General features: G+C 56.5%; 2 protein-coding genes across 3 annotated transcripts in view; both read left to right on the top strand.

The window, feature by feature from the left end:
• Positions 1-25,034: 25,034 nt before the first annotated feature.
• SLC6A17 (solute carrier family 6 member 17) lies at positions 25,035-51,622 on the top strand. Its single transcript, XM_059867774.1, has 12 exons — positions 25,035-25,323; positions 32,923-33,319; positions 39,391-39,548; positions 40,729-40,855; positions 42,024-42,205; positions 43,305-43,415; positions 44,371-44,612; positions 44,891-45,083; positions 45,425-45,617; positions 45,991-46,150; positions 46,659-46,821; positions 47,223-51,622. The coding sequence occupies exons 2-12, from the start codon at positions 33,034-33,036 to the stop codon at positions 47,589-47,591; spliced, it is 2,184 nt and encodes a 727-aa protein (XP_059723757.1). The 5' UTR covers positions 25,035-25,323; positions 32,923-33,033; the 3' UTR covers positions 47,592-51,622.
• A 6,172-nt stretch (positions 51,623-57,794) lies between these two features.
• Positions 57,795-68,891, top strand: part of KCNC4 (potassium voltage-gated channel subfamily C member 4) — a 22,161-nt gene continuing 11,064 nt past the window's right edge. Inside the window, exons 1-3 of one of the 2 annotated variants that reach the window (XM_059867876.1) lie at positions 57,795-58,586; positions 62,998-63,934; positions 65,326-65,511. In XM_059867876.1, the coding sequence (XP_059723859.1) occupies positions 57,936-58,586; positions 62,998-63,934; positions 65,326-65,511 (1,774 nt within the window). In that variant the 5' untranslated portion in view covers positions 57,795-57,935. The remainder of the gene's footprint in view (positions 58,587-62,997; positions 63,935-65,325; positions 65,512-68,891) is intronic. The other variant, XM_059867877.1, reaches the window with a different exon arrangement.

Below are 68,891 nucleotides of genomic sequence, written 5' to 3'. Positions count from 1 at the left end.
GGGATTGATGGATTTATTCATCCCATTCCCTAATGAGCCACTTCCAGATCCCAGTAAATTATACGCACCGGGGCGGATGAAATCTTGCTCCATAAATCAGATCTGAGGCTGCCAAGCTCTGCCTGCATCATTATCCCGGCAAGGTTCGAGGATCCCAGGTATTGCTGCCTCCTTTGCAAATCCCAATAAATCTGGGAGTAATCACTCCTGACAGAGAGGCAGCAAAAGCACCGGAAAACATTTTCTTCCCTTAAAAAATGTAAGTGGAAAATTTATTGCACGGAAAGAAAAAGTTTTCTCCGGAAAATCTGTAGCAAAACAGCAATGTGAGGAGCTGCCTGTGGCCAAGCTGGTGGGATGGCTTCACCTTGGGATTCCTGGGATAAATTTGTAGCAACTCCTAAAAAGTAAGGAAGGTTTTTTCTTGGGGTGAAACAAGAGAAAAGAAATAAAGCTGAGTGTCTCCAAGTGTGTCCCGAAAGGACAGCGGAGCCAGCGCTCTGGAGTCTGCTGCCTTCTGGTTTGTGTTTAGCCTTTCAAAAAAAAAATCCCCCCCTGCACACCTCCTTTTTCCTAGAGGGAAGATTGATTTTATTAACCAGCCAACACCTGAAAGTAATCGGGATTTTTTTGGTGGCTGGTGGCGGGGGAAGGAGCCGAGCCGGGGCTGTGCAGGGGCAGGGCTGCGTTTTCCCACTGCTCCTGCTTCCAGGCAGACGTGGAATGGAGCTCACAGGGGTTCTCCAGCACTGCAGGCTGCAGGGTGGGGAGTGCTGGATGTGTCCTTCCCCTCACAGTCCCATCATGGAGCCAACACCAGGGGACAAAACGCCCCTCTCTCCAAAGGGAAACTGAGGCACGTGGCTGTGGCAGGGGCTTTAGGGGTTGCAAATGCCCCCCCAGTTCTCCCTTTGCTGGTTTATTGGTGGATTGGGAATGTTTGGATAGCTTTACACCTGGAGAAACCACAGAAGGGGAGGAGGACCCCTAGGAACCCCTTCAGGCATCCCAGGGAGTGTTTCCCACCTTCCCATGTGCTTCCCACTCCTCCCAGCTTTGCAGAGCCTTCTGCTTTCCCCACAGGCACATCAGCAGGAGCTCTTGTTTTCCCATAACAGGATTGTCCACATCAGGACTTGAAGGGATCAGGCCGGTGGTGATGGCTGTGCCTGTCAGGATGAATGAGAGGTGACAGCACCGAGAGCACCACGGGAGCCACACAAGGACCAGATGGGCTCCAGGGGCTCCTCCTGCCCTGCCTGGATCTGTCAGCCCCAGAGCCAGCCTGGAGGGGTCGGCTTGTCAGGGTGGGGGAGGACCAGGGAAGAGCAGGGAGGGAAAGGGGAGCTTGAAATGTCCAAGGACTCAGAGCGATGGAGGGATGGATGGATGGATGGATGGATGATGGATGGATGGAGGGATGGATGGAGGGATGGATGGATGGATGGATGGATGGATGGATGGATGGATGGATGGATGAATGGATGGATGGATGGATGATGGATGGATGGATGGATGGATGGATGGATGGATGGATGATGGATGGATGAATGGGTGGGGGATGGATGGAGGCATGGATGGATGGATGGATGGATGGATGGATGGATGGATGGATGATGGATGGATGGATGATGGATGGATGGATGAATGGGTGGGGGATGGATGGAGACATGGATGGATGGATGGATGGATGGATGGATGGATGGATGGATGGATGGACGGATGGATGGACAGACACACACCCTGGTTCTGTGTTTGGGGATGGATGGATGGATGGATGGATGGATGGATGGATGGATGGATGGATGGACAGACACACACCCTGGTTCTGTGTTTGGGGATGGATGGATGGATGGATGGATGGAAAGAGGAGAATGAAGGCTGTGAACAAGACAGCGTTGGGCAAGAGCTGAGCCCAGAAGCGTTTCAGCTTTGTTGGGTTGGAGGATGCTTCTGCTCTGAGTTATTTGGGTTTAAGGCCAAGGTGGTCCCATGGGGCACACACTGTGTGGAGACCTTGTCCCTCAGGACTGATCAGGCTCAGGAGGCCTTGGTCCTGCAAAGCCAGCACTGCTTCTGGCCCTCTTGGGGGGGAACTGTGCCCAGCCAACTCCGTGCTCCTGCAGAACCCTGGAGGAGCCCCCACATCCAGCGTGGATCCTCATCCATGTCCATGGGTGACCCAAACCAAACCCAGCAGTGCTGGGAGGGACATTGAACAGGTCTGGAGAGCTGAGGGGCACTCCTGGGGACAACTCTGTAACTGCAGTGGCCAAATCCACGTTGGGCCATGGAGTGGCTGCTGTGTGCCACCATCCCCACGGCTCTGTGGGGATGCCTCCCCCCCTGGCCTGGCGGTAGGGACAGAGTCAGGATTCCTGACTCCTGGGTTTCTCCACACCTTCTGCCATCAGTGCCTCATCTCCAGGTGCTGGTGCCCCTGAGCTCTGTCCCCTCAGTGACCTCTCTGACCCGACCCCGAGGTCTCCTTCGCTTCCTCCTGCTCGGCCAAGGCTGATAAGGGGAACCAGAAACAGCTTTGACCTTTCAACCACAAATCCCCCTGCCAGGAGCCCGAGCTGTTCCGCATCTCAAAGGCTCCTTGATAGGAAACAAAACCTCTGTGCTGATGAACTTTTAAGGAATTTCACCCCCAAAAAACTCCAAAGCACCCAAAAAAGGCCCCCCCTGAGGAGCATGGGTGGGTTTAACCCTGCTGAGGAGCAGGGCCAGCACATGTGATGTGTAGGAGGTGCTGTGGGCTGATCAGTCTGGGGGGTTGGTCTGGGGCTTCCTTCCCTTTTCTTTCCCATCTCTCCTTCCCTCTGGCTGCTGTGCTCCCCCTGGACACCCACTGATGGGGTACAAAGGTTTTTGGGACACCTGGCACCTCCTTTGCTGCTCCCTGAGAGCGAGAGACCTCGATGATGCTGAGGCCTGTACCTCTGCCAGACCCCTTGGTGTCCCTGTCCAAGGCATGGGGGTGGAACTGAAACACGGGGGGTCAGAAAATTAACTTAGGGTAGAAATTAATTGTTAGATTTAGATGAAGTGTGCAGTTTTGTTCAGTCTGTAACTTGCTACACTCGCAAAGGTCAGCAGAGATGGACAAAGGAATGCAAGGTGGTCTTTAATGTCCCTTCCAACCCAAACCACTCCGAGATTCTGTAATTTCAGTGGATACAGAAGTCAGAATTAGATCCAAATCAGAAGCCCTTTCAGTTTTCAGCTTTGTAGGAGTTGTAAATACAAATGCTTTGTAGCTGAGTTGGTGTTTTTCTTGAATCAATTTGTATGACCCTCTCTGGTTCTGATCTATATAAAATTCACATTAATGTGTGCTGGAGCACTCTGGGATAGTGAAAGTGTCCCTGCCATGGGACACCATGAATTTTAAAGTCCCTTCCTGCCTAAACCAGTGGCCTATGGAAACAAAGCTCCATCCTGACTTTCCCTCCCATCCCAGAGCAGCACAGTCCAGCTCCAGGGCATGCCCTGCTCCCTGCTCTCACCCTCTGGGCCACGCTGGGACAGGGAGGTGATGGCTGGAGGTGTTGGAGCTCCTTAATTGCTTTGAGCAATTAGTTGGTACAAACACAGCAGCAGGGGAGGCAGTGGCTGGGCACAGGGATTGGGCTGTGCTCCGAGGGGATCAGGCAGGGCTCCCGTGTCCCAGGGGCTGTGTGGATTAAGGCTCTGGGGACCACATGTCCCTCTCTTGGTGTGGGCACGGGCTGTGTGTGAGCCCCTGGAGGAGAGCTGTGTGCCCTGAGGCTTCCCCCAAACACATCCCACTTGGTTTCCATGACTTGATCTTTTCCAGGGAGTTTATCAAGAACAGCTCCACTTCCAGGTGGTGGAGAGCCCGGATCCCACAGGATCAGGCCCCACACACCAGCAGGTTCCCTATATTGCCTCAGTTGCTAACTCTGTGTTTTCCCTGCTGTTGCTCAACCCCATTAATGGGATCTGAGCTGGTTCAAAGCCTCTGGAGCAGCAGGGGGCAAAGCTCAGAGCAATAAGTGGAGGCGACCTCTGCCAAATTGGAGCAAGGCTCGCCTTCCTCCTGCTGCCCAAACAGCCCACAGCATTTTCCCATTAAACTCCGGTGCCCAGAGTGACTGGGGAGGGAGAAAGAGCCAGGAGCAGCCCTTCCTGCAAGGAACTGGGGTGAAAACCTCCTGGATCTGGGGGTGAGAACTCAGCAGCCAACCCTTCCCCTGGAGGATGCTCCTGGAGGGATCACTCAGAGATCCCAGATCCCAGGATGTGGAGCCTGTTGGAAAGTCATCAGCTCAGGCAATCTGGGGGAAAATGAGTGTTTTAGAGAGGTGGGTCTGGGAAAAAAAATTCCTCAGTGGTCTGGGCACCACTTTCCTCATGGGAAGTGGGCCATTCTGGGTGAAAAGTGTTGATTTGTGATTTTCTTTTTTGTTGCTGCTCCTTCTGAGCATCTTCAGCAGGGGTTCCCCACCCCAGCTCAGCTGTGCAGAACCCAAAAGCTGAGGGAGGAGCTGGGGATGGAACCCCTGGTGCTGGGCACTTGGGAGGGACACAGGACCCTCGGTTTGGGCTCTTGGGGGATCCTGTGGGGTGGGGGGGCTCTGTAAGAGGTGTTTTCATTGGGACAGAGGATCTCGGAGCACAGAGAGAAAACTTTAACCTTTAGGGAGCACAGAATTTGGTCTGACACTGCTAATTTGGGTAACAGATCCCAACACATCTTCTCCCAGGCTGATGGAATAACTCCATGAGCAGGATCTGACCTGCACCGACAACCCTCCTTCAGCACCTCTGCCTGGCCCCATCCTCCCCTGCCCCTGGGGTTTGCTCCTGGCCCTCTTTTCGGGAGGACACTGCTTGGGGAAGAGGAACCAGACTCGCCCCTGCTCCCGGGCCCACGTGTGGCTGCTGGGATGGGGTTAATGGGTCCCAGGCGCTGCCCCTTCCCTTCAGCTCGTGGGGGGAACTAAATCCGATAACCTTGCCCGGGGCATGAGCTCAGCGAGGCTTTGCCGGCGCTGCCGCCCTTCCGCAGGAGGAGTCACGGCTGTTAGGGCAGCAGAGCGTGCCTCTCTGTGCCCGCGCTCCCCGCGGGGCTGGGCAGGGTCATCCCATCCTCCCAGCCCCCTGCAGCCACCCTGGGCGCTGCCAGGAGGATGAAGTTGCCCCAGGAGGGTTAATTGGCTGCAGCGGTCAGGAGGATGCTGCAGCACCTTTGTTTTGCTCTCCATCCCTGCGGCACTGCCCAGCAGGAGAGGATGCTCAGGAGGGGATTTTGGGGAATCCCACACTCCTGTCCCTCAGAGCATCCCCTGGGAAAGCTTTCCTGAGGAGGAAGGTGCAGGGATGGCTCTGTGTCCCTCCAGCTCGCAGTAATTTCGTTAATCCTTTAATCCAGGGGAGGCTCCACACCAGCATTCACTGATCCGGTGGAGGCTGCCTGGCCTCCCAGGCTGAGATCCACCCCCCGATTCCTGCAGGGCAGCCTGGATCCATCAATTCCTTTTTCCCCAGGAAAAGGGAAGGGCAAGGGCACAGCAGCTCTCAGCTGCTCAGGCGCTTCCCAGGAAGGACTGAGGGCTCTGTCCAGCCCCAAAAGGGGGATTTGCCCTCCTTGGGTGGGAGGGAGAGCATTTGCTACAGGAAAAGAAATTCACCTGGAGTCAGGTGTGGTGAGATCCATCATCCTTCTCCCTGTGCTGCCTGCTGGGACACCCCACGAGCTGCAGCCCCCTGTTCCCATGGGGGGCCCATCCCAAAGCCTGGCTCTCTGCTCCTCACCCAACAGCTGCCTTTGGGGGCTGCTTTTTCCCAAGGCTGAAGGGAAAATGGTGCCACAGGAACGTGGGAGGGCACCTGGAGGCAGAGCCCCTGTTTGTGGTTTTGTTAAATGTGGAGCAGACAGACCTGGGGGGAGCAGCTCTCTCTGGAGGAGCTGGGTGGGCTGGGGAGACCCCCGGAGAGGGGCTCAGCCCATCCTGAGGCTCTGCCACTCCCTGGCTCCTGGGAAAGTGCTGATCCTCCTGCTGGGCTCTTAGCTCAGGGCAGAGGCTGAGGTAACAGGACACAGGGTTGTGACTTTGGGGGCTCTTGGATGCTCTTACAAACATCTTTCCTTCTGTGTCCTGTCACAGCAGCAGGAAGAGGATGAGGATGAGGGTGAGGATGAGGGTGAGGGTGAGGGTGAGGGTTTCTCCCTGCCATGGCTCCAGAGCCCAGCAGAGGCTCATGCTCTCCCCACTCCCCCATTCCATGTACCCATCCCAGGCCCTGTGTGCTGATGGCAGAAGGCAGGAGGTGAGTGCTGTGCCCTCCCCAAACAAGCAATCCTTGGGGTAACCCCAAAAATCCCCCTGGAGTGCACCCCAGGTAGGTGACCTCAGGGGGACCTGGGCTCTGTGACTGTCCTGGCAGCTGCTGATCCAACATCCCAGCCCCGTCCTGGCTTCCAGGGCCTCCCATCAGCCCCAATTTCCTGCAGCCCCGGTGATAAGAGGCTGATGCTCAGCCATGGAAACCCGATGCCCCGGTGTCAGGAGCGCAGCTCCGGGGGGATGTGGAAATCTGGCTGAGAATGAGCAGATCTCACTGCTCGCCCTCCTTCCCACTGCAAAAAAACCCTTTGGGGGATGGATGGGGTCTTAGTGCCTCTCCCTGGGGCTGTGCTGGGCTTCATCCCCCTGATCTGTGCTGGCAGTGCTGCGTTCTGGGGGTTAAAAGCTTCCAGATGCACCCACTGAAGCACCCCAAAAATATCTGGGTGCTCATTGGGAATTAATATAATCTCTTTTTTTTAGGCTTTGCTGTGGTTGCTGAGTCCCAGGGCCTCGTGGATCCCCCCTGCTGCCTGGGAAGGTGTCAGGGCTGTTCCCATCTCTCTGCTCCCTTCATCTGGGGTCTGTCCTGTGTCCAAAAGGAGGAAGTAAACCCCAAAATCTCTCTCCCAAGCTGGTCTGGGGGCACCTGCTGGGCAGGTGGGGGGGTCTGGCCTGATGTAGGGACTGTGGGATATTGGTTTTACTGGACTGGAGGGGATGTCCCTTACCACAGCTGCCCTGCAGCAATGCTCTCTGCTCAGCAAGGACAAGGGTAATTCCAGTTTATTTATTGCTCTCTTTTCTCACCCTGGGTGTGCTGTGTCATCCCTCTGCTCTGCTGGCCCTGGGGACCTTGTCCTCCCAGCTAGCCTTGAATTTGGGGCGGATTTCTCCCTTTTCAGGCATCCCTGTGCATTCTGAGCACGAGTTTCAGCCTGCAGCTGCACATCCCAGACCTGACCTCGCTGGGGTGAAACCACCTCCAGGTTTTGCTGTCTCTTTCCCGGGCAGGAATTGACTCAGCTCCAGGTCTGCTGGTCCTGGAGGGCAGAGGGAAGGTCCTGGAGTGGGAGAATCAGACCTCTCAGGAGAGTGCCCTGCTTGGAGGTCTGTAAATCCAGAGCTGATCCACGGCCAGAAATTACAGCAATTTAATGGAGCTGGTTTCTAGATTGGCTCATCTCCGTGCCAGCCACTGCAGCGATTGAACTAATCTGATTTTCCTGGGGAATTCCTTGTTTGGGAGTGCTGGGATCCCCTGCTCAGCTGCCAGCCCACGGGCACAGTTTAGCTGCCCCGGGTGGTTGTTCCCGTGTGATTTAGCCCGGGTTAGAGCTGGGATTTGTCCCACAGGAACTCCGGGGTTTGTCTTGCCTCTCCCCTTTACGGCTTGGAGAACATGGGGTCCCTGCACTTGGTGCTGTCCCCATTCCGAGGGGACAGCTGGGGTCTGACAGGGTTATTTGTAGGGACAGAGAGGAGGATTTGGGATCCACATCCCGCCCGCGCTGCCGCCCGACAGAGCCCAGACACGGGCAGGGACGTGAGCCCAGAACCGAGCCCGCTGCAGGGCAAACCCCGGCTCAGCAGCCAAAATCTTCGGTTTTCCACCCAAATACAGTCTCAGCCAGAAAGCGGGCAGTATCCAGGGCAAGCCCCCCACTCGGGCTCGGGTGTGCCGGGATCCCCCCGGGATCCCCCCGGGAGCAGCCCCGGGCTGGGATGGCCGCGGGCTCTGCCCGGCGGGGTGGGACGGGCTCGGAGGGTCTGCCAGGCTGCGGACGCCCCCCGAGCCCCACCGAGATGCTCCACTGCCATCTAGTGACAGCGGGACCCGCGGCAGGGCTGGCACCGGCCCCGCTGGCTCCTCCCGGCGATGGAGGGGAGAGCGGAACGGTCCTTCCCTGGGAAAAGGGGTTTCTCCCTTTCGCGTTGATTCCTTCCCTGCAAACACAACCCGAACATCTCCAAACTGGGCTGTTCAATCTTAAAAACTGTTTTTTCCCGAAGGAACTGAGGGGAACGAGGTGTCTGTGCAGCTCTGGCTGTAAGGATTCTATTTCCTCCAGCACGTCGGACATCCAGAGCATTCCTCCCCTTCTCCCTCCCTCATTAACACACTTAAATTATTTAGTGCCTTTAACATAATTAACACGTTGCAATCCTAAACTGCCAGCAGCTGCCCAGCCCTGCAGATTCTCCTTCCAGCTGCCCATTAATGCCTCCCTCCGGGCGATTACAAAGAAGGAAAAGGCCACAAATCCCAGCCCTGCGCTGGAGGAGGAGGAAAGAGCAGGGCAGAGGACTCGTGTGCATTAACATAACTCATCCACCGCAATCCCAGGCTGCTTGGAGGCTGCTGAATCCCTGATTTATCCAGCCCACAGCAGCCGGTATTGCAAAGGTGGGGGGGGCTGGAGCGCTGCCCTGCCCCCTGGTTTTTGCAGGTGGTTTATTTTTTGCTCCCTCGTTTTTGCAGGTGATTTCCGTTTTGCTCCCTGGTTTTTGCAGGTGGTTCAATTTTTGCTCCCTGGTTTTTGCAGATGATTTCTTTTTTTGTGCCGTCTGACTCCTCGGTTTCCCACAGAAATCAGCGCAGCAGCCGCGTGAGGATGATGCTGACACGCCTCCGATCTGTAATTCCCTTTGCATATGCTAATTGTGAGGTAATTACGCGGGGAAAGGAGCTGGGAAGCGGGGCTGGGTCGCTGTCCTGGGCTGGCTCGTCCCTCGGTGGCCCTGAGGCAGATGAAGCCGAGGTGCCCTCTGCTTTTCCCGTCACCCTTTCAGTGCTGAGGTGTCCAATCCCTGCCCTGGTGGCTCCCTGGGAGCACCAGTCCGTTCCAGCCCCACGTGTGCCAGAAGCTCCTCACGGGCAGGATCCCCTGCCTGCTCAGACACATCTCCCATGGGCTCGTGTGTTTGTGGAGGATGTCCCCAGCCTGTCCCCTCCCTGTGACCCACCTTGGATAAACCTTCCTGGGGGGCTGTGTAGCCGGCCCAGAGCCTGCAATGCCCCCATGGTGTTCAGCAGCCCAAGGCAGGAAATGCCTGGTGATGATAACTGGACCTTAGAAGCCCCTCTCCCACCTTTGGACCCTTTCTTATCTCTCTGTAAGACTATATATAGGTCACTTTCCCCTTGACCCCCTGCTATTGGAGAATTTCCCAAACCCCTGTATCCCATAAAACCCCTACTTTTGCCCAGTTTGGCAGAAGAGCTGTCCCTGAGACCTTCACAGAAGATTCAATAAAGCCATGACTGTGGAACCTCACACAGCCTTCTCCTCTCTCTCCCTGCGTCTGCCCAAAGCCCTTAGCAAGCTGAGAGCTGAAATCACAAATGAGCTGATAATCACTAGAGCTGGTATCACCTATGCTTGCTAAGGTGGCTGTGGCTGGGAGCTGCCTGGGAACTGGGACAGGCTGTACTGAGCAGGGCTGGGCTATCTGGATCCATTGCAGCCCCCGGGGACACCCTGAACCCCAGTAGAGGCTGCATTAGGCAGGATCCCCTGTCTGGATCAGACACATCTCCCACGAGCCCATGTGTTTGTGGAGGATGTCCCCAGCCTGTCCCCTCCCTGTGACCCACCTTGGATAAACCTTCCTGGGGTGCTGGAAAAAGGAATGCGAAGTTCCAAGGGGCAGAATGAGGCAGGGAGGGGAGGGCTGGGAGCAGGATTTGATCCAAGATTAAGGATCCAATTTTCACCTGCAGCTTTTTCCTGTTGGTTGTACTGAGCTGCAGGGTGAGTGACCTCTTTGGATGTATGTGGTGGTTCTAGTTTAAAGAATCACTTCTTTCAAGTTTAAAGATTTTACTTCTTTGAGTTCTTTTCATGTCAAACGATGACATTGTATTTTCCCAGCTGTGCCTCAGAATCCTTCAGGCAGGCTGTTATTTTGGTCCTCACAACACAGGGCACTTATTCACCTCCACATCCTCTTCACTGCCTTCAGACTCTCACCTCCACTGATGCCCACAGATCTGTCCCCATCTTTTGGCTTTCTGGGGATAATTTTCCCCATGGGGATTAAGAAGCAGCTCAGAGACTGAGCACTAACCAGGCCCAAGCAGCTCCTCACACCTGGCACCCTGCACTGGGTGAGTGCAGCTCTCAGCAGCTTTGGATTTCAGCACCAGACTTCCCTAAGGAGGGAATTTAAACCCCAGGCACGGCACATTTGCTCTGCTGGCAGCTCTGATCCTGTTTGTAAACCCTGCAGGGAGGGATGAGCAGTTCTGCTGCTTGTCTGAACCCCTGGGCTTCCCAGCCAGATCCCTGCTGCCCACTCCCACCTCTGCATGGGCAGAACAGCTGCCTTTGCCCCTCTGAGGCCCAACCCCAGAAGTTTTGCAGGATATAAAGTGTCCCCGGTGGTAGGGCAGCGCAGACAGCTCAATATTCCCAGTGTGGAGCGCTGGAATCCCCTGTGGGGCCACCCTGCAAACCCGCAGGGGTGCCAGGAGCTGGGCCCACAGCTCCTGCTGCCTTTTCCTGCTGTGTGGGGACACGTGGCTGCAGCATTGTCTCTGCATTTCCCTGCCAGGGCTGTCCCTGCTGTGAACAGCAATTAACAGGCTCTGGTTAATGGGATCCGTGATGGTTCTGGGCAGCTCCACCCAGCTCAGGAAGGGCTGGGGGGTCTTGGGGAGCCTGAGGACTCCCCAAAGGGCAGGTGGTGCCCAGCTGTGAACCAACACCAGCCCCTGGAGAGTGGATGCTGCACGGCGTGAGCCCATCTATGCTGCACATGTGGTGAGGAATAATTAACAGCAAGGAATAATTAACAGCTAGGCTTCCCCCCAGCCCCAGCAAAGGATAAAAGGGCAGTGGGGAGAAAGGTGGCTTGCTGTTATTGTTTGTTTTATGGCAGGGCTGACACAAACCCTCATGGGCTGCAGCCCTTGTGGTGGGGGGGACCCCCAAACCCACCCAGAGTGGTGCAGCCTGGCAGGGGGTCCCCCAGTGGGAGATCTCGCACTCAGGAGGGATGCCCACATTTTTATTTTATTTTTTATTTTTATTTTTTAATTTTTATTTTATATTTTATTTTATATTTTATATTTTTTTTTCCTGCTCCTGCCCATTGGCAAAGATGATTTTGGGGTGTGGGGAAAGCACTCCTGCAGGAATGGGGACCCTGGGTGAGGGTTTTGGGGGTCACAGGTGTGAGGGCAGCAATGGGGAGCACAAGGGGGTTTTTGGGATGCCCATGGATCCCAAGAAGCTGCTGGGGGGAGCAGAGGGGTATTTATAGCCTGGGGCAGAGCTCAGCAGCCCCAGGTGCACCGAGCGCTCCGATTGAGGCATCCTTACAAAGCTGCGAGGGCTGGGGCATCTGCCTGGCTGTGCCGAGCCTCTGCAGCTGCTCCCAGCAGCTTTTCCTTGCCCTGCTCCAGCGTGGCTCTGCCACTGCCGGAGGCTCCCCGGCCCCGGGGGGGTTTGGTGTCAGAGCCTTCCCTGGCAGGAGCCGCTCTCCAGCTCTGTTAGGGAAGGTGAGACAGGAAAGCCTTATAAATGTGATTGCCTGGCAAAAGATTTTGAGAATATGGAAACAATAGGTGAGATTGAAATGAAAGCAAGCTCTGAGATCCCTCAGTTACTGAACAACTGAAAACAATGGTGTGGCTGGCTGAAGATAATCCCCTTTGGATGGAACAGCACCCTCTGCTTGCAGGCAGCTCCAAGGGGCAGAGCAGACCCTGCTGGCCTGGCAGAAGGGCCTAAAGAGGAGTTTTTAGGGTTTAAAATGTAACACAGTGTGGTAATGGAATGATTCTGATAGGCTGTGTGTAAATGCTGTAGGATTTGTATCTTGGACTAGATTGGTCAGTGAGAATTAGAATATTCAGCACAGAAGAAGATTTATGGTATTGTAATGGGAACCTCATTCTCTTACTCTCTTACCCTCTCCTCCTCTCTCTCTCTCAGCCTCTTTACCCCTCTCTTCTCTGGGCCCTGCTCTGGGCTGTGGCTGGCAGCTCCCAGCAGGGCCCTGCCCCCAGGCCCTTTGCAATAACCCACAAGTTCCAAGCCCTGGCTGCAGAGATCTCTGATCTCCGTCCGTCCCCACCGTCCTACCCCGGTGCTCCTACACAGCTCAGCCCCGCCAAACGCGGCTGTGCCTCGGCCCGGGGCTGCTCGGGGGCTGGGGCTCACCCTGCCCCGTTCCCGAGTGTTCCCCGGTGCTGGGACCGGCTCCCCTCAGCCGCAGCCCCTGCAGAGGAGCCGAGGCAGCGGAGCTGCAGCGAGCCCGAGCCATGCAGAGCGCCCGCAGCAGATGGTCGGTGCCGCCTGGCTCCCCGCCGCCGCCTCCTCGCTCTCCCTCTCCTCCTTCTCTCTCCCGACTCCTCTTATTCTTCTATTTTGCTGATTTATCCCCCCGAGCACTTCCCAGCCAAGCGGGACCCCCACGTTCTCCTGCACCCCCAGCCCCTATCCCTGCACGCTGCAAATCCAAAGCTTCGGCTGCTGAGGAATTGAGATGAGGACACAGCTCCCTCCGAGGGGAAACTGAGGCACGGAGGAGGCTGGTTCCACCCGCCCTTCCTCTCCCAGCTCCAGAGAGGCTGCCACGTGTTTTGTGTCCTTGGCTCCAGCCCTGAGCATCTTTTTGAAGGAGCTGTAAATTGCAGGTACCAAAGAGAAGGGGAAGGTTAGAACACCCATAAAATCAGCCTGATTGGATGATTTATCTCCCCCTGCACCCCCAAACGCTTCCCTTCACTCCCCAGATCCCGGACTGTTCTCAGTCCCAGGGGTTAAATCCCCAGGTGGCACAGCCAAAACTGAGCCCCAAGCCTCTGAAAAGGCCACGGGCTCTGCAATCCCCTCTCCCAAACACGAACTTCCCCCGCGCCCCCTGTGCCCGGGACCCCCGCTGGCCGCATTCCTCCGCGGTCCCTTTCTCCCCGAGCCCTGCAGCGGGGACGATCCCGGCTCGGAAAGCTGCATTGTTTGTTGGGGGGGGGGGGGGGGGGGGGGGGTTGATTTCTCCTCTTGTTTGTCTCCTCGCCTCCTCCGGGCTCTCTTTGGCGGTGCCAGTTTTTGCTGGGTGCCCGGAGCTCCTCGCGGGTGGCAGCGGCTGATCCGGCGCGGACAATGGAGCGTGCTGCGGGCTTGGCAGCGAGGAGGGACGGGGGCCCACGGGCGGATGCTGCTTGGATGGTTTCCCTCTAATGCTGATCTAAAGGCGTGGGGGTTTCCACTGGAAGCTCTGTCCCTGATCCCCCGTGCCGGGAGATGCCCTTGGGAGGGGTGGGAGGGTGGTCCCAGCGGGGATCCTGAAGCTCTAAGCGCTCTTGGACAGGGAGCAAAGTCCTGTTTACTGAAGCCCTGAGTAAATCCTCCCCTGATCCCATCAAGTGTTGCTTGATCTCAGCGCTGGCTCCAGCTTCCCTTGGCTCCGGGGGGGGGCTGGAGCCGCGGGAGAAGGGATGGGGCAGGGCAGAGGGACCTCCACCTGGAGCCAGCTCAGAAGGCTCTGGGGGGAAGGAAGAGAGGCCAGAAACAGGGGAGGATGGAGCAGGTACAAACCAGACCCCCAGCCACAGCCAGTCCTGCTCTTCCCGGTGGGAAGCTCTGTCTGGGAGCACCTCCTGTCGCATCTCCCCTCAGCCGAGCACCTCCTGCTGTCCTGTTAATCCCCACCCTGCTCCCACTTGGTTTGGGGGACAAATCTGCCTTTGGGAGCTGTTTCACCCGCGGAGGAGGCACTCAGGTGGGTTATAGAGGCGGCTGCCTCCCCCCAGTGGCACAGGAGGGGGCTGGGGTGGATGAGGTGGGAAGAGCAGCTCCCTCCTGATGCTCCGAAATGCCTGGGGGAGATTCATTCATCCCTGCGCTCCTTGGAGGTGCCCATTCCTCCCTGGTTTCTGTCACCCTGGCCAGGTAAGGAGCCTTAAGGATGAACATCCCCCTCTCGGAGCGCCTTGCCAAGCTGAGGAAATGTTGCCCGGCCTGAAAAATCCCCCTGTCCTGGCATCCTGCAGAGCTGCCTCGATGCTCAAGGCACGACCCCGCACCCCTGGCGGGGATGGGACACGCAGAGCTCACCTCAGGAGGTGCTGCTCGGGCAGGATCGCTCCTCGAAGCTCTCCCGAGCCTGATTCCCTCCCCTGGCCCCGTTGCAGGCGGGCTGGGGCTGTGCTGGACGGGAGAGCTGAACCAGCCCCGGGGCTGACGAGGGGAGCTGCCTTGGCTGCTGCCAGCCGTGCTGGGGAGCCTGGCTGGCCCCGCTGGATGGCAGCAGGGATGGCATCCAGGCTCTTCTCTCCAGCAGCGTTCCACATTCCTCAGGGCTTCTTCTGTCCTTAAAGCTCGTTGAGGACCTTGGAGGGCTGAGGGGCACCAAGGAGGGAGGGGAGGGCCGGGCAGCTCATCCCAAGCTGGCTGTCTTCACGTGGATGATCGTTTCCAGCCGAATTGCTGAGATGGGAGGTTTTTTTTGGTTTTTTTTTTTAACCAGTTGCTTTAGTCCTCCCAGTGACCTCTCCCAGCCCTCAAGCCCTCCTGTGCCTGTACAGCTCGAGTGGGGGCTGGATCACAGGCTGAGACATTCTGGCACAGGACAGCTGTGGAAACACCTGGCTGGGCAATCCCAACAGAGACACCTGGGCTGTGCCCAGCCTTCAGGTAAGGAAAGAGTCCCCTGGCCAGGTGTTCTGGGTCTATTTCACCAGGGGTGCTCTCAGGGCACTGAAGGGGGGGCTTTGTGCCATGTGGGGGTCAGTGGGCATTCCTACAGCACCTCCTGGCTTTGGGGACATCCAGGGAAGAACAAAGAGCATTTCTGGGCCTGGTGCTGGCACTGGGATCCAGTGGGATGTGCTGAGACACAGCTGCAGGTGAGAATTCCCAGCAGGAGGGAAAGCAGGCTGGATCACTGCCCCCTCTGCTCTGCATCCACCATGGCCCAGCCCAAACTGGGTCAGAGGAGGTGGGAGGCTCGGGTGAGGGTCTCTGGGGGTGTTTCAGGGATGAGCTGTGTGAGCTCCAAGCTCAGTTCATGCTGTGCTGCAGCACTGCCGAGCCTGCCTGGCCACCAGAGCCAGCACAGAGGCTGTGCTGCTCTGTCCCTGCCCAGGTCCTCTGCCTCAGGTGGCTGGAGGGGCTCCAGCCTGGGACAGGAGGAATTTGGGGGCTTGATGCTGGCTTGGGGCAGGATGCATCACTTCATTTGATCCAGGAGTGCAGCTGGGATGGAGAGGATGGGACAGGGTCTGGTTTGTTGGCCTTTTTGAGGTGGTCTGCCAGGACACAGGAAGGATTTTTCATTTGTGCCAAGCTCCAAAAAGAAGGGAGCAGGATGAGCCCACCACCCTGCGTGGATCCATCCCTGATGCCTTGCTCCCTACACCCACCCTGAGGGGCTGATGGAGCCATCCTGCCCCAGGCTGATTGCTGGCTGAGCTGGGCATCTCACAGCCTGCTTTTCCCCCTCTTCCCTCTTCTCTCAAAGGCATCATTAACACCTCCCTGCTCCTCACTCTGCTCAGCTGCGAGGGTGACCTGGCGTGGGGAGCCAATGCTGCAGGGAATGAGGGAGATCCAGGCCAGGGTGGCTCCCTGCCTGCTGGGGGGAAGCTGAAAAGGAGATTTGGGAACGGTTTTGCCTGGAAACTTATAGAGAGCAGCATCCTGGGGAAGAAGGTGTGACGTCAAACACAGCGCTTAAAATATACCCAGGGCAAAATCACATGGCAGCTGGTGAAACAGGAGCTCTGAGCACGAGTCCCAGGGGAGCCTGGGGATCTGGGCTCCTGCTGCAGCTGCCTCCCAGCCCTTGCCATTGATGATATAGGGGTAAAATGTTTCTAAAATCGTGGGATATTCAGGGGAGTTGGAAAGAAAGGTTGGGCCTGGTAGGCCCCTGGGAAAATGTTCAGCTTTACTGGATCATGCAAAAGTGCACCTGGATGATCATGCAATGATTATGATAAAAGATATGATTGTTAAATGTGATGATTGTTTGGTAATTGGATATAATTATTTAATCATAACAAGAATCATGAGAAACAATGTTTGGGGGTTTGAGGGAAATTACAAAAATCCATGCTTGGATGAAATCAGTGTATACAATAGGACAATATAAGTTTAATAATTAATATGTAGTTCTATATAAGAACCCAGGACATTCCTCTGGCTGCCCTGGATGGCTCGAGACCCTGGCAAGGGGCTCAGGGATCTCGACACGGAGTCAAAAACACCTGTGCCTTTGATTTTAGCCCATGGGAACAATTACCAACTTTGTCTGAAGAGTCACATGCCACAAGATTTTGAGCAGAATGATAGTGAATTTGTGAAAAATTAACTAGGGTGAAAATATAGAATTTGGGGGTTTTAGAATGGGGGTTCAAGAGGCAAGATGGAGGAATCTGAGCGTGTCCTTTCTTCTCCTTCTTTTTGTCCTCCATCTTCTGCTGGGATGGTGACACTTTTGGATTGGTTTAGAGTAGAGACAGACTGTCTAACATAGGTGATGGGTAGTGGAAAATTATTGTAAATAAAATACACGTAGTTTGTAGTATAAAAAGTTGACACCACCCCACGGGCAGGGACTGTGCCACAACCCGACCTGCTGGACAGAGCTCAGCAGGGCAGAGAAAGAATGGAATAGATAAGGAAAAGCCCTGAAAAGCAGAACCAATGAATCTCAACTTCTTCTTCTGTTGTGGGGCTGGGAGAAAAAGAGACTTTCTAATACCTCAGGAGCCATTTCAACCACAGAAACCTGAGAGTTATATAGGGATAAGGGTATAAATATGTGTTCATCCCAAACCCATGGCAGAGTCAGATTTGGGTCTGTACCCCTGACACCCAGAGCTCTTCAATAAAAGCACCTGCATGGAATCATTCTGTGATTCTGTGTTTCTGAGCACTGACACCAGGACCAGGGAGCTGCTCTGCCAGGCTGGGGACAGCAGGGAGGGCTGGGTGTTGGGCAGGATGAAAGTTGGACAAGGAAGTCTCACAGATGTGTGTGTTTGGCAGAAAGATTTTTGAATGTAGAGTCTGATGAAGGAATAGAGATGGAAGCAAGTTTTAATGTAGAAGAATTGCTGAGCCAGTCTGACTGGATAACCAAGGAGCAAAGGGTGTGTTAGTTAGAAGGGGTTTGTATGACTTAGAGCAAAGGATAAACCCACCCCAAACAAGAAGATGTTTTTACCAAGCAGAAAGAGAGCACAGGCAAACAAGTCAGCAAATTTTGCAAGTAGAAGAAAGGTCTCAGAATTTCCCACTGCAAGAAAACTGAAAACATCTTCTGGCTTGAACTGTGATGTACTGACTGTGAGTGATTGGAGAGCAGTAACATGAATTTGGTAATTATAGTGGTTATGATAGGCTATAGATAACAGTTAAGGGATAGATTGGTTCTACTGTGTGAAGATTTCAAGCAAAGAAAAGTATGGAATGCACTGTAACCAAACCCAAAGGGTCTCCAGGCCTGCCTGCAGCTGGAGCTGACAGCTGTAGGCACAGCTCTGTCACCCATGGCCCTGGGCTGCTGTGACACCTTGGATGTGATAAACTGCATTTTGGAGAGCCCCTGGAGTCCTGCATCTCTCATTCAGGCTCTTACAGCTGGGGACAGCAGGGGAGGGCTGGGGACAGCAGGGAAGGGCTGGGGACAGCAGGGAAGGGCTGGGGACAGCAGGGAAGGGCTGGGGACAGCAGGGAGGGCTGGGGACAGCAGGTGGCCGCCTGGCTCCCATCTGCTCCCACAGCCGGGGCTGCGGCTGCATGGCCCTGAGGCAATTTTTGGGTGACTTCTGTTGGAAACAGCTACTGGTGGGGACTGGCTGGATGGTGTCTGGCTGCTTCTCATTAGCTGGGTAGAAAATGCTGCTGGGTGCCAAGTTGCTGAGGGTCACCTCCCCAGAGGGACAGGGAGGATGAGCAGCTTGGAAGGGCTGGCTCAGGAGCCAGGGACATGCTTTTTCCACACAGGAGATGCAGGCTGGGGTGCAAATCCTCTGGTTTTGTCACCTTGAGCCCTGCAGAGCCCACCAGGCAGGTTTGCACAGTCAGGGTGAGCACTGCAGGAACCAGCCAAGTGCTGCTTTGGGCAGCAGCAGACAAAACCATTGCACACTCCCTCCCTGCAGGGCTGTGCCCTCCCTTCGGGCCGTGGGGCTAATATCAAACTGGTTTTAATGTTTTTGCTCTGTTTCCTTGATACCTGAATGTTTAAAAAATGTAACATGAAAAAATGTAAATAAGAATGTTAAAAAATGTAAAAAAATGTTATCTTAACTTCCTCAAACACTTACTGCTGATGTATTGATTGTATAATGTGAATGTATTGATTTTTATGATAAGCATTATTTATAAAGTATTGTTATTATATTTTTAGCCAGCTCTCATCTGCTTTACCATCTCTTTGTGTGATCACCTACAAGACACGTGTCACTTTCAGGATCCTTCTTTTTGTTCTCTGCTGACATCTTATAACCAGCCCCACTCAGAGAAACTGGCCCCAAGTCAGGCTGAGATCTCTCTTTGCTGCTCCAGGAATGAGCAGCACAGTCAGCAGTGCCTGTGCAAGGAGATCTGAGGCTGAGCAGCCTTTGAGAGCGTTTTATTTTATTTTTATTTTTATTTTCATTTCCAAGGACAAAATGTCCAAGGACTGTGCAGCTCCCCAGAGTGGGTCCAGGCACTGAGACCATCCCAGATCCCAGCTCAGGCCTCTGTGCAGGGTAAGAGAGGGCTGGATCCAGCTGTGAGAGAGGGATCTGGGGTCTGTCCCACTGGAAAGCCTCCAGGGAGATGGAGCTGGCTCAGATGGGCCCTGCAGACAGCAAGGGGCAGCACCAGAGGTCTGCTGTGGGGATCAAAATCACCCAAGTTATGGGAAAAACCTTAAAAAAACTCTCTGAGATCACCCAAATCCCTTCCAAAAATGCATCCAGGCCACCAAAAGCAGCTGGAAATGCAGTGAGAGGCTGAGCTGGAGTGGTGCCACCCAGCCCTGGTGCTCCTGGGTTGCACAACATCGCCCCGGCCGCCTCTGCCCTGCCGGCAGCTTGGCATGTGGAGAAGATTAAGACCAGAACTCTGGAGCAGCAGCTCTTTAAAGCATGTCCCACTGCTTGGAGCCCTTCCCAGGGCCGTGGGACATGGTTCTCATTCCTCTGCCTGGGCTGGGGTTTATTATTTTTCCCTCTATTGTGCAGAGTCCCCTTTATTCCCTGCATGCCTGTCCCCTGGGGCTGAGGGAAGCAGTGTGGTTTTCTTGTGCTCAGACATGGCTTGCTGCCTCCTCCCAACCACCCCTTTGTCTTTCTGACATGATCTTTGGGCCAAAAATAGATGGCCCCTGCTCCTTCCAGGGCTGGAGACACACAGCCTACAGGTGAGTGCATGGAGGGGCACTGGGCTGGGTCAGTTAGAACCCCTGAAAAAGGGAGATGATGCTTTTAGAGGTAATTTTCTCTGTGATTCCTGATGTTTCCAGCTGGGGCTGTCTGCCATCAACCCCTTTTTCGGGGACATGCTGCCCTGTGGTGCTGTCATGCCACTCTTGAGTGACCCAAGAGGTTTGGGAGCCCTTGGAAGTGCCACCAGGTCTGTGTGTCCTCGACAGTCACAGGCTCAAGCTGTCCCTGAGGAAGGGACATCTGTGTGATGGGGAAGGCAAATCCAAGGGGAATGCCCTGCTTGGGATCCCAGCTGTGCTGCAGCCTCTCCCATTCTTGGAGACATCTCTTTGCCTCCTGGGATGAGAGAAATGTCCTGGCAGAGAGAGCTGGGACTGGGATTCTTGGGTGCAAAACGCTCCGGGACAGCCAGAAATTCCTCTGCTCTGAGTCAAGCCGGGCTCTCCTTCCCCGGGTCTGCTCCTTCCCCTCCTTGTTTGCAGTGCTGGCCCCGAATGAGCCACGACAGGCCCTGGCTTTGCAGGCAAATTCCTGTTTAGAAACCAGAGGGCTTTATCCCCTGCAATTATTATCACTTGAATGTAGGTCGGCTTGACAGCTTAGGTGGAAAATCATCTTCAGAGCGTTCTGGCACTCTGCACTCACTGTCCTGTTAATCCCCACCCTGCTCCCACTTGGTTTGGGGGAGAAAGCTGCCTTTGGGAGCTGTGTTACCCGCGGAGGAGGCACTAAGGTTATAGAGGTGGCCACCTCGTCCCAGAGGCACAGGAGGGGGCTGGGGTAGATGAGATGGGAAGAGCAGCTCCCTCCTGATGCTCTGAAATGCCTGGGGAGGGATTCATTCATCCCTGCGCTCCTTGGAGGTGCCCATTCATGCCTGGTTTCTGTCCATCCCGGTTTGCCCGTCTGTCTGTCCCTCCCTCCCCACAGCTCTGCCTGGCTGTAGCGTGTTTGGGAGCGCCGGCTCTGCCGCATCCCTCCCGGGAGGCACCGCTCCGTCTCCGCCCGCTCCATCCTCACCCGCTCCCTCGGAACCTCCCCCCTGTATTTTTCCTCCCGAAATCACAACTTCCATCCTTTAAAAAGCCTCCCCCACGCCGGACCCCCTCCCCCGGGCCAGCCCGATGAATGAATGGCTGGTGGCCGTGTGATGCCATTTCCATGGTGACAGATGGCAGCGGGAAATGCGGGGATCAGGGTCACATGAGAGCAGCGGTAAATTCAGGCGGTTATTTATAGGCTGCTGCTCCAGCGTTTATGGAAATGCGTCTGCCTTGGACCGCGGTATCAGCCCTCCGCCGGCTCTCCGGGGCACTGCTCTTCCAGGAGAGACATTACTCATGCTCTGCTTTAATCCAGACTGTTCCTGCTGCTCAGCCTGGTGTTGGAAAAGTACCGGGCAGAGGGTCTGGTTTATTTTTTCCTGAGCCTGAATGTCTCTGAATCAGCCTCAGTCAAATGCAGCCGTAACCTTCCTGCATCTGCCCCTGGCATCTCCTGTGCTGGTGGCTGCAGTGACAGCCTGGCCATAACCTGAATTTTTGGTCCTGGAAATGTTCATGGCAGAGCCCAAATCCAGCTTTGTCTCATCTGGTTTTAGCTCTGATATATCTGGGAATATTTCCATGCCTCAGTTTACCAACCAGCACTTTGGTGATGTGTGGTGAACCGAAGGGAGATTTTAAATCCACAGGGGAGGATTTGTGAGACCTTAAGGTGTCATTGAGCCAGCCCATCTGCAGTAGGGTTATCCCTGCTCCCAGATGAGATGTGCAGGAGCAGGGAGCTCAGTGGCTGCTTCAGCCCCTCCTTCAGAAGGATCCTTGATTTCTCTGTGCTTAAGACCCCCTAATCAGGCTGCCCAATCTTCTTTCTGTTAATCTGGGTGTGCAGAGTTTGCTGCTGCTGGCACTTGCAGCCCGTGGGATCTGCAGCTCCCCTTCCCCAGCCCTCCAAGCTCAGGCCCATCTGCCCACGGAGGCAACAAAAATCCCCATCTTCAGAAATCAGAGTCAGGGAATCATGGAGTAGTTTGGGCTGAAGGGACCTTAAAGCCCATCCAGTGCCAGCCCTGCCATGGCAGGGACACCTTCCACTGTCCCTGCTGCTGCTCCAAGGCTGCTCCAAGCCCCGTCCAACCTGGCCTTGGGCACTTCCAGGGCTGGGGCAGCCACAGCTGCTCTGGGCACCCTGTGCCAGGGTCTCACCTCCCTGTTCCCTGCTGGATTGTGCCCTTTTCTGACCTTGTTTCTAGTTCCATTTCGTGTTTCTAGTTCCATTTCGTGTTTCTAGTTCCATTTCGTGTTTCTAGCTCCATTTCCCTCTCAGCAATCTCTGTCCTATTCCATGGCATTTCTAAGCCAGCATTTCTTATCTCAAAGTTTACACTTCTTATCTCAAGGTTTACATACAGATGCACACCATGTGAGCCTTCTGTCAAGTTTTGAGAATTCTCTACAAATCTATTTTGCACATCCCCTGTGTGTCCCCATTGGGGTCCTGGCTGTCTGTCCTGTCCATGTCTGCCTGTCCCAGCCTGGGCATCTCCTCCTTGGCTTCCCTGTTTGCTTCCCCACCACCCAAGGGATGTTCTACAGGGAGGGCTGTACCACACACACAGGATGTGCCAAATCTTTGGAGAGGTCACAAGGACTGACCACAGCCCAGAGCAGAGGCACTGACCACATCCCACCTCTCCCAGGCTGTCTTGGTTTGGAAAGACAGGTGTCTGCTAAGGAAGGCAGGAGCCTCCCCTGAAATGGAAAATGTAAACCCCCTTCCCTCCAAATTGCTATACATTTTAAATTAAGGGGCTCTCAGGCAAAACTATGGCAGCAGGAATAACAGTTCTTTATTAGGGAAGAAAATAAAAAGATAAAATAAACAATGCAGTGAACCAAACCAACCCTGCCAGAGCCAGAACACACCTGACACCCTGTGGGTCAGGGTGCTGGCAGCAGTCCCATTGGAATTGTGGCTCAGCCCTCCTGCAGTGCCAGGGGTGGTTCTGCTGGAGCAGGGATCCTGGAGAAAGGTGCAGTCTGCCTCTGAGGATCCAGAGGCAGAGGCAGCTGCTGTTCTCCTCTGGGAATCCAGTGCAGAAGCCGTGCTGGTGTTCCAGAATCTCCAGATTATATCCAGGTAGGAATGCTTGGCTCCTCCCTCTGGGCTCACATCTCCCAGTGGGATGCTGTAGTTCTTATCAGCCATGCAGGGACATTCCATGGCCTGTTATCAGCAGGTGTCTCCCCCAGGGAGGAGTGGGTGTGGAAGATGTCGGATTTTATTGTGGGATACAAATGCTTACATACTATTTTAGGGCGACTAGTAATGTGTACTACGGTGATTAGGTTAAAATCACAAAGTTATGCACATAACAACATCCCTTGCTTGCAGAGTTTAATGGGATTTTCTTTTTCCAGCAAACCCATTTGATTGAATCTTCTTGCAATCCAGGTCTCATTTTCAAAGTTCCGTTTGCTTTTGCCAAGGCATCCTGTTATCAAATCTCTTCTGTTAACCAGGTCCAAAGTCCATCATCTGTCTTGTGTCCCCCAACATTCCAGCAGAAGAGATAAGGAAAGCTCCCACTGAACAGAAACCAACAGATGGCAAATGGAATCCAATTTGCCTGGCAATCCAGGACAGGGCTGGATCCACCATCCATCACTCCTGGATCGCGAGGAGATGTTGCCACCACGGATACTGCACAGGGAGGGAGTTTTGATTTTTAAACCATGAGTGTGATGGATCCACTCCCTTTGCAGCGCTGCCTTCCCCAGAGCCAGAGGGAGAGGCACAGTTAATGGAGTGTGGCTCGTTCCTTCCCAGGGCAGAGGCAGAGTTATGGCCATCGCTGCTGGCCCAGCTCCCAAGCACCTGGGAGAATTGATCCTTCTGTGCCTAATGGGCTGGAAAGGGAAAGGCTCCAAAGGCCAGGAATGTGTATAAACACTGTGATCCAGGAGCTGAGGCCGTGTGGTTTGGGGCTGGAGGTTTGAATCCTCTGGAGTTTGTCTCTTCCAAATGTGTTTTTCCTCCTATCAGGGTTTCTCTTGGTACCAGCATCATCAGCACCAGAAATATGGTTGGGAAATGCAGCCAGGCTCCACTGCTGAATGTGTGTTTTCAGGAGCAGAGACTTTTCCATGAGATGCTGAACCAGAAGTGAGCTCCTCTGGAAACTTTTCCCCTGTTTTTCCTGCAGTGAACCAACCTAGCAGCCCTGTGCTTTTCCTGGTGAATCTGGTTAGAGGTTTTCTGAGGGCAGCGCTGAATAGATGGGGGAGGCTGAGCCCTCCTGCTGTCCTGGGCTCTGCTTCCCACACCAAAGAGCCTGAGGAGCTGTGGGAAATTGGGCCTAAAAAGCTGGATTTAGGGTTTGCTCACCCTCAAGAGGTGTTTGTGTATGGCATTTCTGCCTTTTCCAGATGGAATGTGCTGCTGTATCCCATGTCCTGCTGGGAAGGAAAGGGAAGTGGTATCCTTTCACCTGAAGAATTTTATTGTCTGCATTAAAGGTGGGTTAAAGGTGGAGACCTCAGAGCAGCCTTCAAGGAGCTGGGGGGGGGCTACAAGGGAGCCAGAGGGGGATTATTCCTTAGAAATTGGAGTGACAGGACTAGGGGAATGGGTTTGCACTGAAAGATGGGGAATTTTGGTCAGATATTAGAAAAAAAATCCTTCCCTGTGAGGGTGGGCAGGCCCTGGCACAGGTGCCCAGAGCAGCTGGGGCTGCCCCTGGATCCCTGGAGGTGTCCAAGGCCAGGCTGGACAGGGCTGGGACCAGCCTGGAACAGTGAAGGTGTCCCTGCCATGGCAGGAGAGGGACGAGGTGCTCATCAAAGTCCCTTCCAATGCAAGCCACCCTACAAGTCTCTGACAATAAATCAGGGGAAAGGGGCTCCCAAACCCCCCCAAGCACTCCCTACCCCAGGGGAATCAGCAGCCAGGAGGGCCCTCCCGGGGCTGCTCTTTAGGGTCATTTTAAAGGGATTTTATTTTCCCCACAGCAAAACCAGACCCACCCCTTTGTGTCAGGACTCGATGCTACTTTTTTTTGAACGCGAGAGCCTCCCTCGGAGCAGGGGGGGTGGCCCGGCACCCCAGCTTTGACGCGCAGCCCTGGTGACTCAAGCCTGCGTCAGGGGCTGCGTGTCCCTTCGCGTTGATTTTTTTTTTTAAATTTATCTTTTTTTTTTTGAATTTGCTATCCCTTTTTTTTTTTGATTTCTCGGGAGCCGCTCGGAGTTACCTCCCTCCGGCGAAGGCGAGCGGGGCCGGGCGAGCCCAGCGCGCATCCACCGGGCGGCGGCGGGCGGGGGGGGAGCCGGAGCGGAGCGGAGCCGCCGGTACCTCGGAGCTTCCCCGCGGAGCCCTTCCCGAGCACTGCCCGCCTTTCCCGAGCGCCGCCGCTCCCGTTTGCCCGGCTCCCTGCAGCACCGGCAGCCTCGGAGCGGCCCCGCCGCCGCCCGCACTCGCCCCTGGTGATTTGTGCCGGGAACCTGGGTGATTCCTGCCGGGAATTTGCGCCGTTTCCTCCGGGACCGGGCCAGTTTCTCCTGGAATCGGGTCGGTTTCATCCTCCCAGGGAGCCGCCGCAGCGCCGAGGTGAGGATGCTCCCCCCATCCCCACCCTGCCGGCCCTGGGTGCCCCCTCCCCAGCGGGGTCTTTTGGGGGGGAAGATGCTCAGGGCCGGGGTGAGGTTAATGGAGGGGACAGCCCAGCCTGGAGGCATCAGGCGTGGCCCTCAGGGTGGTGGCATCCAGGGCTGAGGGGACATTTAGAGGCACTCGAGGGGCTGGGGGGTCATCGCCGGGGGTGGCTCTGGGGTCCTGCCCAGCTCCTGCTGCGGGGGGGCTCATCCCGTCTGAGGATGGGTGGGAATGCAGCCTCCAGGTTGACCTTGACAATAACATTGGGAGAGGAGAAAGCGTTGGGCTGCAATGAATATTTCAGTCCTGGTCCCTGGAGTGGTGGGGGGGGTTGCCCCTTCTTTTTTTTTTTTTTGTGCTGCTCTTTGAGTGTGGATGGTTGGGTTTGAGGTAGAAAATGGGGTTTGGGGTCCTGGTTTTGTGGAATTCCCAGGACTGGGTGTGGGGAGCCCTTGGCCCCCTCTGTGCACGCTGGTTAAACCCAAAGGTGTGGTTTTTGGGCTGGCCTCTTGGCCAGGTCCAAATTTCCATTACTCCGGGAATGTGGGGCTCAAAGCAGCTGAGCAATCTGCTCCCAGCTCTTCGTAGAGGACCCAGAAGGTGAAATCCTGCTCCCTGGATCACGCCTTGTGTCTGAAGCACCTGAGGTTCCAATCCATCAGGAGCTGATGTAACTATTTCTGGTCTTGGGAGGAAAAAAACCCGGAGCACCGCGGCAGCTGAGCTATTCTCGGCAGGGTGGAGAGTTCCTTGTGAATATTTCTCCAGAGGTGTCAGGACTAGGTCAAGGAACCTGGCTGGGGGTGTGACTGCTCCAAGGGAAATAAAATGTGGGTCTGAGCTGTCCACTGGGATGGAATGGAGATGGCTCTGCTGAAACCAGCAGGAATAAAAGGGTTCAGTTTAAATCTGGAGTGACTCCACGGCTACTTCAGGCTTGCAGAGAGCAGGAATCTGGAGTTAGAGCAGAGCTGGAGTCACGAGGATCAGATTTACCCCAAATCAGATGCCCACGTCCAGGTGAGATCATTGCCTTGGGAGGAGCAGCCCTGCTTTTACCCCATCCCGGGCTGGGTTTGGATTTGTTTGTTTACAAACGTAGCAGCAGCTTCATGAATTACAACGGGAAAAGCAGCACTCACGGCGGGCTTTGGATGCTGCCCGTTCGTGGCTTTTCAGGATAAATCTCGGCTGGTTTGGGGCTCGTTCAGTAACCTTTGGCTGGAGTGGGTGAGTTACGATGGATCCCTGAGGTGTAAGTGGGAAACGATCATCTGGTGAATCAAACCGAGCCCTGAAGGGATCATATGATGGTTGCCTTTGCTCTGGTGTCACGTTATTGCAGCTGTGTGTGTTTTCATGCTACCGAATGAGACATGAAAGGAGCCCTAAGCCCTGAATCCACGGGCTCACGGCTTCGTGACAAACCCGAGTGCCGGGGCTGCTCCTCCCGTGCCCGCCTTGTGACCGGTAAAACCCTTCCGGAGGTTTCTTGGCACCTCCTGGGGACGAGAGTGGCTGTAAGGTCACAGCCGTGTCCCTCTGAGGTGGGCAGAGCAGGCAGTGCTGCTTTCCTCGAGAGGAATTGGGGTTATTTATAACATCTGGGCGCTCTCAGCCACCGGGGTGGGTGTAAGACAGAAGCGGGGGCAGCTCTGATTCATCGGCTCTCCTGTGTCACGCTGCTAAAGCGGGACGGGAAGGACGAGGAGAGGCTCCGGCCCCTCCGGGGGAAATGCGAGAGGCCGGGCTGCCTTCAGCCCCAGCCAGCCCTGGGATGCTTCCCGCAGGTGTCCCGCGCTCTGTCACCTTCTGACGCTGACCCCACCTGCAGTTTGTGCCTCCCCAGGGCTGGGTGTGAGGAGGGGACAGCCCTGGTGGCACTGAGTCACCCCGTGGGAGCTGGGTACTAATTAGCAGGGCTCCTTTTAACGAGGGGACAATGGGAGCAGCCCTAATGAGCCCAGATGGTAAAACCCTTCCCCCGAGGAGCCACAGGCCGGGCGGGGAGGAGCAAACCCCAGCACGGAGCAGATTTAAGATGGAGGTGCCTTGGACCAGCCTTGGCTGGTGGAAGAGGGAGGTTTGTGAGGTGGAGGCTGTGGGAAGGTCCTCGGAGCAGGGCAGGGGTGGGCAGAGCTGCAAAAACTCTGCCTTGGGTAAAAATCTCTTCCTGGGGCTTTGAAGAGAAGTTTGGATGCTGCTGGGAGGGTCTTGCCCTTGGTTTCCTGCAGCTTGGAAGAGCGGGATGCTTCCCCCAGGACCAGCTCTGCCAGGGCCATCCCCATCCCAGCACAGAGGCTCTCCTGACCTCAGGGAGCAGCAGAAAGGGGCCTGGAGCTGGGAGCTGGTTTTCTCATGGCTTGGGCCAAAGTGGGATGTGCATCCAGGTCTCCTTCCCTTGGCTCTTGGCTCTGCAGCACAGAGGGAGGACAGGAGGGATCTGTGGTCCTTCCCTCCTCCTCTGCTCCTTGGTGACCTTGGATCTGTCCCTTCTCCGCCCTGCTCCAGGCTCCCCACCTCACCGAGCAGCCTTGCCCTGGGTGCAGTATTTCCCTGGCTCTGTGTGTGTCAGGGAGGATGAGGAGCTGCAAATTGATGCTCAGATCTCCCAGCCCCAAGGTGAGAGTAGATTTCCACCTCCTGAAATCCCTCAGCTCCTCTGTCCCCACTCCTCCCTCCTTTCCCTGCTCTGTGACCTTGATGGGGTGAGCTGGACCATCCCAGGCCTGCTGAGCTGGGTACTTCACCAGGAACATCTTTCCCCTCTCCTTTAGGAGCTGTGGGGGATTTCTGTGGAAGCTGAAGGGGGAGAAATGGTAATGGTGGGGCAGGGAGGGACCAGCAGAGTACCCAGGGATTGAAATGCTCATTTTTAACTCACCCAATCTCATCTTGTGGCTTTTCCTGCCTCAGTTTCTCCTTTCTGGACCCAAATGAGGGATAAATGTAGAATTTGGACACGGGAGAGGGGAAATTCCACTGCACCCCATCATTTGGACCCAGAGCACGTTTGCTGCCAGTGGCTGCTCTCCTTGGGTTCTGCTGTAAATCCCCATCTCCTCCTTGCCTTCCCCTGCTCTCCAAGGCCCAGCTGAAAGCTTTGCTGACACGTTTCCAGCCTGTTCATTGCTCCCCAGCTGCCTTCCCAAGAAAGCAAGGATGGGCAGAGCCAGGACACGTGGCTGGGAGCCTCCCTCCTCCCCTGGCCCTTGGTGATGCTGCTGCCAGGGCTGGGGGTCTGGGGGGTCTTCACTCACCCCCAAAGAAGCTTTTCCCATGGCTGCCTTTGAGATCAATGGGAGCCTCTGAGCAGGGGTTAAACCCCTGGATGTGACAAGGCAGGAGCTTCTCCATCCCTGCCCTGTCCCTGGTGGGTTAAATCCAGTTTGTCCCGTGGCAAACCAGTCCCACGTGCCTTGGATCTGCTGCAGTGGTGGTTCCCACACCAGTCCAAAGGCATGGGGTGCTTGGGGTCACCCTGTGCCACCTGGACATGGATGGGGACTGGCACTTTGTGCCAGCAGGAGCCCTGGACTCAGCCCAGGGCTCTGGCCTCACAGGGCTCAGGGGATGGCGTTTGCTGTCTGAGGAGCTCAGTGTGAAGGTTTCACTGGGACCAGGGAATCCTGCTCAAGGACACACCCAGGGACATGGGGCAGGATGAGGTGAGTTGTTCCCTCCCCTTGTAATGCCTGTTCAGAGACACCAGCAGGAACTGGTCCTTTCCAGGTCCTGCTGTGGCAAAAGCCACGTTCCCTCTCCAGCTGGGTGGCACCAGCACCGGCTGTGCTGGGCAAAGCTGTGGGTGCAAAGGCAGCCCTGCTCTGGCAGCACAAGGGAGGTTCTTTCAAGCCATGGGCTCTGAAAGACCCTAATCTGTCTTCTAAAGAGAGAGGAAAAATGCACATTTAAGAAAATTAAGGTCATGGGGACTAAGTAAACAAGCTGAATCTCCATCTGTCAGTGACAAGGGTTTTCTATCTCGCTCCAGCCCGGAAAGCTCCTGCTCGTCAGCTGATCTGCCTTGTCTTTCTCACAGGGTGGCTGTTATTTTTGGCAGATGATTTTTTTGATTAAATTCCCTTTTCTACCAAAGGAATGCGCAGAAATACCTTTCTCAGATGGATTTGGGCTGTGCTTTTTCATTTGAGGGTGCAGACCTTGGGGCTGGTGCAAAAAGCTGGGGAAATGAGAAGGAAGAGCCCTGCTGACCTGGCTTTCCCTGGCCCCTGTTCCTGTGCTGTGTGGGCTGGTGGCTTCGTGCAGGCTCTGGCTGGGCTCATCTCCCATTCCCAGCAGGGATGGGGATGGTGAAGGCTGGGTGTGCTCACGGAATCGGGAATGATCCTCTCTCCTTCAGCCTGGATCCCTGCCAGGCAGCACCACCATGCTCAGGCTGGGGCTGAGCCATGGGGAGACAGCAGGGGCTCCCCAAAGCAGCCATGGGGCACTGCCAGAGCCATGCCAGGTTCAAGATCTGGATCTCTGCCATGGTTTTCCCCTCTAGTTTAGCTTGGGCACGGGCAGGAGGACTTGTACCTGTCCTCCACCCTCCTGCCAATGTTTAGAGAGCCCATCCCCATGCCATCCAAGCAGCCCTGCCGATCCCCCAAATCCCTTGGGAATGTTGCTCTCTGGAGTGTCCTCCAAGGCTCTGAGAGCTCCTGGGGCTTTGTAGGTGCTGGAAGGACCCTGCTCCTCCAGGATCTGTGTCCTGGTGCCTCCCAGCCCTCAGAACAACTCGGGGGCACCTAAACCGAGGAGAGGAACAGGCTGAGATGCAGAGGGAGGGATGCTGTGGGGTCAGTGCTGACCCCACGGTGCTGGCCTGGCTCAGCACCACCGGCCCTGGAGCTGGGCACCTCCAGGGCTTGGGGTGTCCCAGGAGAGCGCTTTGGGTGCCCTCACTGTACTCTGGGGGCTTGGCCAGCACATCCTGGATCTTCATGGCTCTCTCCCTAATCCTAAAGAGAAACTTTAGAGGATCCTAAGAGCTACTTTAGCCCCAAGCCCGAGTCCTCCCGGTGCTCTGAAGGAGCTGCTGAGCAGACAGGGAGCAGCAAACAACCCGTGGGCGATTTAGCCAGCTCTGCACAAATCCACACCGAGCCCGAGCCAGCCCTGATGGGAATCCTGCCCTTTCCTGGCTGCCGGGGGGGCCCTGGCCGTGCTCTGTGCCCATCCCCGCCCCGGCTGAGATGCTCCAGCCCCGGGCAGCCACGTGCCGGTAATTGCCGCGATTGAGCAGCGAGCGGCTCGTGTGAATGAGCCCTCGTTAGGAAATTAAACATCGCTGGCCTAGGCTCGACAAAATAACTCAAGCGGCTTCTCCGGAGGAGCCGGATCCAGGAAAGATGTGGAGCCGAGATGGTTGCCTGGCAACAGATGCAGCCGACAGTTGAAAATAGATGGTTTTTTTTCATATAGGAACAGGGCCTGGCAAAGGGGGAACTTCCGACAAGGGTGAGAAAACACCAGGGTGAGGGTGGGTGAGGGGGAGGTTTCCTGCTCCCTGTGCTTTGCTCCTGGGCTGGGGTGGGGATGGGCTTTGCTTCCTGGGCTGAACCCACTGCCCCGAAAAGGGATGGGATTGTGGGCTGAGCTGGATCCAAAATGTCCAAGAGGAGAGAAGAGCTGGAAATGGCTCTGGAAAAGCCCCCGGGGTGGGAGGAGGTGGCACTGCTGCCCAGCTGGGGTGGGTCAGGTCTCTGAGCTCTGCCATGGCCCAGCCACCAGCTGGGTGTCCCCTGGGAGCAGAGATGGGGAGCACAGGAAAGAGGGAAGTGCAGCTCCTCAGGAGGGTCACTTTTCCAAGCTGAGGGATTTATTGTGGGAGTTCTGTGTTTTCTCCCCAGCTGATGTAGCACCATGGTCCAGTCTAGGGTGAGAGCTGCCCATCTGACCCCAGTGCTCCCAGTATGGAGAGGAAGGACATGGTGCTTTCCCAGTTTGGGGATCTCCAGCCCAGTGGAGCAGATTTCCACAATGTCCCCAAGATTTTTGAGGCGGGGGGAAATCTGCAGGCCTGGGCTGGGTCCTGAGCACCTGCTGAGGTGCTTCTGTGCAGGATCACTCCTCCTGACCCATGCTGAAGGCTGGAAAGTGAAGGGGCCTGGGTTGATGGCTTTGCCTTGGCTGCTGCTGTTTTTGCAGCTGTTATCTGTTGTAAAGCTGCCTGGGGAGATTTAGCATCAGCCTCCAAGGCTTTTAAGTCACTCCTGATAACTTCCTGGGAGGCAGAGATAGCCTGGGCATGTGTCACTGTCCCCTGAGTGCTTCCAAGCTGTCATGGAGCGAGGCTGGGGCTGTGCTGATGGTCAGGAGGGGAAGGAGCAGGACAGGCAGGGCAGAGGCTGGGTTTGGTGTCAGGCCTTGTGAGGTTCAGCTGCTGGGCTGGAGCTGTTAGAGGGGAGAAGAGGTGTCACAGTGATGTGACCTGTCATCACCCATCACTGTCCCCTGGAGCCCAGGGAAATTCCTCTCGCTGGGATACAGGAGACTTTTCTCCATGAACGAGAGCAGCTGTGGCTGCCCCTGGATCCCTGGAAGTGTCCAAAGCCAGGTTGGATGGGGCTTGGAGCAACCTGGCCTATGGAAGGTGTCCCTGGTCTGTAGGAGGTGTCCCTGGTCTATGGATGGTGTCCCTGCCCATGGCAGGAGTGGGGTTGGATGAACTTTAAGGTCCCTTCCCACCCAAACCATCCTGGAATTCTCTAATTCTCAACCAGAACATTGCTCCTGGTCCATCATTCCTGGAGCAGGAGACTCTCCAGGTTCAGGTGAAGGTCCCAAGACATGGGGGGGGTAGACAACCTTCTCTCCTGCTGCTGCAGGTCCCAGACACAGGCATGGACACTCTTCTCTGCACATCCCAAATCACTGGCATGGACACCCTTCTCTGCAGGTCCCAAATCACACAGGCATGGACACCCTTCTCTGCAGGTCCCAAATCACAGGCATGGACACCCTTCTCTGCAGGTCCCAAATCACAGGGGTGGACACCCTTCTCTGCAGGTCCCAAATCACAGGGGTGGACACCCTTCTCTGCAGGTCCCAAATCACACAGGCATGGACACCCTTCTCTGCAGGTCCCAGACACAGGCATGGACACCCTTCTCTGCAGGTCCCAGACACAGGGATGGACACCCTTCTCTGCAGGTCCCAGACACAGAGATGGACACCCTTCTCTGCAGGTCCCAAATCACAGGGGTGGACACCCTTCTCTGCAGGTCCCAAATCACAGGGGTGGACACCCTTCTCTGCAGGTCCCAGACACAGGGATGGACACCCTTCTCTGCAGGTCCCAAATCACAGGCATGTTCACCCTTCTCTGCAGGTCCCAGACACAGGGATGGACACCCTTCTCTGCAGGTCCCAAATCACAGGCATGTTCACCCTTCTCTGCAGGTCCCAGACACAGGGATGGACACCCTTCTCTGCAGGTCCCAGACACAGGGATGGACACCCTTCTCTCCTGGTGCTGCCGTTCCCACCAGGTCACTGGGGATGAGACAAACCCAAGTGACCCTGGCTGACCCCTTTCCCACGCAGGTCCTGCTGATGAAGAGGAGGTGAGGCCCGAGCTGTAGCTCCCACTCTGTGCTGTTCCCTGCGGGACCTTCATCCTCCTCCCTCCCCCGATCCCGCCCCGGGGCCGTCCCGATGCCGAAGAACAGCAAGGTGACGCAGCGGGAGCACAGCAGCGAGCATGTCACCGAGTCGGTGGCCGACCTGCTGGCCCACCAGGAGCCCGTGGACTACAAACGCAGCGTCCTCAACGTGACAGGGGACACGTGGGACAAGCAGAAGGAGGGGGATGAGGAGCTGGAGGCGGAGAACCGGCCGGCGTGGAACAGCAAGCTGCAGTACATCCTGGCGCAGATCGGCTACTCCGTGGGGCTGGGCAACGTCTGGCGCTTCCCCTACCTCTGCCAGAAGAATGGAGGAGGTGAGAGATGGGGCAGGGACGGTCTCGGGTTTTGTGTTGCTGAAATGGCTCCCGAGGTATTAAGGAGTCTTTTTCCTCAGCCCCGTGGCTGAAGAAGAACTCAGGATTCCTCGGCTCTGGTTTTCAGGGTTTATTTTCTCTTATCTATTCCATTCTTTCTCTGCCCTGCTGAGGTCTGTCCAGCAGGTCGGGTTGTGGCACAGTCCCTGCCCGTGGGGTGGTGTTGGCTTTTTATACTAAGATCTATGTATACTTTATTTATAATAATTTTCCAATACCTATCACCTGTGTTAGACAGTCTGTCTCTAAACCAATCCAAAAGTGTCACCATCCCAGCAGAAGATGGAGGACAAGAAGAAGAAGGAGAAAGACAGGACACACCCAGATTCCTCCATCTTGCCTCTTGAGCCCCCATTCTAAATCCTCAAAATTCTTTTTCACCTTGTGACAAATTCACTATCATTCTACTCAAACTCTAGTGGCTGGTAAATCTTTACACAAAGTTGGTAATTGTTTCCATGGGCTAAAATCAAAGGCACAGGTGTTTTTGACTCCGTGACAAGGTCTCTGAGCCCCTTGCCAGGGTCTTGAGTCTTCCGGGGCAGCCAGAGGAATGTCCTGGGTTCTGACAGGATGGGATCAGCCCTTGGAGAAGGGGGTGTGACCCAGTCCTGCCTCACTGTGTGTTGGGGTGTGGGTCCCAGGAGAGGACAGAGGTGATTTTTGGCTTTAAAATGGGTTATTTGGTATCGGTGCTCTGATGCCTGATGGGTGGGAAGAATGCTGTGCAGAACTCCATGATATCAGCAGCTAATTAATGACTTTATTGTACTATAACTATATTACAGATATTACACTAACAAGAACTGTCACTAACTAAATAACTAGAAAACCTGTGACTCTCTGCCCGAGAGTCCCAACACACACACGTGGATCCAATTGGCCAATGCACCCAAAACACCACCACCAAAATCCAACCAAGAATCACCTTGGGTAAACAATCTCCAGAACGTTCCACATGGGCACAAACACAGGAGCAGCAAATGAGATAAGAATTGTTGTGATCATTCTTTTCTCTGCTTCTCTTATAGCATTTCTCAAGAGAAATTCTGAGAAAGCTCAATCTCTGTCTGTTCAGAGGACATGTGAATACCACAGTTTGGGCTCTGAAGGGGAAAGGGCTGCCAGGAGTTGTGCTGAGATGTGGAGATCTCTGGGATGGCCTCTCCCTAAAGATTGTCCACCTGCTTGCCCCAAAGTCACTGTGGATCCCAGGCTGGGAGCCAGGATTTCTGGCTGCTCCCCCTGATTCCTGTTGGGAATATTTATTTGCAATGGCATCAGCCCCAGTATCCCTAGAGCTTTGTGGCTCTCTGATCCCTCAGCCTAACCCTAGTGGCAGCTTGGGGCTGTGGCTGAGGTCCCCTGTGTCACGACTGACCCAGGTCAGCAGTGATGGGCACAGAGCAATGTTGGCACAGCGCTGTGCTCCCTCTGCTGTGCTTTCCAGCCCCAGCACTCTAGAGCTGTAGGCTGTGTGGTTCTCTGACCCCTAACCCTAGTGCTAATTTGGAAATCAGGGCTAGAAAGGGAAGAGAGAGCCCCTCCTTTTCCCTGGGTCCTTGAAGCCACATTTTGTGGTCCCATCCCATTCCCAAACCCTCCTTGCAGCCAGCCCATTCTCTCATCCCACTCCATGCCTCCTCCCTGGGTTTCCAAGGGCAGCCCAGAGGGTCAGGTCTCTCCCAGCTGTGCTCAGCCCCACCACCCTTCCTGGCACTGATGAGAGGGTGGGTTCCTCATCATTAATCCAAACCCAGTCCCTTCCCAGCCAGGCTGCAGGGAGCCAGGACAGTGCCCCTGTCCCTGAGCTCTCCGTGTTCCCAGTGTTCCATCCTGTGCTGTGGCCCAGCCCTGCAGCTGCCCTCAATAATTCAAACATCTCCGGTGTCACATCAGGATGAGTCATTCTGCCCTGTGCAGTCAGCATTCCCCTCCCTCCCCGGGCTGCTCAGCCCCATTCCCTTCCCTCCCCATCCAGGATGGAGCTGGAAGTGTCCAACTCCTGCATCCCAGCACCTCCCAGCACCCTGCTTTGGCTCTGGCTTGGTTTGGTTTTGCCACAGCACAGCTCTTCATGGGTGTCTGCCCCAAATTCAGGGCTGGGAGAGGTTGGTACAGCCCTGCTGGCTTCACTACAGAGCTGCCCACAGCTGGCCTCTGATTGCCCACAAAGTTTTCCCCATTCAGTGAGATTTAGAACCAGATTTTCCCATTAAATGAGATTTTAAAACCAGATTTAGAGCCAGAGGTTGGAGAACCAGCATCCTCCTTCTCTACAAGGATTAACCCAGCTGTGCTTCAGTTTCCCCATGCCACAGAGACCCTTAATTAACCATAATTAGTGCACTCAATGAAAAATCCTCAGCTTAGGCTGACCTCTCTGCTGTCCTGAGTATTTGGGGGGCTTTGGCCTCATCTGAGCAGTGCTGGGTGGTGGCAGGTGCCACTGGTATTCCCAGGCTGGGATTCCTCCTGGTGTATTCCTCACATCTGGGGCTGAACTTGCTGTCTCCATGTGGGGAGCTTCAAAGAAGTGGTTTTGGACACCAGACCAGATGGGATGTGGGATGGGGATGGGGACTGGGGCAGCACAGCCCTGACACTGCTGCAGCAGAGGGGGTGAACAGAGGGTTTGACCCAGCCTGTGCTGGGATCCAGGAGCGCCGAGCCAGGCAGGGAGTGGGACAAGCAACTGCTTTAAGAGCTCCTTGCTGTGACAGAACATCTTTCTGCTGCAGGACTTCAAATAAAAGCTTTACAGGCTGCCCCAACCATTGCCACTACTCCATGGATGGGGAAACTGAGGCACGGAGCTGGGAACTGCCTCGAGCAGCAGATTGCTGGGCTTTGCTGGGTTTGTCTTTTGCCCAAGTGGCATCATCTGTCTGTCCCATGGGGCAGGCAGTGATTCTCTGCCTTTTCCTCCTGCCGTGTCTGACCCTCTTGGCTGGGGTTCCCACCAGGCTGTGAGGTGCTGCCAGCAGCGGGGCAGGGGTTTGGGAGGGATGGACAGACAGACAGACCTTTCCTGGCGCTCTGAGCAGCTCCAGGATGAGACGGCGGCGGCTGCTTTCCCTCCTGCTCCCCCAGCAGGTGTGTGCGGGGGAGAGCGGCTGCGTGCTGCTGGCAGGATGGGCTGCAGCCAAATTCCCAGGACTCGGCGTGCCGGGAGCCAGCAGGGGCTGGCAGCTCTGCCCTGGTGCTGCACAGGCGTGAGCTGCTGCTCACCTTTCCAGGCTTCCCAGCAAGATGGACAAATTTTCCAATATTGCACAAAATTTGTCCAGTATTCAGATGAAAATTTCATCTGAATCCGTCTCACGTCCACCTCTCTGTAGGGTGAGATAGCCAGGAGAGTGTTGCAGAGATGGGATGCTCGGGGTCCTTCCTGAACTTCCCTGAGCTCCAGCTCTGCTCTCTGCCTCTCCTTTTACCCCCCCCACTCACCCTGGGCTGCTGCACCTCAATATCACTGGTCAGGGGCTGTGTACAAGTCACAGATGGGATGGGACTGCTGGGACCCTGCCTTGAGCTGGTTTATTTTCCAGCATCAGTCTCATTCCATGGCTATGACAATGGGAAGATGCCAGCAGCTCCCATCCCAGGCAGCAGACAAGGAACTTAATGTTTAAACTTACTTTAAAGGTTTTTTGACCAATCACACAAAGCAAGAGCACATTGACAGTGGTTCCATCCAACCACTATAAGCACATGTACCTTTGGTTAAACAATGCTTGCTTATTTCAAATACAATGCCTGCTTGTAAGCCTTAAGATACAATGCTCAGAGCTCCTTTATTAAGCTTAGAACTTCCTAATATCTCACTAGATAAACTTTTCTGCAGCTTGGGCAGTTATTGTAGACAAGCATTAATACACAGACCATTGTTCTATTTCTTTTCTACTTTTAATATAATTTTTCTGCTGACCAATCTTATGGCTACTGCTTAGCTCTAATTGCAGTTCTGCTGTCTCTGAGGCCTGCCTTTTGCAGCTTTCCCAAAACCCTCTGATTTTATGGATTCCCACACTGGATTTCTCTCCCTGCCCCCATTTTTAACACACCATCCCCACCCATGCTGGGGCTGATCCTCTCTGCAGAGTCCCTGCTTGGGGCAGCACCCCCTGCCCAGGTCCTGCCTGGGCCCGGGGAGTGGCGGCTGTCACTGGAGGGTCAATCCAGGCAGGAATTTCACTTGTCTTTGGACCTTCTGCTACCCTGCAGGGGCCAGGCACATTCTCCTGAGCCCATTCCTGAGCTCCTGGCAGGAGCTGGAGCCGTTCCCCAGGCAGGAGCAGGAGCTGCAGCGTGAGTCATCGCATCCCTTACGGTCATCACTTCTGCTTCGGGAACCACCAGCTCCTCTCCAGCCCCAGCAGTCAGACAGACATTACCCGAGTTTTTAATCTGAGTTGTTTCCACTCCTCGGCCATGCAGGGTGGCACATGGCACGGGGCTGCTGCTGCTGGCAGTGTGGGGTGTCCAGGGGATGTGCTGGGACAGGGGGCTTGGCTGTGCTGGGGGGAACAGGACAGCTCCAGGAATGAGGCTGTGTCCCCAGGGGGCAGCTCATGGAGGCGGCTCCTTGCACGTGGTGTCTTGGTTTGGAAAGCCAGGTGTCTGCTAAGGAGGACAGGAGCCTCCCCTGAAATGGAAAATGTAAACTCCCTCCCTCTGAATTGTTATAAATTTGAAATTAAGGGGCTCTCAGGCAAAGATATGGGAGCAGGAATAACAGTTCTTTATTAGAGAAGAAAATAAAAAAATAAAATAAACAATGCAGTAAATCAAACCAATACTGCCATAGCCAGAGCAGGCCCTGCCCCACTGTGTGACAGGGTGGTGGCACAGTCCCATCCCAGGGGGGCTCAGGGTGGTGGCACAGTCCCATCCCAGGGGGGCTCAGGGTGGTGGCACAGTCCCGTCCCAGGGGGGCTCAGGGTGGTGGCACAGTCCCATCCCAGGGTGGCACAGTCCCATCCCAGGGGGGCTCAGGGTGGTGGCACAGTCCCATCCCAGGGGGGCTCAGGCTGGTGGCACAGTCCCATCCCAGGGGGGCTCAGCCCTCCTGCAGTGCCAGCTGTGGTTCTGCTGGAGCAGGGATCCTGCACAAGGGGGGAGTTTTCCTCTGCAGCTCCAGGGCTGCTGGAGATGGGCCTGCTCTCCCTCTGGGAATGCAGGGCAGCAGAAAGCTGCTCCTCTGGGAATGCAGTGGGCAAAGGCTGCTGTGCTGTTCCCAGGTCAGATTGGGTCCAGGTAGGAATGCTTGGCTCCTCCCCTGGGCGGAGCATCTCCCCATGGGATGGTGGAATTTGATCAGCCCTGCAGGGACACTCAGTGGCCATGGACAGCAGAGATCTCCTGGAGGGAGAATGGGTGTGGGAGAGATGAAGAAAACTGCCCCATGAGCAGCAGAGAACTGCCCCAGCTCTGACAGGTGGCAATAGAACACAAATTGCCTTGCAATCCAGGACACATGGAGATTTGTCTGCGTGGATTCAGGGAGTCCTTGGGGACCTTGGGGTCAATCCCACATGATCCACACTGTCAGGGAATGCCACAGCCTTTGCTTCCACATGTGTTTGCTCTTCTCCCAGCTTTTCCTCTGGCCAAGCTCTGATCTGCATTCCTGGACCACAAAACCATGGAAACATTTAGGTTGGAAAAGCTCCCTAAGATCATTGAGTCCAAACATTAACCCAGCACAAGGCCACCCCTGGCCCATGTCCCCACCTGGCACACCCGCACAGTTTTTAAACCCTTGCAGGGATGGGGATTCTCCTGCTGCTCTGCACAGCCTGTGCCAGTGCCTGACCATCCTTCCATGAAGAAATTTGTCCCAATATCCAATCTCAGCCTCCCCTGGTACAACTTGAGGTCGTTTGCAAATGAAGCGAAGGACCAGGCAGAGCCTGTCCCAGCTCTGCCCTGCTTGTCCACCCATGTCCATTCATCCTTGGCCTCACTGGAGAAGGGAGATCTGCAATGACCTTTCTCTCCCCTTCCAGGTGCCTACCTGGTCCCTTACCTGGTCCTGCTCGTCATCATCGGGCTGCCCCTGTTCTTCCTGGAGCTGGCCGTGGGGCAGCGGATCCGCCGGGGCAGCATCGGCGTCTGGAACTACATCTGCCCCCGCCTGGGAGGCATCGGCTACGCCAGCTGCCTGGTGAGCACACCCCGGGGACCCTGCAGGGCCACCCCGGGGACCCTCCAGCCCCGGGGACCCTCCAGCCCCACCCCAGGGATCCTCCAGCTCCATCCCAGGGACCTTCCAGGGCCACCCCGGGGACCCTCCAGCCCCACCCCAGGGACCCTCCAGCCCTGGGGACCCTCCAGCCCCACCCCGGGGACCCTCCAGCCCCACCCCGGGGACCCTCCAGCTCCACCCCGGGGACCTTCCAGAGCCACCCTAGGGACCCTCCAGCCCGGCCCCGGGGACCCTCCAGCTCCATCCCGGGGACCTTCCAGAGCCACCCTAGGGACCCTCCAGCCCGGCCCCGGGGACCCCCCAGCCCCACCCCAGGGACCCTCCAGCTCCATCCCGAGGACCTTCCAGGGCCACCCTGGGGACTCTCTAGCCCTGGGGACCCTCCAGCCCCACCCCGGGGACCCTCCAGCCCGGCCCCGGGGACCCCCCAGCCCCACCCCGGGGACCCTCCAGCTCCATCCCGGGGACCTTCCAGGGCCACCCTGGAGACCCTCCAGTCCCACTCCGGGGTCTGCGGGATGAGGCAAACCTCGAGGAGCCCCAGGGTGTAGGAATGTGCCCTCTGTTGATGGAGTGACAAAACTATCCTTTGTCCCCTTAAAAAGCAAAAAAGCCCAGAAGTTTCTCTCCTCAATGAGGTAAAAAGACACCTCATAGGACCTGGAGGACTTCACCTCAAACTTAAGGACAGTCAACTGGACAGGAGCCACAAAGTCCCTCCTGAGCAATTTACTGGAAAAAAAAGAGAACAAAAAAACACATCGCTTCTGTGAAGTGTTTTACCTCTTGCACCTAGCTCAGTTTTTCTCTGTTTGTTAAACTGTTTCTCTGCCTTTTAATAAACCTTTTTGCTTCCAACACTGCAACAGAAGCCATCCTGCTGGTTTTTATGCCTCCAAAGGTAGCTGAGCTCTCCTGAGTGGTTATAGACCTCCAAGAGCTTGTGAGACCTGGCTCAAAGAAGCTCCCATAACACCAGGGGGAGGTTAGGGAGGTCAAGAGGTGTTCCTGCTCCCCCATGGCTAGAGGGCTGGTTTGGGAATGTGCCCGCCCCTGATCCCAGCAGCCCCGGAGGTGCCCTGGCACATCTCCTTGTCCCTGTGGTTTGATGCCCTGTCCTCCTCCTTCCTCCCCCCAGGTCTGCTTTTTTGTTGGTCTCTATTACAACGTCATCATCGGCTGGAGCATCTTTTACTTCTTCAAGTCCTTCCAGTACCCCCTGCCCTGGAGCGAGTGCCCCATCGTGAAGAACGGCTCGGTGGCCGGTGAGGCACGGGGGGCTGGGCTGGGAGGGAGCAGGAGCCAGGGAAGGGGGCTCTGGGACACTGTGGGACACATCATCACCTCCAGCAGAAGGTGGGGCCACAGGAGGCAGAGGTTCCTCTCTGCCACAGCTGCCCTGACCATGTGAAGAGCTTCCCTTTGGGTTGGATGTGTCTCTGGTGCTCTGTCTCCCCACTGACAGGATTTGATCCCAGTCTGGGAATCCAGAGTCCCCACTGATGGGATTTGGTGCCACTTTGGCAATCCAGAGTCCCCACTGATGGGATTTGGTGCCACTTTGGCAATCCAGAGTCCCCACTGATGGGATTTGATCCCAGTCTGGGAATCCAGAGTCCCCACTGATGGGATTTGATGCCACTTTGGCAATCCAGAGTCCCCTCTGATGGGATTTGATCCCAGTCTGGGAATCCAGAGTCCCCACTGATGGGATTCGGTGCCACTTTGCAATCCAGAGTCCCCACTGATGGGATTTGGTGCCACTTTGCAATCCAGAGTCCCCACTGATGGGATTTGATCCCAGTCTGGGAATCCAGAGTCCCCACTGATGGGATTTGGTGCCACTTTGCAATCCAGAGTCCCCACTGATGGGATTTGATCCCAGTCTGGGAATCCAGAGTCCCCTCTGATGGGATTTGGTGCCACTTTGGCAATCCAGAGTCCCCACTGATGGGATTTGGTGCCACTTTGGCAATCCAGAGTCCCCACTGATGGGATTTGATGCCACTTTGGCAATCCAGAGTCCCCACTGATGGGATTTCCAGGCTGCCTCAGTGCTTGAGGCCAGGACCTGGCCCAGGACTGTGGAGGGAGGCAGCGAGAGTCAGGCAGGGGCTGCTCCACTGCCTGCCTGAGACACGGATGGAGCTAATGGTGTTTTATAACATCTGAGCATCAGCCTGGGACTCTCTGAGAGGTTTTATAGCAAATGAAAATGTCTCTCCCCGTATTTAACATCTCATTTTCACCCGGCACTAGTTTTATGTCCTGTCTCTCCTTTTCCTTGCTAAGAATGAGCCCCATTAATTTCTGTCCCTCAGTTTCCAGAGGGGTCTCCCTTCCTGGCTGGCTCCAGCAGGTCTTTGACATTTGATCAGCCCAGGAGACAGTGGATGACTCTTCCTCTCATGCTCTCCTGCCTCTCTCCTGCAGTTGTGGAGACAGAATGTGAGAGGAGCTCAGCCACCACCTACTTCTGGTACCGGGAGACCCTGGACATCTCCAACTCCATCTCTGAGAGCGGGGGGCTCAACTGGAAGATGACCCTGTGTCTGCTGGTGGCCTGGAGCCTTGTTGGCTTGGCCATGATCAAAGGCATCCAGTCCTCGGGGAAGGTGGGTGTTGGTGGCCACCTGAGCCTGGCTGGGCTCTGTCCTGGGGGCAGGAACCTGCCTGGACACGCTGTCCTGCCCTGCTCTGGGGTACCAGAGGAATGCTGTGTCCCCTGGGATGGCCATACCTGCTCCACAGCTGGGGTCACCTCTGGAGGGATCCAGAATAAGATCAAAAGGTGGTTTAGGAAAGAAGTTTAGTTCAACTGACACGTGCAGCCAGGCCTCAGCCACACCAGCACAGAGAATCCCCCTGAGCTCCAGCTCTTCACAGAATCACTCGGGTTGGAAAAGGCCTTTGAGGTCATCAAGTCCAACCTGTGGCCCAACACCACCCTGTCAGCCAGACCATGGCACTGAGAGCCACATCCAGCCTTTTATTAAACACCTCCAGGGATGGTGACTCCAGCAGCTCCCTGGGCAGCCCCTTGTGATGCCCAGTCACTCCTTCTGTGAAGAGCTTCCTAACGTCCAGCCAAAAGCTCCCTTCGTGCAGCTTAAGGCTGTGTCCTCTTGTCCTGGGAGCAGAGCCCAGCCCCCCTGGCTGCACCCTCCTGTCGGGGAGCTGTAGAGAGTGATGGGGTCACCCCTGAGCCTCCTCTTCTCCAGGCTGAGCTCCCTCAGCCCCTCCTCACAGGACTTGTGCTCCAGACCCCTCCCCAGCCTTGTTGCCCTTCGCTGGACACACCCCAGCACCTCAACATCTTTCCTAAATTGGGGGGCCCAGAACTGGGCACAGCACTCGAGGTGCTGCCCAAGCAGTGCTGAGCCAGGGCAAGAATCACTGCCCTGCTCCTGCTGGAAACCATTCCTGCTCCAGGCCAGGAGCCATTGGCCTTCTTGGCCACCTGGGCACACTGCTGGCTCATGTCCAGCCTGCTGTCCATCAGTGCCCCCAGGTCCCTTTCTGCCTGGGCACTGCCAGCCTCCTGCACCATCCTTCCCCAAGTTGTCCCACAGTTCATCCCTGGGGAGCCAGCCCCATCCTGGGGAGGGAAGCGCTCCCTTCTCCCCGCTGTGAGCTGTCCATGGGTTGGGTGGGAGGCTGGCTGGCCCAGGGGGCAGGAATTGAGGCTGTGTGTGTTCATCCCTCTTGCTCCAGGTGATGTACTTCAGCTCCCTCTTCCCATACCTGGTGCTTGTTTGCTTCTTGGTGCGGGGGCTGCTGCTGCGTGGGGCAGTGGATGGGATCATGCACATGTTCACACCCAAGGTGAGAGTTCCAAGTTCCACTTTCCCTCCTGGCTGGTCATGCCCTATTTTCTCTTATCTCTTATTATTCCCCATATTTTCCTCCCCACCCTGAAAATCGAAGTACCAGCCCCAAACTTGGGGGTCCTGATAGATCATCGGGGTGTGGAGTGGCTCCCAAAATTCAGGGTGTGGCCAGGACAGCCACGAGCCTCACAAACTCACCATCCTCTGCTACCCAGATGCCAGGCTGGGGGGCACAGAGGTGCCCAAGGGAAGATATAAATACAAAGATTTAATGGAGAGGTGCTGGCTGGCAGAAAAACCTCTGCTGGTGGTATGCACTTATTAATTAAGCAGCTAATTAATTAATTAAGCAGAGATGTAGATGAATCAGCTCAGCCGGCGAGGCTGTTAGAAGACATTAATTATGGTTCCTTGATGAATGATGCTGGGAGGTCTCCAGGCTGCAGCTCTGGCTCCCAGGAGAGAGGGAATGTGGCTGGGGGGGACCACAGCTGAAACACCCCCAGCCAGGATGTTTGATTCCAGTGCTCCTCTGGAAGCAGGAGATGGCCAGGGGAGGATGGAGACACATCCCTGGGCATGTGGTGGTGCCCTGGGCTGGGGTGACACGGGCTGGGAGCTGCACAGAGAGAGATGGACCCCCCATCTGGGGCAGGTGGAGCAGGCAGAGACGTAGTCAGGTCACACCTTGTCCTGACCTCTGCGTGCCTCAGTTTCCCTCTGTGTGAATGAGGAGAAGGATCTGTAAGTGCTGGGTGAAGCCAGACCTGAGCATGGCAGATCATGGAATCAAGGACTGGTTTGGGTTGGAAGGGGCCTTAGAGATCACTTCCTTCCACCACCCCGCCAAAGCAGCCCCAGCTGCCCCACCTCAGCCCTTTTGATGTAGCTCTGGGATGGGCTGTGGGGCCACCAGGCCACCTAACTCCTTCTTCTGTCTTCCCTCCAAGCTGGACAAGATGCTGGACCCCCAGGTGTGGCGTGAAGCAGCCACGCAGGTTTTCTTCGCCTTGGGCCTGGGTTTTGGGGGGGTCATTGCCTTCTCCAGCTACAACAAGCAGGACAACAACTGCCACTTCGATGCCACCCTTGTCTCCTTCATCAACTTCTTCACGTCTGTGCTGGCCACGCTGGTTGTGTTTGCTGTGCTGGGCTTCAAGGCCAACATCATGAACGAGAAATGTGTGGTGGAGTAAGATTTGCTTTTTCTCTGTTTGGGGTGGGCAGGTCTTTGCTGCTGCCACTTGTGGTGGGTCTGGAGCTGGATGATCCTGGGGTTTGGTGGACCCAAGTTCCTGATGGTCAGGACCTGGGTTCCCAGAGATGTACCTCTGTAGCTGAGGGTGTTGGACATTCAGCTCCTCCAAGCTAAAATCCAGCCCCAAGACGGGCTCTTAATCTGCAGCTGGGGTGTGAATCCAGTGTGCCTCAGGTGCCCTGCATCACCCGAGAGGTTCTGCTCTCCCTTAGGAACGCTGAGAAGATCTTGGGCTACCTGAACACCAATGTGCTGAGCCATGACCTCATCCCACCCCATGTGAACTTCTCCCACCTCACTGCCAAGGACTACAACGAGATGTACAGGGTGATCATGACGGTGAAGGAGGGGCACTTCAAAGAGCTGGGCCTGGATGCCTGCCTGTTGGAGGATGAGCTCAACAAGGTACCTGGTGGCACTCCTGGTGGGACCAGCAGGTCACCTGCCCCATTGCCTCTCTCTGTGTCAATCCTGGGCACGTGGATCAGCAAAAACAACTTTTAGAGACCCTCCAGGGATGGAGAATCTGAGTCCCTGTGGTTTTACCCAGCAGACAGGGGTCCTCCTGGGGTGGGAGAAGCTCTGTCCAGTACAGGTCGAGCAGGCTCATCCTCAGCTCATCTCCAGTACCAGACTGGGATTTTCTTTCCTTGAAGAGGGTTTGGTGAGGGAGACCGGAGAGGGGCTTGAAGTCTGTGTCCCTGACAATTTCTTCTCATCCTTTGGTCCTCTCCCCACCTCAACAGTCGGTGCAAGGGACTGGCCTGGCCTTCATTGCCTTCACAGAAGCCATGACCCACTTCCCAGCCTCGCCCTTCTGGTCTGTCATGTTCTTCTTGATGCTGATCAACCTGGGCTTGGGGAGCATGATCGGGACCATGTCAGGCATCACCACGCCCATCATCGACACCTTCAAGGTGCGGAAGGAAGTGTTCACAGGTGAGGCCTCTTCTCCTGCAACCTCCTTGGTGGGGGGTGGGAGCTCCCCATTGCCTTGAGGAGTCACTCCAGAAGAGTGTGGACATGGTGGGGGGAACTGGGCCATGTCCATGCAGGGAATGGACCTTCTGGAGGTCTTGGTGTCCCTTAGGAGGCTCTGCTGGCCATGCCCATGCAGGGAATGGACCTTCTGGAGGTCTTGGTGTCCCTCACGGGTCTCTGCTGACCATGCCCATGCAGGGAATGGACCTTCTGGAGGTCTTGGTGTCCCTCACGGGTCTCTGCTGACCATGCCCATGCAGGGAATGGACCTTCTGGAGGTCTTGGTGTCCCTCACAGGTCTCTGCTGACCAGGTCTGTTTGCTCCCCACAGTTGGTTGCTGCATCTTTGCCTTCGTAGTGGGGCTGATCTTTGTGCAGCGTTCTGGAAACTACTTTGTCACCATGTTTGACGATTACTCAGCCACGCTGCCGCTCACCGTCGTGGTCATCCTGGAGAACATCGCTGTGGCCTGGATTTATGGCACCAAGAAGTAAGGGGTTTCTACAGCAAAAGGAATAACTGTGGTATAACTCCTGACTAGAAACCCTCCTTCCACCTCTTTCCCATATGGCTTTTTCTCCAGGAGAAAATGCTCCAAGGGCAGTTACAGAGGCAGGAGTTTGGCTCATTTTGATCCTCCTGCCCTGCCCTGCCCTGGTGTAACACAGCCCCAGGAGTGGGTCCTTCTCATGGGTATCTCCTACTGGTTGTGATGATCTGTTACTTGTGATGACCCTTTTTTCTGAGATTCCTTCTGGAAGGGAAGGCTGTTCCCCACAGTGCTCCTTGTTCAGAAGCTGTCCAGAGCAAAGGCAGCTCTGGATAACACTCAGATGGTCTTGTCCTGAGTTTTCCACAAGTTCTTCAGGCTTGAGGGATGCTGAGATGGTCAGCTGGGTTCTTCTTCAGGCTCTGCCTTGAGCATCAGCGGGGCTCCTGGGAGGTTGTTTCTCACTCAGAGGTGGGGGATGTCACGATTCCATGTCTTTCCTCGGCAGGTTCATGCAGGAGCTGACAGAAATGCTGGGTTTCCGTCCCTACCAGTTCTACTACTACACCTGGAAGTATGTGTCCCCCATCTGCATGGCCGTGCTCATGACCGCCAGCATCATCCAGCTGGGAGTCAGCCCCCCGGGATACAGCGCGTGGATCAGAGAGGAGGTGAGCACAGCTCCCTCCCCTTCCCCTCCCACGCCCCAGCACAGCACGGGCAGCTCAGAGCTGCAGACCACTCTGCTCATCCCAGCTCTGCTCATTCCTCCTTCCTCTCCTGCTGGGTGACATTCCCACCCTGCTCATCCCCTGGGAGCAGTTTGTTCATGCTGCCCAGGTATCTCCAGCCAGCTCTGCCCGTGGGCTGAAGTTTCTGTTGATTTTGGTTGGCTCCCACAACTGCACTCTGTGCCTGTGTGAGGATCCTTCCCTTTGACCTGAGCCCACCTTCAGTGGTGTCCCCGGGTCTGGCAGGAGGCAGCAGGAGCTGTCTGGTGTTTCAGAGATGTTGTGCCTGGTGGGCATCACTGCTGCAGCAGCCCCAAGACGTTAATATCTGTCTCCTCCAGGCTGCTGAAAAGTTCCTGTTCTACCCAACGTGGGCCATGGCCATCCTCATCTCCCTGATCATCCTGGCATCCCTCCCTCTGCCTCTGGTCTTCATCCTCCGGCAGTTCCACCTGGTGTCGGACGGCTCCAACGCCCTTTCCGTCACCTACAAGAAGGGACGGATGATGAAGGACATCTCCAACCTGGAAGACAACGATGAGACCCGCTTCATCCTGAGCAAAGTGCCCAGTGAGACGCCGTCCCCCATGCCCACGCACCGCTCCTACCTGGGCCCCGGGAGCAGCTCCCCCATGGAGATGAGCAGCGCTCCCAACGGACGCTACGGGAGCGGGTACCTGCTGGCCAGCACCCCCGAGTCTGAGCTGTGATGGTCGCCTGCCCACCACCCCCACCGGGAGAGGAGGGCACTGGGGAGTGGATCCTGGCTGTCCAGGCAACAGGAAAATTAATTACTAAGGGTGAAGAAGAATTAATTACTAAGATGAAGAAGAAACCCCCTCTTAAAATCGTAAGCAAAGCAGCCATTTCTAAGGTGACGTCGGGAAGAAGGGATTGCAGGAGGGGCAGGACTCCTCTGACAACCCTCAGTGGAAAGGCAGGACCCCTGGACTCACCTCCGGGGAAGGGAAGAGGAGCAAGAGATGCTGCAATACCTTTCCAAGAGTTGTTCTCACGCAGCTCAAATCTGAAGCAAAGAATCTCTCTTTTCTAAGCAGCTGATGGTTGGAAAAAGGACCTGGCAGCAGGTGGGAAGCCAATCACACTTCCTCCTGTCACCCAGAGCTCTTCCCTCCCTGTCTGTTGTCCTTTAGCTGGGAGGAGTCATGGCCTTATTCCAACGAGCACAATTAATCATCGATGTTCATAGCACAAGAAGGTGCTGTTGTTGTCACCATCGTTGTTGTTGTTGTATCTCCTGTAGGTTTTTATAGCTGTGGACACACCCAAATAACCCCCCAGATTCTGACCAGGGTTGGCAGGGAGCAGCGTGGGGCTGGCGGGGATGTTGGGGTTTGTGAGGCAGGGCAGGGTGCATCCCTGGAATCTTTGTTGCCACCAGCACAGGGACGGTGGCTGGGAGTTCTTTGGAGTTGTCACAGCCATGGGATGGAGTAGCTGGGATGCTCCATGGGTTGGTGCTGAGTGGCAGGAGGACCCCTGAAGTGACAGTGGCTTGGTGTGAGCCTGTGTGGGGTCTGGATGGGGTTGGTGTGATGGGGGTCAGGAGTGCTCTCCTGGAATTACTCCTGAGGAGGGGGATGCTCTGCTGAACCAAAATCCCTGGCATGGTGATCATCTCTTCTCACTCCTCTCTTTACATGTCCCAGAGGGACAAGCAGAGGAGCTGTGGAACATCCAGTCCTGCCACACTCCTGGTTTAGCTCTCAGGAAACCACCCCTGACTTCCCTCCCTTGCCCCTGCCGAGGTGAGCTGGGCACTGGTTCTCTCTGGACGTGCCTCCTCATTTCTCCTCGTGTCCCCTCCGAGCCTGGGGTTTGGCAGTGCCTCCTGTCACACCCCACAGGAGCTCAGCAGCCTTTGGATGGGGGTGACCAGCTCTTGGGGACCACAGGCATCCGAGGGGCAGCAGCTCCTGGGAGCCAGTGCCAGGTCCCCAGTAGCTCTTGATCCAGGCTGGGGAGCCCTTGTGAGAGTCCAGGGGCCTCTGTCGTGCCCATCCATGTTTCTGGGGGATCTGACTGATGTGACCTTATGTTGTTTCTCCCCAGGCTGTTTGGAAAGGGTGGGATCTTCTAGCTCTGAGTCCTGCTGGGACTGAGGGTCATTTCCCTGAATCCTACCTGTAACCAAGCACTTCTGCCGAGGGTGCCAGCATAACCTGGCATCGTCCCCCTTTTCCTTGGGGACACGGAAGCAGCACCCTCTCTCCCCTCTGTTGCCTCCAAAGGCTGGGGAGTGCCTCACCTGGGTCCTGCTGGGCTTAGGTTGTGCATGAAGATCTTTGAGGCTGCTCTGAAGGCCACATTTGTGGGTACTGGTTCATGAGCCCTTCTCTCCTCTGCTTTCCTGTCAATTGCTTTTCTGTCACCTTGGTTCTCCTTTTGGCTGGAGATGAAGGCAGGAAGCAGCTGGTCCATTCAGCACAGCCCTGACTTTCAGGATCCCTGGGGCCAGCAGGTTCTCACAGTGACATCTCTTGTGGGTGTGATCCTTCATTCACAGTCTTCTCCACAGACTTGGCTGGTGACCTGGAGACTCTTCCTGGACAATTAGCTCAAGCCCTTCATTAACTGTTTTTCTGGGGGGAAGATGGAGGAGTGGAATGAACCAAAGCAGCTCAGTGATGGTTCCAAGATCTGTGAGTCAGGATCAGCCATGTTCCTCCAGAAGTTCTCCCTTCCTCATCCCCTCCCATCTCTTTCTCCTTCCTCTGCCCATGCGGGAGGGACACAGAAATGTCCCCATGGCATCATCTCTGGAAGGAAGAAGCCCAAATCCGGTGGCATTTCCCCGTCATTAGGCAACATTTTCCCTCCCATTTCTTATGGAATCCATCCTCACTGACCAGCAGAACAGAGGATGAGTCAAATCCTTGCCCAGCATCACCTCCCCGACACCCCCGAGCCCGGGGGCCGGATTCCCACCATAGCTCCCATGGAGTTAATGGAGCAGGACACCTCCCACAGCCACAACACCCAGTCCCATGTGCTCCACAACACCCAGTCCCATGTGCTCCACAACACTCAGTCCCATGTGCTCCCATGGCAGGATGCTCCTTGAACCCCAGGGGGAAGGATCCAGCCCTCCCTCTCTCCCACCCCTGTTCCCAAACCAGCCAGGGAGGAGCTCACTTTCCTCTCTTCTTGCAGCATCAATAAGAGGCAAAGTCAATACGAAGGTAACAAAGAAGCTATATTATATATATATATAAGATATATACAGAGAGAGGAGATGGAATAATAACCTAGAGATTCTCTATTTCTATTGTATATTTATTCTGTAAATGTCACTGTAAATGCTGTTAAATGACAAATCGTATTCCAAAGTGGCCCATGACCTATTTTCATTCCCAGTGCTGTACAGATCAATTCTCATTCTATAGCAGGGCATATTTTTACCTTTTTATTTCTTGTGTGTGGTGGGTGCACGTCCCCTTCTCCCCCCAGCCCCGGGGCACCCAGCTGCTCTGGGCATCCAGCAGAGAGGAGGAGGAGGAGGAGGGACGACCCCTTTACTTTTATCTGTGGAAATACTCGTGTTTTGTCGTGGCATTAGCTCGGTGTTAGACACGGGGTTTGGGGGCTGTGTGTGTGTGTGTTAGGTGTTAGGAGCTCCGTGTTGTCGCCGTGGGAGCGTGCGCGTGTTCGTCCGTAGATGTGGGGTGGGCGTGTCCGTGTGCGTGGCTGCCTTTAGGATTATTCACTTCTGCCTGGACTCGCTCACTTTTGGGGCCTGTGTGGGGGTTTCTCCCGCTCGCCGGGGCAGGTTCTCCCTCCACACACCTTCTCGGGGGGCCAGGCTGTGGATTGGGCCGACCCCCGTTGGCTTTTAGCCCTAGAAATCACTTTTCCTCTTTCTCTGCACAGAGGCACAGGGAATAGCTGCTAGTTGTGAGCACAGGCACTTTTCAGTTTTCCTTCAGGCAGTGGGACAAAGAGGGGGGAGCCGCTGCCGATATCCCTGTCCCCCCACATCAGCTCCTGGCTGGGTTCCCAGCCCAGATCCTGCTGCTCAGAGCAGTGTGGGGTCCCTGCTGCTGGGTAGGGCAGGAGGGGTCCAAACCCTGCTCCCTCTTTGGGGGGAGGGTGTTCCATGGGTTCTGCAGAAGGCACAGAGGAGGTTGCTGGAGGGGCACACCCCGTGCTGCTGGAGCTGCAGGTCCAGCCTGTGGGGCTGGAGTTGGGATGCTCTGTTCCCCAGCACCGGCCTCTGCTGCAGGGACCTTGACCCCTGTGCAGGGCAGGGGGCATGACTGGAGCTGGGTCCCCAGGATGTCCCACGGCTCAATCCCCTCAATCCCTCCAAAACAGCCCCTTCCTCACCTCTCAGCTCCTGCCCAGACCCTGACAGGTCACATCCAGCCCCAGCACCTCCCAGGAGCAGCTCCCACTGCCTTCTAATGGTCCCCACCCTTCCCGAGCGTGGGCCCCGCTGGCAGGAGCGGGGCCGGGTGGCCTTGGTGGCCGGGAGGGACATGGCACAGCCCCGGGAACACGCAGGATGCGGCTGCTTCCCCTGGGACAAGCACAACACTGGCGAAACCCTCGTGTACAGGTAAAGCACAGAGCTCTGGTGGCGCGTCCCTGTCCCCGGTAGCCGCAGTAGTTCCCCGGTGTGCCGGGCGGGGCCGGGCAGCGCCGCCCGGGCTCCTCGGCCACCGAGAGAAACCTTGTAAGAGCTGTATCAGAGTCTGATTAAAAGTCTCTTCTTACCAAATTTCTCCTCACCGAGTCTCTTCTGTGCCTCTGTTTCCTTTCTTGGGTGGGCTTTGGGGTCTCTGAGGTTTGGGGTACCAGAGGCAGAAAGCAAAGGGCCCATGGGTGTCGAGGTCTCTCCTTCCCTGTCTGTCCCACTATTGTCCTTCTGTGTCCCCTCATCCCTTCCTGCACCCAGCACCAGCCTCTGCAAGGTGTTGCTCAGAGCGTGCTGTCTGGGGGTGCTTCAGGACCCTCTGGAGGTTGTTTTCCCTCCTGGGCCAGTTTAACCAGTACACCTCAGCTTTCCAGGGCACTGGGACTGCTCTGCTCCTCAGCACAATGCCCTGCTAACAGTGCTGCTGGCTTATCCTGAGTGCTGGGAGCCTGGAGAAGGACCTGGGGTTTCCAGCAGTCCCAGATGATTCCAGCTGCTGGGAATTATGTTAGCTGGGAAGCAGAGCTGTCCCCTTCCCTTCCCTTCCCTTCCCTTCCCTTCCCTTCCCTTCCCTTCCCTTCCCTTCCCTTCCCTTCCCTTCCCTTCCCTTCCCTTCCCTTCCCTTCCCTTCCCTTCCCTTCCCTTCCCTTCCCTTCCCTTCCCTTCCCTTCCCTTCCCTTCCCTTCCCTTCCCTTCCCTTCCCTTCCCTTCCCTTCCCTTCCCTTCCCTTCCCTTCCCTTCCCTTCCCTTCCCTTCCCTTCCCTTCCCTTCCCTTCCCTTCCCTTCCCTTCCCTTCCCTTCCCTTCCCTTCCCTTCCCTTCCCTTCCCTTCCCTTCCCTTCCCTTCCCTTCCCTTCCCTTCCCTTCCCTTCCCTTCCCTTCCCTTCCCTTCCCTTCCCTTCCCTTCCCTTCCCTTCCCTTCCCTTCCCTTCCCTTCCCTTCCCTTCCCTTCCCTTCCCTTCCCTTCCCTTCCCTTCCCTTCCCTTCCCTTCCCTTCCCTTCCCTTCCCTTCCCTTCCCTTCCCTTCCCTTCCCTTCCCTTCCCTTCCCTTCCCTTCCCTTCCCTTCCCTTCCCTTCCCTTCCCTTCCCTTCCCTTCCCTTCCCTTCCCTTCCCTTCCCTTCCCTTCCCTTCCCTTCCCTTCCCTTCCCTTCCCTTCCCTTCCCTTCCCTTCCCTTCCCTTCCCTTCCCTTCCCTTCCCTTCCCTTCCCTTCCCTTCCCTTCCCTTCCCTTCCCTTCCCTTCCCTTCCCTTCCCTTCCCTTCCCTTCCCTTCCCTTCCCTTCCCTTCCCTTCCCTTCCCTTCCCTTCCCTTCCCTTCCCTTCCCTTCCCTTCCCTTCCCTTCCCTTCCCTTCCCTTCCCTTCCCTTCCCTTCCCTTCCCTTCCCTTCCCTTCCCTTCCCGAACCTTCCCTTCCCTTCCCTTCCCTTCCCTTCCCTTCCCTTCCCTTCCCTTCCCGAACCTTCCCTTCCCGAACCTTCCCTTCCCGAACCTTCCCTTCCCTTCCCTTCCCTTCCCTTCCCTTCCCTTCCCTTCCCTTCCCTTCCCTTCCCTTCCCTTCCCTTCCCTTCCCTTCCCTTCCCTTCCCTTCCCTTCCCTTCCCTTCCCTTCCCTTCCCTTCCCTTCCCTTCCCTTCCCTTCCCTTCCCTTCCCTTCCCTTCCCTTCCCTTCCCTTCCCTTCCCTCTTCTTTGGCTTCTCCAGAGCTGCTTCAGGGAGCATGAGGAAGGAGGGAAGAGATCAGGAGAGATGGATCCAGAGGAGATCCCTGCCCTGGGGATGCCACCACACATGGGGACACAGCCATGGCCATGAGCCAAACCTGTCCCCACGCAGGGGCAGCTGTGGGGAGGCAGGGTAGGTCTTTTGGGCACCATCTGGAGATGGTGCAGCACTGACAGAACCAGAGGTCACAGCCTCAAGCTGCACCAAGGGAAATATAGGTTGGATATCAGGAAAAAGTTTTTCACAGGAAGGGGGATGAAGTTCTGCAATGTTCTGCCCAGGGAGGTGGTGCAGTCCCCATCCCTGGGGTGTTTAACAAAGCCTGGATGTGGCACTGGGTGCCAGGGTTTAGCTGAGGTGTTGGGGCTGGGTTGGACTTGGTGCTCTTGGAGGTCTCTTCCAACCCAGTGATTCTGTGAGTTCTGTGAATTCTGTGAGTTCTGTGAGTTCTGTGACTGGGGTAAGTGTCTGACACATCTGGAGGAGCAGCACTGCCCAGGGAGGGGACAGGGGGTGGCACAGGGTTCTCCCTGTCCAGAGGACATCCAGGACCCAGCTCTGAGGGGACACATCCCCCTGGAGTGATGCCCAGGACAGTGGGACACGTGGGGCAGCTCTGAGCCCAGCACAGCCCAGGTCTGGGGGAGCAGGGATGGGGATCCCAGCTCAGGGCAATGCCAAGACCTCGATGGGACACACGTGTGGTGTCACTGCTGTGCTGAGCCAGCCCAACTCAGCCCATCCTGTGCTCCCAGGGGCTGAGAGGGGCCAGAAAATCCCAGTGCCAGGGACTTCCTGAAAACGAGTGAGAAAAACAAACTGGAAAGGACAATTCTGGCCCTTGGGGGCTGGAAAAATGACACAGAAATGGGCCCAAGTCTGGAACTTAAGCCAAATACATTCTATTTTAAAAACCCCATAAATATTGAACTTCCTGTGACAGTGAGGGAGAGAGGTCTCAGAGCCTGCTGGGCAGTGAAGGGCGCTCCTGTCAGATCTGGGGGTGGGTTTTGGATGCTCCATCTCAAAACAGCTCTGGAGCAGGCTCCGGGCACGAGGTGGGTTCGGACACGAGGTGGAGCTGCTACAGCAGCGTCTGCTGCGATTCCCGGGCACCTCGGGAAGGAAAAGGCCACCCTGATGCTCGCAGGCAGGGAAACCGGGGCACAGCCCCACTGCAACAACCGCTCTGGCTCATTCCACAGCCAGACCATCCCCACGGTGTCCCCACTCCAGCCCAGCCCCCTCCCGGTCCCAAGCTGCTTTTGCGGAGCGAAATTGCGTCAGCGATGCCGAGGATGGAGCCAGATTCTCTCCAGACCTCGCCAGGCTCCGGTGCCCGTGCTTTGCCTGCCGGGGCTCCAGCGGAGCGCAGGACACGAGGTGGCACTGTGTGACAGAGCAAGGTGGCACTGGGTGACAGAGCAAGGGACACGCCGGCAATTCGGGGAGCGCTCCCCACCCGGGAATCAGGGGATGTGCGAGTTCCCCTTCCAGGCTGAACTCATGGAGGGATGGGGCTGCCAACTCTGGCAGTGTAACCTGCACTGCTGAAATGAGGAATTGTAGCTGGAAAATTCACCTGGCAGAGGCAGAGAGCAGAGACAGAGCTTGTCCATGGCTTGTGACAGCTTTTTTTGGGAAGGCCCAGCTCCAAGAGAGAGTCTAGAAAGGTTTCTTGGGGATCACACCCTGACGAGGGGAGTGCTGTGGGTGCCACCACACACAGATCAGAGATGAATCCCACCAAAACCACAAGGGCAGAGACCTCGTTTGGAGCATTCAGGGGTTCCTGAGGACAACATATCTTTCATTAAGAGGTTCTGGCCTGGAAGAACCTGCAGAGATTGGTTTGGCTATTTCTACACCAAAACAGGATTGTCTCTCCCTAAACTGCTGCACTCCACCCTCCTCCTCTGTCCTTCCATGGACAGAGACCTTGAGGGGTCCCAGTGTGTCCCCAGCCTCTCTGTGGGGCCCCTCAGCCCCCTGAGCATCCTGTGCTCTGTCCTGCTGCTCTCTCCCCACCCCTGGGGATGTGCCTGATGTGCAGGACCTAGGGCCAGGCTCAGGGTGCTGGGTCAGGGGAAGAGGCCCTGGTGACCCAGAGAGCCCTTCCCATGTCCTCAGGACCCACCCCAGGCTTTCCAGGTTAGAGCTGATCCTCCTCGAGATCTTCCAGGTCCTGCTCTTCATCCCATCCTTTGGATGCTATCTCAGTGCCTTGAGCCTTGCAGGACATCCCTGCAGAAGTGACTCTTTCTTGCTCCAAAAAGGCCCTTATTTATCCAGCTCTTTCCATTTTCTCTCCTTCTCTCTCTCTATTTTCTTTCTTTTTTTTTTTTTTTTCCCATGGACATTAAAAATCAGAAGGCATATTTAGAGAGCAGACAGCTTTGGGCGGGTGTTTCTGGCTAAAAGATCTCTTCCTTCCCCAGAAACAACTCATTTGTCTGCTTGGCCACCTCCTCCCACCCCAGGAACGGCCGCGCTTGGGTGCACGGAGCTCTTCCTGGCGGGATGAAAGTCGGCAGATAAAATATCAGCCTCAGGTCGCAGCATCCCTCCCTCCTGGCCAAACTCGCATGACGGCGATCAGGAGCTAAGCTGCGATGCCTGGCCGGTGATGCAAGGCTCGATCTTTCCAGCACGGTTTTCCCTCGGGCTCCAGGCTCTCCCGCGGGTGCAGCTCGGGGTGGTTTGGGTGTGGAGCCTCGGCAGCCTCCACCCGCTCAGGACCCGGCCCTGGAAGCTGCGGAGTTGCAGTCACACTTGGAGCTTTCTTGGGGCTGTCTTGGTGGTAAGATTGCAGCGTGGCTCTCGTGCCTCGTGGGTTTTTTTGGGTGGAGCATTTTCCCCGGCTACCTCCAATGCTCCCTGGATTTTGGGGGACACATCACAAGCAGGGGGGACAAACATGGGCAGGGGTTGAGGAGGGGCCCTGGTGGGGTGACAATGCAGTGCACAGCCCAGGGAGGTGCAGAGAGGGGTGCTGGGGCAGCATGCCCCCTCCATGTCCCCTCACCCTGCACCACAAACCCCTTTACCCAAGTGCTGCCCCTCCTGGATGAGCCCCCCACCCCAATGCCAGGCCTGTGCCGGGCTTGGATCCCTTCTATGACCCCAAAACATCCCCCACCCCCTCAGTGCAGCCTCACCAGCAGTGCCAGAAGTAAACATTGCTGGCAGGATGAGCGCCTCCGGTCTCCACCTGGGGGGCAGCCCTGGGGCACCGCAGCCCTGCAGCCCCTGCCCAGCCCCGGGAGCTGAGCACCACCAGCGTCCCGGGGGGCTCGGAGCCCCCCAGGGAGGGGGGTTTAGCGGAAGGACCCCGGGGCTGGGGGTGGTTGGTACCCCGAGCCCCGGCAGCCGCTGCGGGAAAGGGGCAGCTCGCACGCAGGAGCAGAAACAGGGCGGAGAGATGCTCGGGGAGGGCGGTGGAAGGGAAGGGGGGTCAGGGCTGAGAGCAGCCTCCCAGCTCCCCACCGGCCCCGGGGTCGGTCTCTCCTGACCTCTCGGTGAGCGAGGGATTGCGAGCCAGGGAGGGATGGGATCTGCGGGAGCCTCTGCCAAGAGCTGGCTCCAGATCCGCAGGCAGCTCTGGGCTGCATTTCCCCTCCGGCGCGAAGAGAAGCTGGGGTGTCCGGGGTTCACTCCTCGCTGACACCGACCCCCCGAGACCCTCACCGGCACGTCGGGCCCCGCGGGGAGGTGAGCCAGTGCCGGGGGGTGCGGGGGACCCGGGGGTAGGCGGAGGGTTGGGCTGGGGGTGGAGGGGATGAAGGGATGGATGGAGGGATGGGAGGATGGAGGGGAGGGATGGATGTGGGGATGGGAGGGAGGGCAGCGGCGGGGGGGCACCGGGGCGCGCTGCAGAGCTGGGAGCTGGGGCGGGGGGTCCCCGGCACCCCGGCGGGGCGGCGCCGGTTCCCGTAACCCCACCGCTCGCTCCCAGCCCTATAAAAGCCCCGCCGAGCCCCGCAGCCGCTCCCCGCTGAGCCCCGCGGGGAGGTACCGCTGGGGCGCAACAGGCCCCCCCGGCACGGCCACGCGTGAACGGGGACCCCCGGGGAGGGAGAGCGGGAGGGGAGGCCGAGAGGGCGCTTCTATCCCCCCTTCTCTCCGCCGGCAACCGGGGAAGAGCCCCCCGGCCGCCGCCTCCTCCCCGAGCCTTGCCCGGGGGGGCGGAGGGAGCGCAGAGCCGCCGGAGCGGGAGGGGCGGGCGGTGGGGCCCCCCCGCGCCTGGCGTTGCAGGTATCGGGAGGGGGGGGACACACCGCCCGGCCGGGCTCGCCATCCCCCCAGCCCTTCCCCAGCATCCTCCCGGCCGGGCCCGCATTCCCCCCGGCTGCCGCACCCCCCCGCCCGCCGCTGGCCCCCTCCATCCCGCACTTGTTGCTGCCCGGCGGGGCTGGGCTGGCTCCCGGTTTAGGGCGGTTTTATTTTGGGGGGGTGGCTTTGGAGGGGGTGGAGGTTGCAGCCTCCCCTGCTGTCCCCCGGCAGCCAGCGGTGTCCGGCGCGGCTCCAGCTTGCTGCCCCCGAGGCCAGAGCCAAGGCTGAGCCCCCCCTTCTCCCCTCCCCAGTCCCATCTCTGTCCTCCCCTCCCGCCTTGGCCGAGCCCCAGCTCCTCGCCCGGAGGAAGGGTGCACGTTGTGGGCATCTCCCATCCACCGAAATCTATGATCAGCTCGGTGTGTGTCTCCTCCTACCGTGGACGCAAGTCTGGGAACAAACCACCCTCCAAAACATGCCTGAAGGAAGAGATGGGCAAAGGGGAAGAGTCGGACAAGATCACCATCAATGTGGGTGGCACCCGGCATGAGACCTACAAGAGCACCCTGCGGACTCTGCCAGGCACCCGCCTGGCCTGGCTGGCCGACCCCGACGCCCAGAGCAACTTTGACTTTGATGGCAAAAGCAACGAGTTCTTCTTCGACCGGCACCCCGGGATCTTCTCCTACGTGCTCAACTACTACCGCACCGGGAAGCTGCACTGCCCCGCGGACATCTGCGGGCCCCTCTTCGAGGAGGAGCTCACCTACTGGGGCATCGACGAGACCGACGTGGAGCCCTGCTGCTGGATGACCTACCGCCAGCACCGCGACGCCGAGGAGGCCCTGGACATCTTTGAGAGTCCCGAGCCTGGCGGAGGGGCTGCTGGAGAGGAGGCTGAAGAGGAAGGGGGTAGGGAGATGGCCCTGCAGCGCCTGGGCATGGATGACAGGCCCCCAGGGGCGGCAGGGGCGGCCGGAGGGGGTGGCTGCTGCCGGAACTGGCAGCCCAAGATGTGGGCGCTCTTTGAGGATCCCTACTCGTCCAAGGCAGCACGGGTAAGCTCCTGAAACGTGCCGGAGGGGAGGTGGGATGGATGGGGCTGTGCTGGGGCTGTGTTGTCACCTCCCCATTCCTGAGGGCAAGCCTGACTTTCCTGGTGGGTTACACGAGGCCCTCCCATAACTGTCCTTCTACTCTGGGGCACGTGAGCCGTGTCCCATCCTACAGGACACCTCTTCCATTGTCTCCCAATCACCTCCCAACGCATCTCATCTGGGCTGAAACTGGGGCCAAGCGCAATCCCTGCCCCCTTTGCACCCTCAAGCGCTCCCTGGGCACCTCCTGGGCACACGGAGATGAGGGATTGTCCTTGGCAGGGCTGACTCCTGGCAGAGTTTCAGGCTGCTCTAGGATAGGATGTTTGGGTTCCTCTTGCTGGGCTGCATGATGCCAAAACCCACATTTAACAGCCCAGGTGTGGAGTGGAAGTCAGGGCGGGGGGTCAGGTCCTGCACTGACAGGATCCTCATGGCTGTCCCCAAGCAGCTCATGCTCCTCACGTGTAGGGCCCACAGCCCCAGAGGACAACCCGTGCCCCTGCACCCCCTGCCTGCTGTCCCCACTGGGGCCACCCCCATGGCTCATGGAGCCCATCAGGCACCGCTGACACCTCTCCACCCCACCAGGGTGCCGCAGCCCCGTCACCACACATGGCCCTAGCACCGTGTGTGTGCACACGTGAGCTCATCCACACGACAGAGACCCCCCCACCCTCCCTGGGCACACAGGCTGTCCCTCCTCAAGGGCACAAACGTGCCCAGGATGTGTCCCCCAAAGCCCAGACCCCCCACCTTCCCTGGGCACCCAGGCTGTCCCTCCTCACGGGCACCAACATGCCCAGGACGTGTCCCCCAAAACCCAGCGTGTCTGCAGGCTCCCAGCCTGGCGCTCAGGCGCTGCTCTGCGCATGTGTCTCCTCTCCCAGCTCCTCGTAGATCATCTCCAAAGCTCTGCCCCGACCCCCCAATACCCACCCAGCCCCTGGCACGCCCAGCCTATAAAGCTGCCACACACACCCAGGCAGGCAGTTGGGATGGAGATGAATTCTGGATGCATTTAGAGGTGTAAAAAAACTCCATCAATGGTAAGAAATTCTGCAGGCATTTCACACCCACGAGCAGCACGCGGGGCAGGGGTCAGTTTGGCAAGGAGGTGTTTTTGCAGCAAACGTTAGAGCAACACACAAATGCAGAGAATGCTCGGGCAGCAAGAGCTGAACCCATTTTAAAAGGGTACCCCCTCCTCTGCCCATCTCTGAGGGCTCTTCACCTTGGAGAGATGCTCAGAGTGGTGTAAAGCTCCAAATAAAAAATTAAACAAAATTAAAAATAAACCCAGGCACAATAATTCAGCTCCGTTTTTTCCCCCTGGTGTTATTTGGTTCTGCTTTTCCTGTGTGCTGAGCTGATCCTGGAAAGGCTTTAGCAGGAGGAATGTACTGGAGGGAGCAGAGATGGTGGTGATTGAGGCCCAGCTGGGGCTGGAGTGGGACCAGTTTGCACTGGGATCTCCCTGCTTCCTTCTCACTGCTCTACATAAATGTTCAGCTCAGCAGTGCCATGGGAACAATCAACTTCCAGAGGCAACAGGAAAAAATATCAGTGTAGTTTTACCATAGCTTAGGAGAACCGTGCTGGCGAGAGGGGAAACTGAGGCAAAGAGCAAGGCAACCAGCCCAAATTCCTGAGTGCAGCCAGTTCCTGGATGGAGTCACCATCCAGCACCAGGATGCTGCAGGATTTGTGTGGGTACAACATTCCTGGTGCTGCCCTGGCTGTGGTGGTGGGTGAGGTTTGCAGTGGTTGGTATGTCTTTGATGCCCAATTTTGGGGTCTCCCCCTTTCTTGCCAGAGCCCCAGGGGCGCTGCTGGCTGCAGGGAATGTGCTGGAGCAGCTGAACAGCTGGATGCCAAACCTTGGGAAGCAGCAGTCCCAGGCTGTCCATGAAAGCTCTCTCCCACTCTGTGTGGCAGCTGTGACTAAGAGTCTCCAGAGCTGAATTTCTCTGGTCAGCCTTCGCTCCTCCTCTCCATGGAGCAGCCCCTCAGGCCCTGACTCAGTTGGCTCCTCGTTATCTCCATCTTTCCCTCCCTCCAGCACTTCTCCTCCTGAGCTGGCAGCAGTGTGAGCGTGTGGCTGGAAATGTCTCCCATGTTTCAGTCTCTCCTCTGTGCACCATCAATGGCCGTGGGGTCCCTGGCTCCTCACTCTGGGAATGTTTGGTCCCTGGTGCAACGGCTGTCCCAGCTGGAGCCTGGCACTTCTCCTCCCTCTGGGAAACTGCCCTGGCTGGGATTTTACCTCCATGTCCAAACTCTCCTTACATGCAGTTCCTTGTTGGTTTTTCCCTTTGCAGCCCAGGCTGGAGAGTCCTGACCTCACTGTCATAGGGACTTTCAGCCTGGTGACCCTCTGCAGGGTCATGGATTTTTTGGTGACACCTATGGCAAGCTGTTGAGTGCAGGTCAATATTGTGTAGAATATCAGCAGGTTCTGGAGGACTTGTTTGGTGTGAATTGGTAGTACTGGGTTTATACATAGAGTTTATTTTATTTTAAAGAGAGTTTTGGAAAAGGACTTGAGTTTGGAGCAGAGACTGAGGCTGAGGTGAGACATCTTGGGTCAGACACAGAACTGGAGCAGCACTCTGGGGGGACACGATGGTTGGCACTGGCTGTGAATCCAACTTCTATTTTTAAAGGCTGATTTTGCTCCTTGGTCTAAATCAGGTCTCACCTCACACCCAGCAGCAGGGCTGCTTCATTACTCAAGTGTTTGCATGGTCTCCCTCCCTTCCTGGGTGTTTTTTTTTTCTTTCTACTTTGCTTTATGTCTAAATTTTTACTCTTCAGGTTTTCCCAAGATTCCCTATACAGGGAAGCTCAGGAACGTGACTCAGCCCTCAGCTGAAAAGCAAATTATTTTGGCAGTGCCACCACTGTGTAGAGACACTTGTCTGCTTAAGCTGGCCTTGCTTTAAGATCACAGTTTTGTTGGATTTGTTTCCCAAATTGCACACGACAGGTCAGCCTTCAGAGCCAAATCCCCATGTGTGGTCCAGAGGGGTCTGACTGAGGGGTGAGAGCATCTCACTCCACCCCCGAGCAGGTGTCTCCCACTGGGGCAGGAGAACCATCTTCCAGAGGTTTCTCCATCACTTACCGCCAGATTTAAACTTCACACCAAACTCCTGCAGGGCTGGTGCTCTCCGTGGCAGACCCACGCGGGTCTGCCCTTGGGGACAGCCCGCAAGGACGGTCCAGGCAGGCTCGGGGCTGCCGGCAGGGCGCCGCCGCTGTCGGGGTCGGGTGTTCCTCCGGCGTGACTCAGGCTGTCTCTGCTGCTGATTCACTCCGGCCGAGGATGCGGGCTGTCGCCTGGAGCAGACTCACGGTGCTGCTCCGCCAGGAGCGGCCGCTTGGGTGGCTCTGACAGCAAAAGGTCACAAAGTCCTGCTCGGTGCAGGTGCAGCAGAGGGGCTGCAGCAGGACCTGCTCCGGGGAAGCTGAAACCACCGTGCTGTTGTGCTGCAGGGAGGTAGAACAAGAGCTTTTCTGCTCTGAAGCTTTTCTTTTTATTGGGGGGGGGGGGGGGTGGCTTTTGGAAACAGATTCTCCAGGTAATGGGCTCGCTGTGAGGGAGGGAGGGAGCTGAGCAGGATTGATGGGAGCACAAGGGCAAACTTTGTGACACAGCCTGTGACTTCCAGTGCGTGCTGCTGGCCCCTCCTCACCCACATGTGAGGTGAAGAGAAGGGAGGAGGAGATGACATGGAGGGGACATCTCCCTGCTTGGGGAGAGTGGAGAAATGGGAACATCTCGGTGTCACCTGGTCCAGGCATCAGCGGGAGGCTGAGCTCTGCCTGCTCCTCCCCTCATCCTGCCCTTGCAGTCCTGGACCTTCTGCGGGCACATCATCCACCACTGACCCTCAGGGAGGGGGTGAATGATGTCTCTGACACATCCAGACCCCAAAGCTCATGGCTGTGAACAGTGTGAACCTGGCATCTGGAAGGGTTTGTGATGAATGTGGGGGAAAGCCCTTTGAATTTGTCCTGTCAAAATTCCCTTTTCATGTCTGCTCCCATTGGAAGATTGCTCCAGTCCCAGGCTGTCCCAGTTCCCCCTCACCCCCACCACTGCCATTCCTGGCACATCTCCAGGCACAGCTGGAGCCCAGCACACCTTGTCCTGTACAGATCAGAGCACTTGGAGAAAGGTCCTGGACTGATGGCCCCAGGCACTGAGGTTTGCTGTCAACTCATGGGAGAGGTCCAGGGATCCCTCCTCGTTCTTCCCCCTTAGTTTTGGGGCAGTGGGTGGCAGCATTTGGAGTGTTTTGACCTCTCCAAACAGAACAGGTTGCCCCACATCAGCTCACGGCCCCTGTAACTTTGACTTTCACAGGTGGTTGCTTTCGCCTCGCTTTTCTTCATCCTGGTCTCCATCACAACCTTCTGCCTGGAGACACACGAGGCCTTCAACATTGATGTCAACGTGACGGAGACCCTGGTGGTCGGCAACACCACGACGGTGCTGCTGACCCACAAAGTGGAGACGGAGCCCATCCTCACCTACATCGAAGGGGTCTGCGTGCTGTGGTTCACCCTTGAGTTCCTGGTTCGCATCATCTGCTGCCCAGATAAGCTTCTCTTCATTAAAAACCTGCTCAACATCATTGACTTCGTGGCCATCTTGCCCTTCTACCTGGAGGTGGGTCTCAGTGGCCTGTCCTCCAAAGCCGCCCGGGACGTGCTGGGTTTCCTGCGGGTGGTGCGCTTCGTCCGCATCCTGCGGATCTTCAAGCTGACGCGGCACTTTGTGGGTCTGCGGGTGCTGGGCCACACTCTGCGGGCCAGCACCAACGAATTCCTGCTCCTCATCATCTTCCTCGCCTTGGGGGTCTTGATTTTCGCCACCATGATCTACTACGCTGAGCGGATCGGAGCCAAGACGTCCGACCCCACCGGGAGTGACCACACTCACTTTAAGAACATCCCCATCGGCTTCTGGTGGGCCGTGGTCACCATGACCACACTGGGCTATGGTGACATGTACCCCAAGACCTGGTCGGGGATGGTGGTGGGTGCCCTGTGCGCCCTGGCCGGGGTGCTGACCATCGCCATGCCCGTGCCCGTCATCGTCAATAACTTTGGGATGTACTATTCCTTGGCCATGGCCAAGCAGAAGCTGCCAAAGAAGAAGAAAAAGCATATACCCCGTCCAGCCCCACTGGACTCACCCACCTACGGCAAATCCGAGGAGAACTCGCCCCGGAACAGCACCCAGAGTGACACCTGCCCACTGGCAGTAGAGGAGGGGGCAACTGAGAGGAAACGGTCAGGTGAGACCAAAAAGGTGGGGCTGAGGGAGGGGAGACATCCAGGAGCCCTCAGGGCTATTTGTTTGGTCCCTGTGTCCCTGGGAATGGCGCAGGAGTGGCCCCCAGCTCTGGGTGGGGCCCCTCAGGTGTGAGGGTGTTGCTCCATGCTGGTGGAGCACTGCAGGTTGAATCCCCCATCCAGGCAGGGGGAAAGGCCACCTGCTGGCCCAAAAGCCATTTCCTTCCCTCCTGATGGCACAGATCAAGGCACTGTGGTGGTTTTCAAGGTGTCCCTGCCTAAGCCACCCCTCCCTCACAGTGACAGAGGTAAGGCCACTCACCCTACTCTCATGTTAGCCTGGTCATGCCCTTGGCACAGATTTTTCCTTTGCTTTCTCCCACCATAAATCAGGGTAACCTTCACCAAAATTGATAAATCCAGAGACATTCCCTGGGGCTTGACCCCACCTCCTCATTCCATCTGCTGGTAGACAGTATCCCTGCGCTGCTGCTCCAAATCCTCTGCAAAACCAGTCCCTGGACATTTCTCTTTTTTTTTGCCTCATGCACTGAGCTGAAGTTTGGGAGAGTGGTGATCCTTTCCCTGGGTTCAGGAGAAGGCACGGCCCCAGCTGTGGGCAGCTGTGGGGACTATCCCTTGGCTACCTTTGGGGGTCTGTGCGAGCCCAGCCCCACTGTCAGTGCTGGCCATGGTGGCTGCTCTACCCCTTTGTCTTGGTTTGCTGCCAGTGGCACCTCTGGCGTTCTGGAACAGGAGCCACCACGGTGGGGTTGTGTCCTGCACCAACACTGAGGTGTTTAACAGTGGTGGGGCTTCCCCTGCTGAGGAAACAGGGAGCTCTGGGTGCCCCAAACAGCTCTTTCCCTTTATAAATCTCCTTTTTCCACATGCCTGTGAATCCCATCTGCCCCGGGAGCCCTGGCAGCAGGGAGTAGTCAGAGCCAGGAGCCCAGGCCAGGCCCTCACGTGGCAGAGCATCCTCTCAGCCAAGGAACCAGGGAGCCAGGGGACATAAATTAGCACTTCCCACCCCCCGAGCAGCCCGTTCCTCAGCAGTGTGAATTTTGGAGAGCTAATTCCCTCCAATTAGGTGGGTGGATCTCAAAAACCTGGGGTGTTTCATCCCCAGCTTTGGCTTCATGCAGGTTTTATAACCCTCAGCAGGACTAGAGCTGCTTGGAATCATATCTGTGTTTGTCCTGCTCCCCTGGCTGCTCTAAATGAGTGTGTCCAGGCTGGGATCAGCACCTGAACTGGCTGGTGTTGCTCTGAGCCACCTGCAGCTCCTCTTCTGCTTCTTGCACGCTCTGACCAGCCCCTCCTGGCCACCCTGAGCAGTTCCTGCTGTGGGTGTGCCAGCTGCTGATGGGTCTCTGGCACCTCCCTGCAGACTCCAAGCAGAACGGGGAGGCCAACGTGGTGCTGTCGGATGAGGAGCAGCCGCTGTCCCCGATGGACGAGGAGAAGCGGCCGATGCGGCGCTCCAGCACCCGGGACAAGAACAAGAAATCCTCCACGTGCTTCCTGCTGGCCACGGGGGACTTCTCCTGTGCAGCAGATGGAGGCATCCAGAAAGGTACGGCTGGAGGTGTGGGCAGGACCTGGCTGGGGAGGGACAGGTGGAGGTTGAGTGCAGTTGTGTTGGGCTGACCCAAAGTTGGTTCATCTCCATCCACCTGCCTGGCTGTCCTCTGCTCCCCAAATCCACATCCTCCTGCCTCTCCATCTGCTTCACCTCCATCCAACGCCTCTCTCCATGCTGGCTCCACATTTTGTGTTCTCCTCCCCAGGGTTCTCCTCCCCAGTCACCCCCATCTGGGGTCTGTGACTCCCATTTGGGGTCTATGACTCCCATTTGGGGTCTGTGACCCCTGTCTGGGGTCTGTGAGCCCTCTTTGGGGTCTGTGACCCCCATTTGGGGTCTGTGAGCCCTCTTTGGGGTCTGTGACCCCCATTTGGGGTCTGTGATTCTCATTTGGGGCCTGTGACTCCATTTGGGGTCTGTGACCCCCGTTTGAGGTCTGTGACCCCCGTTTGAGGTCTGTGACCCCCATTTAGGGTCTGTGACTCCCATTTGGGGTCTGTGACCCCTATTTGGGGTCTGTGATTCTCATTTGGGGCCTGTGACTCCATTTGAGGTTTGTGACCCCTGTTTGGGGTCTGTGACCCCCGTTTGAGGTCTGTGACCCCCATTTAGGGTCTGTGACTCCCATTTGGGGTCTGTGACCCCTATTTGGGGTCTGTGACTCCCATTTGGGGCCTGTGAACCCTGTTTGGGGTCTGTGACTCCCATTTGGGGTCTGTGACCCCGTGCTGGCTGCACTGCCCTCCCTGGGGGCACAGTGCTCCAACCTCTGCCCCTGCAGCTCTTCTCCCTTGGCTTCAGCCCCTCATCTCTGGATGGTGTGAGTGGGATATCTCTCCTGGGGACGTGGCGAGGTTGTGACTGAACATGACCAAAAGGTTTTCTGTAGGGAAAAAAAAAAATCCTGAGGCTTTTCCCCTGCTCTCCCCTCCGGTGCCTTTGGGTGGGTTCGAGCGTGGGGAGCTGAGATGTGTCAGTGCTGCCTTGCCAGCAGCTCTGGGCTGCCAGAAAGGCTCCTCTGGGCTTGGAACAGGAGCTGTGCTAAGTGTTGAGGTTTTCCATGGGAAACTGAGGGGGAGATGAGTCAGGAAAACACAAAACTCTTCTTCCCATGACAAAACAAAATCTTCCTCAACCTGGTCCCAGAGTTCTCTGCTCCTTTGCCCATCCCTCAGTACTCCAGCCGCAGAGAGGGTAAATCCAGCCCCAAAATCCAGCTGCACCCTGGATTGCTGGGACAACTCTTAAGGCACAGCTCAGTTTCCCAGTTGTGCAGTGTTTTGTGTGTCCAGGCTGGCGTGGGATGCTGTAGCTGCAGAGCTGACCTACTTCTACCTCCCTGGTACCAAGTGCTGCCCGTTGCTCACAGGGAGCTGGGACCAGGCAGGAGCAGGGATGATGTGCTGCATCTCTGAGCTGCTCCCCAGGACCTGTTGGTGCTTTGGAGAGCCCCAAGGGTTTGTTACTTTTGATGGCACAGACTGGATGGGACGCAGGGAGGTGTTTGGGTGCCATCACATTTATCAGTAGTAGAAGCAAGTTGGTTGTTTCCTCCTGGGAAATCAAGGATTCCCTTTGGCATTGCTGCTCAGCCTCAGAAAGAGGACAACGAGAAAAAGCTTTGCTCATCCTTGGGCTACCATCAAATATCTGCTTGAAATGCCTGATGTTTTTTCCCTGGAAATGCCTTTTCCTGTCAAGTTGGTCCTGTTAATGTGGAGAGGGGAGAGAGGTTTAGTCCCGCTCCAGACTGGGAGGGGGAATGTTGAACTGGAGGGATGGAGGAGACAGATGAAAGCCAGAGCTGATTTTCTTCTCAGGAAATGCTGAAGCCAGGCTTCAGCTGAAGAGTTTGAATCTGGTCCCACTGAAGCTAGGAGAAGTGGAGCAGCTCTAAGAGTTGAGGATCTAGAGCTGCTTTTACTCACTCCCAAATGCCATCTCAGTTCTGTCTTGGTGCGGTGGCACAGCAGCTCTTTGAAAGGGCACTGTGGTGATGCTTCTTGGGGTGTTCTGGTGTCTTCCCTGCAAATTTCAGAGTGCCTTTTACACTTCCAAACAGAAGGTGTGCACGGGTCACTCATCCCCTTGTTGCTGGAATGATGTTGCACCTGGAGAAGGCTGGATCTGCTGTCCAGAGGGGCTCCAGAGGTGCTTGAGACCTTTTGGGAAGGGGAACCTCAGTGCCCATGTCCTGCTTGGGTTGTCCTGGCTGTCCTGGGAGGCCAGGGCTGGCCTTGTGAAATGCTCTGGGTGACCAGAGATGACCAGGGGGTGAAGCAGCCTCCAGCCAAAATCCGCTGGGAGCCACAGAGGCGCCTCTTGCCTTGGTCCTGATTTATCTCCTGCTGAGGCTGTTTGTTCTGGTACTGGGATGTTGGCAGCCCTGCAAATTGAGATGAGCTTGGTTCTGAGCCCGACTCTCTGATGGCCATCTGTCAGATCCTGGGACAGGTACTGGTGTCTGTGCAAGCTGTGGAAATCAGGAGAGGGAGCTGGTTTGGGAATGAGCTGCAGATCTTGGCATCCATCGTGGCTTAACCCCAACTCCAGGGTTGGTCTTGTTGGGGCAGCTCAGAGAGAGGAGCTGCTCCTGCCCTTGGACCTGAGCCTGGAGCAGATTGGGCTGCATTGCTGTGGGTTCCTGTGTGGAAAGTGTTTCTTGCTCCTGTGGCTGCCTGCAGTGCTATTGCTCTGCTCCCTGGCTGCCAGGGATGGCTTCAGAGCCTTTATCTCCCCTCAGCACTGGGGTCCTGCTCAGCACTTCCCAAAAACATCTCCTGCTGGCTGCAGACACCTTGCCATGGGGCTGCCTTGGCACAAGAGCCCTGCCCTCTGCTCGGATGGAGGAACATGGAGGCAGGGTGAATCCAGCCAGTGAGACTGGTTAGGGTGGAACCATGGAATCACTTGGGCTGGAAAAGAGCTCTACGAGTCCAACCTTCCCCCAGCACCTGGCCACTAACCCATGACCCCAACGCCATATCTGTGTGTCTCTTAAAGAACTCCACCTCCTTTATCAGCACATCAGCATGGCACAGCAGCAATTCTTGGCTCTGCAGAGCATGGTGCAGCTGATTTGCACTGCTGGTGTCAGTGCAGGGCTGTGACTCCCACATGGCCTGAGCATGCAGGATGGGAGCAAGCTGGGAATGCTCACGGGAGCATCGCCTGGAGTTGTCTGGCTGGGGGACACCGAGCTCCAGCCCACATCTGCACAGGGACATGACCCCTCAGGAGCTGAGCGCCAGGCTTCTGTCCCCAGCCCCTCAGGAGCTGAGTGCCAGGCCTCTGTCCCCAACCCCTCAGGAGCTGAGTACCAGGCCTCTGTCCCCAACCCCTCAGGAGCTGAGTGCCAGGCCTCTGTCCCC

The sequence above is a fragment of the Haemorhous mexicanus genome, chromosome 25 (genome assembly GCF_027477595.1).
Source record: "Haemorhous mexicanus isolate bHaeMex1 chromosome 25, bHaeMex1.pri, whole genome shotgun sequence".
In the NCBI taxonomy this organism is placed as follows: Eukaryota; Metazoa; Chordata; class Aves; order Passeriformes; family Fringillidae; genus Haemorhous; species Haemorhous mexicanus.
This window is presented reverse-complemented; position numbering and strand designations above follow the sequence as displayed.

What these genes read in the sequence shown, in the direction of transcription:
- SLC6A17 (XM_059867774.1), top strand. Translation starts at nt 33,034, where the DNA reads ATGCCGAAGAACAGCAAGGTGACGCAGCGGGAGCACAGCAGCGAGCAT. An exon ending in GCATCCAGTCCTCGGGGAAG is followed by an intron (nt 42,206 to 43,304) that starts GTGGGTGTTGGT and finishes CTCTTGCTCCAG; the next exon opens with GTGATGTACTTCAGCTCCCT. An exon ending in GCGCGTGGATCAGAGAGGAG is followed by an intron (nt 46,822 to 47,222) that starts GTGAGCACAGCT and finishes TGTCTCCTCCAG; the next exon opens with GCTGCTGAAAAGTTCCTGTT.